This window comes from Gossypium hirsutum, chromosome A01 (assembly GCF_007990345.1).
Source record: "Gossypium hirsutum isolate 1008001.06 chromosome A01, Gossypium_hirsutum_v2.1, whole genome shotgun sequence".
NCBI lineage: Eukaryota > Viridiplantae > Streptophyta > Magnoliopsida > Malvales > Malvaceae > Gossypium > Gossypium hirsutum.
The window spans coordinates 42776287-42848375 of NC_053424.1; the positions used below are offsets into that span (position 1 = coordinate 42776287).

At 33.8% G+C, this 72089-nt stretch overlaps 2 long non-coding RNA genes and 1 pseudogene across 11 annotated transcripts; 1 reads left to right on the plus strand and 2 right to left on the minus strand.

Annotated features, from left to right (window-relative positions):
- Positions 1 to 22794: 22794 nt before the first annotated feature.
- Positions 22795 to 38614, plus strand: LOC107918149 (uncharacterized). 10 transcript variants are annotated; one of them, XR_001689950.2, is made up of 6 exons: positions 22795 to 23534; positions 23964 to 24047; positions 24209 to 24327; positions 24429 to 24529; positions 37487 to 37570; positions 38380 to 38614. It is a non-coding gene; the product is annotated as an uncharacterized lncRNA (long non-coding RNA). The 10 variants fall into 10 exon arrangements; XR_001689948.2 differs by having other exon boundaries at positions 22796 to 23534; positions 24429 to 24539; XR_005925572.1 differs by lacking the exons at positions 37487 to 37570; positions 38380 to 38614 and adding an exon at positions 34151 to 34641 and having other exon boundaries at positions 22802 to 23534.
- LOC107918148 (3-hydroxy-3-methylglutaryl-coenzyme A reductase 1-like) lies at positions 30656 to 32644 on the minus strand (annotated as a pseudogene).
- A 30010-nt stretch (positions 38615 to 68624) lies between the features above and the next one.
- On the minus strand, positions 68625 to 69227 carry LOC121228043 (uncharacterized). Its single transcript, XR_005925576.1, has 2 exons — positions 68957 to 69227; positions 68625 to 68840 (listed from the first exon to the last, which is right to left on the minus strand). It is a non-coding gene; the product is annotated as an uncharacterized lncRNA (long non-coding RNA).
- Positions 69228 to 72089: the final 2862 nt, after the last annotated feature.

The window sequence follows — 72089 nt, forward strand, 5'->3', positions numbered from 1 at the left end:
TTGTAGGTTGACACAATATTGGGTGAGAAATATGGCTTGTAAAATGGCTTATTTTTGTCCACATAGGCAAAGACACGAGCGCGTGTCTCAACCGTGTGTGACACACGGCCAGTTGACACGGTCATGTGTCCCTTTGTATCTTTTAAGAATGTAAGTCAGTATGCTCACACGGCCTAGCACACGGGCGTGTGACTTAGCCGTATGACCCAATGGGCACAGACACGGGCTGAGACATGGCCATGTGTCCCTATTTTGAATGCCCACATGGCCTGAGACGCTGAGGTATCTCCTGATCGTGTAAGTCATACGGCCGTGTGACCCCTACATTATTGAAAATATTAAATGTTTACGAAATTTTTTTCAAGTTTTTGATTTAGTCCCTATTTGTTTCTAATGAGTATTTTGAGCCTCGAGGGCTCGTATAAGGGGCAATATGTATGATTTTGATTGGTTTTTGACATGAATGCTATATGCTATGAAATGTTTGCATTTTCTATCTGTTTGATTTATAAACTCCGATAATGTTCCGAACCCTATTTTAGCAATAGATTAGGGTTAGGGGTATTACATTTAGTGGCATCAGAGTTACAGTTTAGTCGGTTCTCGGACTGAACGTAGCATATGTGAAGTCTAGAAATACATGCCATTATATAACTAGTGATGGTGTGATATCTCCCGACTTTGATGAGATTTGTTTTTCTTATAGATAGAGATGCTTTCCAACCGAGCTAATTCTGATAATGATGAAAGCGATACTCAAGTATATGAATAAGATGTTGATTATGATGAATTGTAACTCATAAAGGTATATGTTATATGTGTGTATATGAGAGTCAATTTTGAGGCTTTACGACATTTACCTTTACCACCTTACTTGTGCGTCTTATACAATGGAAATTCACAAGATTTATATTGATTAAGTTCACAAGTGTGAAACCGAAGAGTTAAGTGGCTGAATTATTAATAATGCGGTCAAAACTGAGAATGGGTTAGCAAGTAAAGACAGTTTCAAAAGATATATTAGATTTTTCTGAAGATTATTCGGGATATACAATGTTGCTATTAAGGAAGAAGTTATTCATGAGTAATCAACTTATTCAGGTATGGCATTTAAAGAACAGATTAACCATAAATTCTTCTGAATTGATTTCTTTAGTGATTGGGATAATGTGGGATCATTGATGACCATAGTAGTCAGCGGGATAGTGTTGAAATTGCAAAGATATCTGAATGCAGTTGTTATAGTCGAGTATTTTAAGTGATCTCTTCTGGGTATTCTATATGTTCCATTATTCTCAGATATATATGTAATTGTTCATTTTCAGATGTGATACTGATCATATAGAAAGGCTGGCTAATCATAATATTAGACAGAATTATTGTTAGTTTGGTTGATTCATGATCGACATTGCTCTATCTTTCTATGGTTTTCTAATCCATTATGTTTTATAGAAGACTCGATGGTAAGACTCATATGATGTTATTTTCTACTTCTATTGGTTGATGCTCTGAATTACATATACGCAAATTATGTTGTTTCTATTGTAAACTAAAAAATATATAGAATTTTTCCTATGTAATTTATCACCTTTTTACTTAAATTCGTTGTTAAAACTAAGTAATTATTTAATAAATTAATGAAATATGTGAAAATATGAAATTAGGACATAAAAATGATTAAAATGTGATTTTATGCTTTATTATATAGTTTTCATGCATAAAATGGCTTATTTTATATTGATTTGAGCATATTATATTTTTTAAGACATAAAATGGGCCATGCATGATTAAATTAAATAATAAAATATAAAATTATATTTAATAATTCATTTTAAAATATTTTATTAATAACTTGGGTTTTAATTAATTATTTAAATTAGTTAAATTTTATTCTTTGGTCCTTTAACATATTAATTTATTTTGGACAGGTTTGATAGCTTTGTTGGATTACAAAACCATCCAAATTGAAGACCAAGTCAACCCAAATTCGGCTACACATGGCTGTTCTTTTAAGCCACTTTTTGGTTTAATTACACAAGGTCCTTGCATTGTTGAAGAAATTAGAGATTTGCCTAAGATTTACGATTGACCGAGTCTCAGTCCTGAGTTATTATGACATTTAATTTGCTTAAAAATCAAGTAAAAATCAGCTTAAATTCCACTAATTGTGGTTGGCCATCCAAGGAAGAGATTTGAAGAGACTAAACCTAGTTATTTTTAGCAAACTACCTACCTCTCTTCACCTATAAATATGGCCCCTTCATTCCCTCATTCATCATCCCTCATCCCTCATCATTCATCATTCTCTCTTCTCTCCAAATTCTCTTAGCTTTTCCATTCCCCACACCTACCATCATATCTTCATAGAGATTTTAGCAATTAAGCCTCTTAAAGAGCTCTTGGTCGGCCACCTTGGAGAGCCATCAACAAAGGAGCAAAGCAAAGAAGTGAAGGAGCCTAGTCAGTCAGAGTCTTAGGTGACAGCCACTTTGATTTGGGTTTAATCTTTCTTTTCTTTAATTTAATCTCAAAATGTTTGCTATGTTCTTTGTTCTTGTTTACAACAATGTTAGCTTAATTTTATTTAAGTTAGGATAATTGTTTTGATTAAATAATATTTATTTGATTCATGCTTATAATGTTTGTGCCTCAATCAATCATGTTTTCAATTAAAATCAAGTATGTATTTCGTTCATACGTGATTGAAATGCACTTGAATTAGCTGAGCGGTCCTAACCAGACGACGGCTAGTGGGCACATAATTGAAATGTGTATGCTCAATTTAAATCCTATCCCGATTAAATTGCAGGTTGCATAATAACTCTAACCAAGCTTTGTTATCTGCATAGTTTTTAGATTTGTTTGATTAAACTGTTTCAAACCTAACACGTCCCTGTTGCCTCACATGAATGCTAAGAAACCCTTAGTAAATAAGGATCAGTAAAATGTGTATTTACTAAGTAAAGGATTCCGAAAGGACCTAATGTGGTTTCCAAACTCATGAAAGATCGAGTTGCCATGGAATGTGTTTCCGAATGTTATTAAGCATGTTGATAATAAACTGAGTTTAATTAAAGTAATTGTCCTAGTTTATTTATGTTATAATTGTTGCAAATTGTGTTTAATTTTGCTAAAATCTATTTCATTCATATGGTTTGCATATTTAGGATAATTTACATTAGGGATCATTGCATTTAGTTTAATATATTTTAATCATCATTTCTCAACTATATTGTGTTTTTATTTACCAAATTGTTAATATAATTTTACAAATTGGGTGAATTAGCACAAATACAATCACTGTAGAGACAATAACTCAATGCTTACTTATTACTTGATAATGACTGTGTACACTTGCACAAGCCTACACGTTACATCTATCACAATTGATTCCAGTTTGTATGAATGATATTCTTCAATATGGGTTGTATTCTCGAAAATTCAGTATAGCTTCACATATTGGATTTCATTATCTTGGTTTTCTTATCATTCTTGTGGACTAATCTTATCTATCAAACATGGTTCATCTATAAAAGATATTCACTGGCTAGAGGTAATTATATAAATTATAATTATAATTTCTGGTTTGATCATAGGAGCACAGTGATGCAGATCTCAGAGTATAGAGGTTGTATTACTATACTGGTTATTATTGAGACTTTATTCGATTTTCCTCTTTCAATTCAGAGTGCACTATTATTGTTAAGCTTTTATGAAAAGGATAGGTAACGACAAAAGTGACTTTTGATATGAGTTCTGAATCGAAATAAGTTATAATGGACTTATCTGTGGTTTATTATTAATAAGTTGATAGAAAGACTCGACTTGATGGCTTGTATCAGTTAATAAATTTCGAGGACGAAATTTTTTAAGGGGGAGAGCTGTAACAGCCCAATTTTTAGTTGTGTTGAAACCAGTGGTTTGAGGCCACCGAATTCGGCAAGTAAACTCTTAAATGTTATTATTTAATATTTACGAGTCAAATATAGATTTTAAAAATATTTTTGAATTGATAATTTGTGTTTTATAATAATAATTTAGGTCAAGTGGTTTTAGAAAATGAGGTATTGAGACCTCATTTCTATAAATCAAGCTGTAAATATTTTTATAAATATTTACGGAGTGGCATTAAGGTGGTATTAAAGTTTTGTTGAAAAATTTTAACATTTCAATAGTTAATTAATTGAAAACGATTAAATTGTAAAAGATATAAAATTTAATCACTATTTGACTAAATGGGTAATTGATAAAGGAAAAGGGACTTAAATGGTAATCAAACCATGGTCAAAGTTTCCAAGCGGTGGTGTTATGATTGATTCCACTAGCTTGTGGAATAATTGTTCTTTTAGTCCTAATAAGTTTGGGATTAAACTGTAAATAAGTTTATTTAGTTAGAATTTAATTAAATTGAAGGACCAATTGTGAAATTAAACCTTCCTTTGATGGTAATTGTGTCATATACTTATGTGATGGAAACAAATGGGCATAGATTTGGTGTTTTAAATTAAATTATTAACTAAGGGTACTATGGTAATTTGATGGATTAAATTAAATTAAAATAAAAACATAAGAAAAAAAGGTGTAGTTATCATCCTCTTCCCCAAATTATGCTTGAAAGCTTCCATGAAAATAGAGCTAGGGTTTGCCCAAGCTTTAAAATCCAATTGATCAAGGTTGAGTGGAAAATCGAGAAAAATGGAAAATTTCCAAAATGCCCCTGAATATTGGTATTATTGCAATTTAACCATGTAAGTTCGTATGAACTGTATTCTGTATAATTTTGATTAAAGTGAATGTTAATTGTTGATTGGTAATATATATATCTATATGTTTTGTTGTTGGAATTGAATTATTGTTGGAAAAAAAATATTATCGAAATTAATACTCAGTTTAGATTGAACGCGAGATTTGAGGACATTCGTGATTTGGCGAATTGAAGGCATTGGAGGAAAATGAAGGCAAATTATCCAAGTAAACCGTGCTTCAGCATTTGTTTCAAACTCTCGTGTTTTTCTTTCCGTTTAACTCTTACGAACTTCTGTTTAACTGATATGAGTTTCTGTTCAGCTCTTATGAGCTTCTGTTCAACTCTTATGAGTTTCTGTTCAGCTCTTATGAGCTTCTGTTTAACTCATACGAGTTTTTTTTCAGCTCTTATGAGCTTCTATTCAACCCTTATGGGTTTCTGTTTAGCTCTTATAAGATTCTGTTAAGATTTCGAGCTTCTGTTAACTATGTACTCAAATCCGTAAGTCGTTCTTCGAAAGGTAAAATATTGGGAGTTTTCTTGGATGATATATATATGAAGAAATGGTAAGAGAATGATATGTATTCTTATATTTATATATATCAATATCTTGATATGTTGATACATGAAAATTATGTAAGTTGAGCTAAGTAATAAACTCAAGAGTGACATGTTGAGATAATAAGGTTATTGATGTTGAAATTATATGAAATATGTTTAAGTACAGTAAAAAGTGTTGTTGTTTGATGCTTAGGTAAGTGCCAAGCTATTGGTTGAATGGTAATATGTTTAATTATAAAATGCATTGAAATGGTAAGTGCTCAAATGAAAATTTACTTGTGCTCATGAAAGAGTGGTAAGTTTTAAGTTATGCAATTTCTTATAAAATGACTTATCATGTGATTAATTTGAAAAGGGCTATGTTTAAATGCACTAGCTTGTGGCTATGGTGATATGATATGCTTATGACTTGTGTGTTATGCATATAGAACGAGTGTGAAAAATGAAGAAATACAAATGAGAATAAAGAAATTTGGAAGAGTATAAAGTTGTTAAAAACTCTACTATACTTGGGATAATATGTATAAGTGATACTATGGATTTTCTCATTTTGTGAGTTGTTGAATATGGTTTTTGAATCATGTGGTTTCAGAAAAAAAACTTATTCTTGATAGGTGAAAATTTCATAATGAAATGGATTGATATGATTAAATTTTATACGAGCTTACTAAGCATTCATTGCTTACGTAGTTGTTTTCCTTTACTTTTCAGATTATTGAAAGCTCAATTGGGTTGAAAGCTTGTCGGAGTTATATCACACTACCCATCGGTTCTATCAGTATTTTCGAATGTTTTGATTTTGGTTATAATGAGATGTGTAGATATTTTGTTTAATGTTGGCCTATATGTAATTTGTAGAGATTAGCCACTTATTTTGGCTTGTTTTGGATGCTTAATTATGGCTTGTTGATATGTACAATATTGATTGTAGGTTGACACAAATTTGGGTGAGAAATATGACCTGTAAAATGGCCTATTTTCGTCCACATGGGTAGAGACAAGGGCGTGTGTCTCAACCGTGTGTGACACTCGGCCAGGTGACACGACCATGTGTCCACTGTATCTTTTAAGAATGTAAGTTAGTATGCTTACACGGCCTAGCGCACGGGTGTGGGACTTGGCCGTATGACCCAAGTTAGTATACTCACACGGGCATGAACAAGGGCTGAGACACGACCGTGTGTCGCTATTTTGAATGCCCACACGTCCTGAGACACGAACGTGTCTCCTGATCATGTATGTCACACGACCTGGCCACACAACCGTGTGACCCCTACAGTGTTGAAAATATTAAATGTGTCTGAAAAAAATTTTGAGTTTCTAATTTAGATCCAATTTGTTTCGAATGAGTATTTTGAGCCTCAAGGGCTCGTATAAGGGGCAATATGTATGATTTTGATTGGTTTTGGACATGAACGCTATATGCTATGAAATGTTTGCATTTTCTGTCTGTTTGATTTATAAACTCCGGTAATGCTTTGTAACCCTGTTCCAGCAACGGATTCGGGTTAGGAGTGTTACATGTAAAGATAGTATTCTGAAGTAAGGAAGATTTGGGCAAACTCTGTATTAACTAATAGGCGTAGTCTACCTCACCCGAAGGTAGTAGAAAAGTCAGTAAGTAGGAAATAAGATTTTAAATCTATAAGTAAGATAAATGAAGTGGTTAAGCACTATGTAAAGATAAGATTTATGAAGGGACATAAGAAGTGAAGAATATATGGTATGCTTAAAAGAAAGAAACAGTCATTGAGTTTGGACCTCAAATCTGGAATTTAGTAGAATGAAAGCTTAATGAATATGAAAGGAAGATAAGTCATTAAAGGCACAGAGAGGAAGAAAAAGGTCAAAAATAGAAAGAAATAGTTACAATATGTTAACAGAAACCTTAGTAAATTAACCATCGGAAGGAATAAGGAAAATCCAAAAGACATATGAAGGATATGCTAAGCAATTATCATACTCTGATATAACAAAACAGGTATTTAAGGATTATCTTACTAAGTTCCTATGAACTTAACATTGATTTTGTTGTAAATGGGCTCACACTGAGCGTCAAAGCTCACCCCTTTTAATTTTCAACCTTACAGATAACCCCCCAGGTTAAGATGTAGGCATGACATCTGAAGGGTCTTGGCACAATCCATTTGATTTTTAGTTATTTTAGGACTAATCTTTTTATTTTATTATTCAAAGATTGTAATGTTTTATTTAAACTGTGGCAGGGGAATTAGGACTTAGGTTTGTTTTTATTATGCATGACATTTTATTGGAAATCTTCAGGTGTTAGCTTATGATTATTACATAATATAATTAAACCTTAATTTTTAATAGAAACTTAAATAAATATCATATTTTTCACTGCTAGAAGATAACTAGAACACTGAAGAATAATAAATCGACATTTAAACTATGTTTTTATCAAATTGAATAAATGTTTTAAAATAGCTGGTTTTAGAAAACTCCGATAACCCTGCTAGGCAATTTCGGTGGCTGATGTAGTCTATCGAATTCGGGTCTAACGTCTAGTCTAGGTTGGGGAGGTTACAACTCTTGTACTGTTTCTCTATAAATAAGAACTATGAGTTAACCTATTAACATACACTTTTTAAGCACCAACATTTTATCGAAAAATAGGAGCAATTTATTTTATGAATAAATTCTATTTTTTGCAATAATACTCGTAGTTTATAGGTTATAGAGAAAATTAAATTTCGAAAAGTTAAGTAAAATTTTTCATTCTGTACACTAATTTGATTTTATTAAGTCCACATTTAAAGCTGTTAAGTATGACTCCTATTTCAATCAAATTTGAAAAATAATCTTCCAGTTAAACTCTGTTTATTTGTTTCAATTAAACACTGATTAGTTTAGATTATTTTATTATTATTTTACCTATGAATTTAGCCTATAAATAGGCTCTTGTACAGCCTTAGAAAATACACCCATTAGATATTAGAACTCATAACACATTTAGAGAATTTTGTGTTTACGTTTTGAGGGTTCTTTGTTTTCGAGTTTTTAGGGTTTAGTTTTTATCTTCATCTTTTGTATTCTTCGTTCTTTTTCCATTATAGTAAAATTATCTTTGCCCGTGGTTTTTTATCCTCTTTGAAGGAGTTTTTTCATGTTAAATTTGTGTGCTCAATTTCTTAATTTCTTCTGCTATTTTTACTTGTTTGTTGCTTAATCGGGTCGATCCCCAACAATGGTATCAGAGCTAGTTCAATTTTTGTAGATCAACTCATTCAAATATTGCAGCAACAAGGTTTGAAATTGAGAAGTTAGATGGTGAGACAAATTTCAATTTGTGGCAAGTTTGGATGATGGCAATTCTAGTTCAATTCGGCTTGAAAAAGGTTGTTACCGGGAAAAAGCTTAAGAATCTAAATAAAACAGAATGGGAAGAGCTTGATGAAAAGGCTTTGTCTACAATCTAGTTGTGCCTCACGAATACGGTATTGCAGGAGGTATTGATGGAGAAAACCTCACCCGCCTTGTGGAAAAGGTTAGAAACTCTTTATACGACTAATTCTTTGGCTAACCGTTTAGTGTTGAAACAACGTTTATTTACTTTTTGCATGAATGAAGGTGAGCTTTTTAAATATCACATCAGTCAATACATTACTCTTTTAAATGATTTAAAGAACGTTGAGGTTCATATTGACGATGAAGATCAGGCTATGCTATCATTGTGCTCTTTACCCCCTTCATACAATTCTTTCAGGGAGACCCTGATTTATGGCAGAGAAAAACACTCATTCGAATATGTGAAGGGTAATTTGTTAAGTAGAGACAAACTCGACAATGAGTTTGGTTTGGATAGAAAGGTAGATAGGCAAACTTCCATTTTGGTAGCATCAAAGAAACGAGACAAAATGTGTTGCTATTGTAAAAAGTTAGGTCATGTCAAAGCATATTGTTAAAAACTGCGAAATAAAAGAGCTGCTGAGAGTAACGAGGAAGATGTAGCTGGTGCTAATTTGGCCGATGAAAGTGGTGATGATTTCTTATTAGTGTCAACGAGCGATAACTCCAAGCTCATGTCCGAGTGGATCCTAGATTCAGGATGTTCTTTCTACATGTGTTCCAATAAAGAATGGTTCTCCACATACAGTTCGGCTGAAGGTGAAGTTGTGCACATGGGAAACGAGTCATCTAGTAAGGTAATTGGTATTGGTACTGTTAAAATTAAAATGCACGATGGGACGATTAGGACACTCTTAGATGTTAGGTATGTACCTGATTTACGAAAGAATATCATCTCCTTGAGTATTTTAGACTTGAAAGGATACAGAATCAACATCGAGTTGAGCGACATTAAAGTATCTCGTGGAGCTCTCATTTTGTTAAAAGGTAAAAGAACCGGCAGTCTTTATATTCTAGAAGGTTCTACATTGACCAGTGAAATCAGACGTCCCTCGTCCATTACAGAGTCGAAGTCAACTCGTTTGTAGCAGAGGCAACTTGGTCATAAGAGGGAAAAAGGTGTGACCATTTCATTGAAGAGAGGTTCTCTTTTGGATGCATGTTTTAAAAAGTTTAGGCACTGTGATTGTAAAAATTAGACTCGGGTTAGTTTTGATTTAGCAATGTACAAGTCGAAGGCTAAAAGTCTTCCAGTTTCTAAGCACAAATTCGACTCAGTTAATTTCCTGTATTTTAAGATAGGCTCGTGGTGGGCTTTGGCAAAGATGGCATTGTGGAAATATGAGTCAAGGTGGAGATTTGTTAAGTATGACTCTTATTTCAGTCAAATTTGAGAAATAATCTTTTAGTTAAACTCTTTTTATTTGTTTCAATCAAACACTGATTAGTTTAGATTATTTTATTATTATTTTACCTATGAATTTAGCTTATAAATAGGCTCTTTTACAACCTTAAAAAATACACCCATTAGATATTAGAACTCATAACACATTTAGAGAATTTTGTGTTTACGTTTTGAGGGTTCTTTGTTTTTGGGTTTTTGAGGTTTAGTTTTTATCTCCATCTTTTGTACTCTTCGTTCTTTTGCCATTGTAGTAAAATTATCTTTGCTCGTGGTTTTTTATCCTCTTTGGAGGAGTATTTCCACGTTAAATTTTTGCGTTCAATTTCTCAATTTCTTCTGCTTTTTTTACTTTTTCGTTGCTTAATTGGGTCGATCCCCAATAAAAGTAATTTTGGGTTTGAAGATAGTGGAGAAGATCGATCGATTGAGAGCTTAGAAACAACGTAGACCGCCTTCGTAGAAAGCATATGTATAATTTTAATTAAAAGTTTATTACTATAAATATCACAAAGGCTTAGTTTTAAGAAAAAATTTAAACTTTCGCTGTGCTTAAACACACTGTTTTCTCAACTGATTTGTTCAACATAGGGTTCTAAGTAAACAAGTTGATATATATATATGGCATGGTTAATTTAAATTTTATCTATGCATGATTATGTGAATCTAACATTGTTCCATATTTAAATTATTCAATGAAGCTAAATACGAGTTGGGACTTCAAAAGCTAATGGAAAGGAATAAGGCGACGAACGAGCGACCACTTCAATTTGTACTCACATAATTTATGTTCATTACCTAACTTATTAAGTAACTAAGTTAAGAAATGGATAATGATAATTGAAGATATGAATATGCATTTATGTTTGATGACTTGACAAAGAATAACATATTGTTGGATATATATATATTTGTGATCTTGATACTATGATGAAAACTGTGCTCTAGTAAATTTTTGAAATTTGAATCTATGATAAAAGAGTTGACACGATGATAAGTACGTGTGAGATGCATAATTATGTTGATGATTTGACAAATGAATTGTAAGATGTTGAATATGAGTAAGCCACTTTGCTTATGTTACAATGATAAATTGATAAAGGAAGTTTTAGCGTTGGTTGTATATTAGGGTTCAGCATTTGACCGAATCGAATCAAATAAAATAATTTTAAGTTAATCGAGTTAATGAATCCTATTTTATAATTTTAATTCGATTTGAAATTTTCTCAACTTGAGTCGAGTGAGATGGAATTCAAATTGAATTGAATATATTTGTTCGAGTTAAATTAAAAAAAATGACTTTAGATCCTTATAACTATTGTCACCTATCGTAATCAAATATGTTATTAACTTTCATCTCCTCATAATTTATTTATTAACATTTTATATATATGTTAGCTTATTTGCTTGCTTAGTTGCTTTAATCATCTTTTGATTTTTGTCACTATGTATTTTGAAATTAAAAAAATTATTAAATATAAAAATGTGATTTTTTAATAAAAGTTATCTTAAAGATAAAATGTGAAATTGATACTAACATAAAATTTTAACAAGAATATTTTATGACATCATCAATAATTCAATTTTAACAGAAATTTATAAAGATTTAATATGACTAAACAATTAAATAATATAAATAGTATATATAAATAAAATTATTACTATTTAGGTTTAGAGATTTTTTTTGAATGATTTTTTATTTGGGGATAAAGGGTGAAAAGTAAAAGTTTAGGGGGAAAATAAAAAAGTTTGAGGGTTAAGGGAGTAAAATTTTGGGGGGAAAGTAAATGGGGGGAATATTCAAAAAATAATTGGGAGGAAAATGGGTTTGGGGTAGATGGGGGTGTGATGGGAGAGGAGTAAACTGTAAAAGTTTTGGGGGAAAGTAAAAATATTTGGGGTTTTTAGATAAAAATATAAAATATTATAGTTTAGTATTCGGTTTATTTGAATTCGAAAATTATGTAACACCCCTATACTAGGTTCGACCCAAGGAACCTAATATAGGAATATTACATTTGGTGCCAAAGTGATTTTGGCTAATCACTAATATATTTGAACACTAAAAAAAATTATAATTTATATTTTAGTCGCTACTACTTGGAACATGCTTGATCTTCCTAAGTACATGTCATTCTATTCAAAATATTGAAACATACACTCTTGGCACTGGGAGATGTGATGAGATGAATGCTCACAACCTCGATTACAACTCTTCAAAATCACTGTGCCTAATCTGCACACGAAAACAAACTGTACGCTGAGTAAAAACTCAGTGGTATTTCTATAATCTAAATATTAAAAAAAATAATATAATATAATAGTAGGCACAATTAAATTTAAAAGGACATATTAATGTCTAGTATCATATCTTAACTATCATTTTTCATTTATTAAACAATATCCTAATTCACACAATTGCTTTATAAATTATTATTCACATATCAACCATATTTATTCGTACAATGGCATCAGTCATGCAGTATTCAATTCATGAATACATCATTTCATACCATACTCAATTCATGAGTATATAACTCATATATTCCATGTATTGTCAACATATTCACATTCTATTTTCAATTCACTATATCATTTCATTTCAATATCAATTGTAAGACTTTATTATTCATTTACCCCTATTAACAAGACTTGATTTGGACGGATACACGGATCCAACCAAAACACATCAGTTTGACACCCAATGCCTCATCAAATAATTTGAATTAATGGACTGACACTAAGTGTCTCATCGGCCATGCCGAAGTAAGTTGGTACCCAGTACCTCATCGAATCTATCAGAAGTAATAATTTGACACCTAGTGTCTCATCGACTCGTGGTTAAAGTATCCTTAAACTCTTCCATTCCTATGGCATGCCAACTATATCTGACTCAGCCCGATACAGTTAATAGGGTTTCCGATTCACTTTTCAGACAAAACCAATATTCAGTATTCCATTGTCACAAAATTCACATTTCAATACCAATCAATAATTTCATCAATCACAAATTCATACAATCTCAATTCAATATCAAGATAATAATAAACAACACTCACCTTAATTACTTACCATACACATTAATTTAAAATACAACAAATAAAAATTTCCAAATTCAGGTTATAGAAATACAAACCGTAATTCTCGAGCTACTCCTTGTTAATCTTGTCTTTTCCTTTCATAGCCGAGGTCTCCGGCACAATGTTAACACTTTGAGTTTGAACCTTAAAACCCTAAATTTTCTCCTTTTTTTTTCTTTCTTTCTTTTTCTTCTTTCTTTCCCCTTGTTTCGTTCCCCAATTTTATTCCTTCTTTTTCTTTTTCTTTTATGTTTTGTTTTTTTATTATATTATAATATAATATATATATTTTACTTATACAATAAGAAATACATGTATGATTATATACATATGATTATTATTTTTACACATGTATTTCACGATTACCATACATTTTTCATAATCTGGTTTAATTACTTATTTATTTTATACTTTAATTATAATATAATATAATATAATATAATATAATAATATTTTCATAAATAATAAGTATATAAATTATTACAAGCATATGTATAATATTGTTCACATGTAATTTACTATTACCATACAATTGTAAATTTTATGGTTTATTTCCTTAATTAGTCCCTTTACTTTTCTCTATTTTGTTATTAAGCTTTCACACTTTATTCAATTTAATCCTTATACTTAATTAACCTTAATTTAAACAAATTCACCTAACCAAAACCTAATTAACTACACTACTAATCATCGTAAATATTTTTAATAAATATTTAAAAATTCGTTTTTCAAAAACGGAGACCCCAAAATACATTTTTCGATACCCGTGACTGTCGGGTCGTTACATTACTCCCCCTTAATAAATTTCATCCTCTAAATTTACCAAAAAAGAGGTGAGGGTATTGCGATCTCATTGTTTCTTCCAGTTCCCAAGTTGCTTCCTCTATGCTATGACTTTGCCACAGTACTTTTACTAATGGTACTCATTTATTACATAACTCTTTTACCTCTCGAGCTAATATCTCAACTGGTTCTTCTTCATATGAAAAATCGGGCTGGGTTTCAATATCCTCTGTTGAAATAACATGAGAGGGGTTTGATCGGTACCTTTGTTGTAATAGCCCATTTTTAGTCAAATCAGAAAGTGGTTTCAGGACCACAAATCTAAAGTCAAAATATTTATTTTATTATTATTTTAATGTTTACAACATGAAAATATTATTGTGTGAATTTTTTGTTAAAGAATTTTATCGTTTGAATGGTCAATTTGATAAAAAAGGCTAAATCGCGTAAAGTGTAAAAGTGGAATTCTATTAGCTAAAAGTATCTAATAGCTATAGAATCTTAAATTAGAGGTCCTTATGTTGTGATTAGACCATTTCAATTGTGGGTGGACATTTATGGGCTTAAAATTGTTGTTTAATATGATTTTATATAAGGTTATTATTGTAATTTAGTAAATAAAGTAAAATAAGTTAAAAAAACAAAGATATCATCTTTGTTTCTACATGTTTCAACCGAAATTAAAGATCAAAGAACACCATTTTAGGGCTTGAAGCTTTCGCTCACTTTGGTACTCAATTGTAAGCCCGTTTGTGTCTCGTTTTTAATGATTTTTATGTTTTTGAGATCATTGGAACTAGGTCTAGCTAACCCTGGGACTATTTTGCAAAACTGTTAAAGATTTTGAATGTTTCTATTGATGAAATAGCATGTTTTTTGAAGTTTCTTGATAGATTATGAATGCTTGCTGATAGATATACAAGTTTTGTTAAGTGATTTTTAGTGAAAATGCAAAAAAAGGGATTAAATTTAGAAATGTTGAAACTTTATGGTTAAAATGTGAAATAAATGAAAAATATGGGCTACTAGGGGCATCATAGTAATTCGGGTAGCATGGGTTTATTTTGAATTTCATTAATTTGTGATTTTATGAAATAAAGGACTAAATTGTGAAAAATGTGAAATATTAGGGGAAAAGTGTAAATGTGCTTTAAAGTGTGTTTTGGACTAAATTGAATAGAGAGATAATTAAATATGTTGAATTTGATTTTATATAGATCAAGAAAAGCAGAATTTGGAATTAGATCGAGGGAAAAACAAAGTTTTGGATTAATCGGTCTATTTCATCGTTTTTAAAATCGAGGTAAGTTCGTATATTATAAGTTTTAATAAAAATGTATTTCATAAGCTTTGATATTGCATAAATTGTGTATATGAGACTATGGATATGTTCAATAGTGGTTCGACAATGATTCGACATTCAAAATCCTAGTTGAACTTTAGGAATAGTTTAGGATACTAGTGACATGTCATTAGAGGATACATTCAATTGGCTTTGGGCCATGATATTAGCACTTCGGGTATGAGTTATACCGATTTGGCTTTGGGCCATGAATATCCACTAATTTGGCTTCGAGCCATGATATTAGTATTTTGGATATAAGCTACCTTGATTTGGCTTCGGGCCATGGTATAGGTACTTATTGTGCGAGACTCTTAAGTATCCAACTTCTATTTCAAACAGTTCATCAGGTAAACGAAAAATGTGATAGAGTATGAGAATGATATGAGATGGTACAGGTACGTAACATATATAAGTTTTGGTTACAAGAAACTTGTGAAGAATATGATTGATATCATAATTGGGTATATGAAAGGTTTGTTAGCTAATATATGCTAAATGTTGACATATTCAAATTTTTGTATTATAATCTTGAGATTGAATTATGTTTGTTGTATACATGCTTACTAAGCTTTATAACTTACTTTGTTTATTTTTCCCGTGTTTTATAGTGTTATCAAGGTAGCTTGGATTCAGGGATCATTGGAGATCGCTTCACATTATCCACCTATCACTTGGTACCTATGAACTTTGGTATTTTAAGTATATGGCATGTATAGGGACTTTGGTCATGTTGGTTATGTTTTGGTAATGATTTTGGCCATTTAAATTGCTTGTAAATGTATATGTCTTGGTTTGTATATAATAGCCATGAGAGTTGGCTTATTTTGAGTTAATTTGCTTGTGTATATGTGTATGTGCATATAGTTTATAATATGTAAATTGAGGTTGGTTTTGTTGATGCTTATTATTAGTTGGTATTATGGAAGTTGAATGTTGATATTGGTGATGTTATTTGTTTGTGAATCAAGGTAAAGAATTTATGTTTTAAGTAGCCATATTGATGATCTAAGTTTATGAGATTTTGGGTACAAATAGATTGGTCTATTTTGCAACTTGTGTGTATTGAGAAATATGGTATAGAATATGCATGAATTAGGGTTGAATTGGTTGTTTAAATGCCTATTTATGCTATGTGATGGTGAAATTTGATGTGTTGTAGGTACATTCAAATTTGGGTGGCAAATTGGCTTGGTAAATAGTCTATTTTTGTCCACACAGGCAGAGACACGGGTGTGTGTCTTAGCCGTGTGTGACACACTGTTATGTTTCACGGCCGTGTGTCCCCTGGTGTTGAAATTGAAATCAAGTCAGTATGCTCCAGACGGCCTCACACGGGTGTGTGACTTGGCCGTGCGGCATAAGTCAGTATACCTTACAGGTTTGGCACGGCCTAGCACACGGCTTAGCATATGGGCCAGACACACGGGCAGTGGTTGGCTGTGTGACCCAAGTCAGTAAGCTCACTTGTTTGGACACGGGGTCAAACACAGACTGAGACACAGCCGTGTGCTCCCATTTTGAATGTTCACACTGTCTGTGACACGGGCGTGTATGTGGGCCGTGTGAGACACAAGGTCGGGCCACACGGGCGTGTGTCCCCTGTTTTGAAAAATATTTTCAAGGTTTTGTGAAAGTTTCTTAAGTTATCAGTTTAGTCTCGAACCATTCTCAAAGCATGTTTAGGGCCTCATAGGCTCGTAATAGGGACAATGTGATTGTATTTGATTGGAATTACATTTGGTTGATGATATTCGATTCGAATTGGATGGTTGTTTAAGTTGTAAGTCTGATAATGCTCCGTAACCCTATTCCAGCGTTGAATACGGGAGAGGGGTGTTACATTCGGAGCATTGATACATAAAATACATCATGAATTTTCTATAATTTCGGAGGCAATGCTAAACGATAAGCAACTGGCCTGACTCCTTCCACAATCTCATACAACCCAATAAAACGAGGACTCAATTTTCTTTTTCGACCAAATCTCAAAATTTTCTTCTAAGGTGAAATAAGAAATACCTTATCACCAACAGAATAATCAATATCCTGACATTTCAAATCTCCATACGATTTCTATCTGTCGAAAGCTGCCTTCAATCTATCTCGAATCTTCTTAACATCATCCTTTGTTTCTTGAATCAACTCTGGCCCAATCTTTTTTCTTTTATTCAATTCCATCCAAAAAACAGGTGATCGACATATCCGACCATATAAAGCTTCATACGGAGCCATCTGAATACTTGATTAGAAACTATTATCATATAAAAATTCAGCCAATGGTAAATAACGTACCCAACCTGATTCAAAATCAATGACACAATCAAAAATTTTCAAAAGCTCTATCCAACGACATTGTCTTAAATTCAAATCCTTTTGAGATAGAAGATATTTAAGACTCTTATGATCGGTATAAATATAACACTTTTCACTATATAGATAGTGTATCCAAATCTTTAGAGCAAAAGCCACAACAGCTAATTCTAAATCGTGTGTTGGATAATTGTGTTCATACATTTTTAGCTAACGAGATGCATAAGCAATCACTTCTCGTCTTACATCAAAACACAACTAAGATCATTCAAGGAGCATCACTATAAACAACAAAATTCTTTCCATAAAAATCAAAAACCTTTAGTAGATTACCTTTGGATTTATTCTTATAATCTTATATTTCCTTTTTACTCAATTGGTCTCTTATTTCTCTTCTTTCCACTTAACTAGAAGTCTTTCCTTCATTTAGTTTTCCTAAAATCATCTCTATAATTCTATAGTTCCTTTTTGCACATATTTACCTAGCTTATCATTTATATTCATTCTCTATCCTTTCTTTTCATTTATTATTATTATTCTAATCACAGCTATCTTATACAAATCATGACACTATTCTTTTTAACATTTTTTTAAGCTTTACTTTGTTATACTTTTATATTCTTATTTTCATTTCCTTTCTTTTCTTTCTTTTTTCAAGGCAAATAATGATTATTCCAGTTATGGATCAGAGTTATTACTCTTGATCCAACCTCTTAGAAATTTATTGGCTCGGCCGTTGCCAACAGTCTCCTCGAGGTAACTGTTCTTTCCAAGGTTTGCCTACTTTATTACACAATTTATAGCTTTGCTATTTCTTTTTTCTTTTTCTTCTTCTTTTCACACTTTAGATCACTCTTTATTCACTAATTCTTAAAATCATTTCGCTACCTTTTTATATTCTCTAAAGTACTTACACTATTTTCATGGTCAATTTTATTCTTATCTTTTATAATCCATTTTGAATTTTTTTTCATATTCAATTTATCCTCTTATTAATGCCCATTACAGACTATTTCTTAGTTTTCTCAACAATTCTGAACAATCCTTTATTCCATGTCTTTTAGAGCCATATTTTAAAAGCATCTTTCAAAAAATATCCAATATTCACCTAAATGAGATTTTTTTTTCTCATTTATCACAAGGTCGAATAGTTTTTTCCTTAAACCTTTAATACTTGCCTTGGAGATAACTTGAGACACTATTTTATCTTGCTCTTCATATTCGTATACGAGTACAAATTCTCAAGCTTCTTTACCTTTCTTAGTTGATTGTGATAGAATTGAACTTATCATCTCTCTTTTACCTAATTCTTCTCTTTTCTTCTTTTCGTACTTTTCCAAGAAAATCTCCAATTCATCTTCTCACTAGAATTCATACCTTAAAAAAATACCATTGATAATTTTCACATTTAAAAAAATACTATGTTTCTTAACTATAACTTATCTCTATCAATACATTATAATATTTTATACCATCAATCTCTTAGACTTATTATATTCTTTTCATTCAAAAACTTCTATTTTCTCTTATTCTCTTATTAATATTGATTATTTACTTAACTAAGGTCATTATTTCTTTCTATACTTCTTTCTCAAAAAAAATTCATTTTCTGGTCTTCATAATTGGAAAATATTACTATTCTATTCTACTTCTCATATTTCTATTATCTCTTCTATTTCCAAAAGACCAACCTCACATTAATATACCAAACTTTTCATTTAAAAGCTCTAACTTTTTAAGTTCTCATTTTGTACATGTACAACTATATATACATATATACTTATTTTCCTTCACACACTAGTCCCTAACTTTTACTTTTAACCACTTAAATCCATTTTTGCGTCTTCTTCCATCTCTGATTCTGTATCTTCCCCCGAAAAATTCTCTATATTAAATTCTAAGTTCTCTTCAAATTCATCTTCTACGATCTAATTTGGAAACTCCTCAGGATCTTCTTCCTTTTCAATGTTTATAACGGGTATTGTATCTATAAATTCTCTTGGTAATTTTCTACAACTAATTTTTCCATCCGTGGCATGTCAAAGACATTTTGCTTCCCAGTCAATTTTCACGAACCTACACTTTGTCTCACTATTTTCCTTGCTTCATGAGAGATTATAAACCTCGCGTAGTATATAACTATATTCCAATAAGTTCGTGGTATCAATATCTTCCAAAGATGGTCTAAAATCATTTGATGCTCTCGTTCTATTAATGTCCCTCCAAGGGTCAAGTATTGCATCTTATTCTTTCTAATCAGATCATAACCCTTCATAACACTTCTTGCATCTTTCAATTTACAGTAATAAGGTGTTGAACAATGTCTTCTTCTGGTTTCATTCTATAATCTTGCACTTCTCTCATCATCCTATCAACTTTCTCTTTTTGTACTGAAGTTGTTATCTCATCAAGCAATATTAGATTTACTACCATTTCTTTCAATATCTATGACAGAAAATAAGTTTTCATCAAATTTCAGTATTTATCTATTTCCCTCTTGAGTCATTACTAACTAATTCAAAATCATTTCCTTATCAGTAACAATTCATATTTTCAAACTTATCAATACTAATATTGATAACACATCTCATCACATCGATATATCCTATATGGCATGTACTTCTAGACTCATTTTTTACCTAGAAATCATAAAATCTAAACTCTGATACCACTAAATGTAATACCCCTACACCCGGTTTGGCCCATGGAACCTGATATAGGAATATTACATTTGGTGCCAAAGTGATTTGGCTAATCACTAATATATTTGAACATTAAAAAATATTTTTTTATAATTTATATTTTAGTCATACTACTTGGAACATATTTGATCTTCCTAAGTACATGTCATTCTATTCAAAATATTGAAACATATCCCTTGGCACTTGCAGATGTGATGAGGTGAATGCTCACAACCTCGATTACAACTCTTCAAAATCACTATACCTAATCTGTGCACGGAAACAAACCGTGCGCTGAGTAAAAACTCAGTAGTATTTCTATAATCCGAATATTAAAAAAAACAATATAATATAACAATAGGCACAATTAAATTTATAAGGACATACTAATGTCTAGTATCATATCATAACTATCATTTTTCATTTATTAAACAATATCCTAATTCATACAATTGCTATATAAATTATTATTCACATATCAACCATATTTATTCGTACAATGGCATCAGTCATGCAGTACTCAATTCATGAATACATCATTTCATACCATACTCAATTCATGAGTATATAACTCATATATTCCATGTATTGTCAGCATATTCACATTCTATTTTCAATTCACTATATCATTTCATTTCAAATCAATTATAAGACTTTATTATTCATTTACCCCTATTAACAAGACTCGGACTTGGACGGATATACGGGTCCAACCAAAACACATCGGATAATTCGAATTAATGGATTGACACCAAGTGTCTCATCGGCCATGCCGAAGTAAGTTGGTACCCAATACCTTATCGAATTTATTCGAAGAAATAATTTGACCCCTAGTGTCTCATCGACTCATGGTCGAAGTATCCTTGAACTCTTCCAATCCTATGGCATGTCAACTATATCCGACTCAGCCCGATATAGTTAATAAGGTTTCTGATTCACTTTTTAGACACAACCAATATTCAGTATTCTATTGTCACAAAATTCACATTTCAATACCAATCAATAATTTCATCAATCACAAATTCATACAATCTCAATTCAATATCAAGATTATGATAAACAACACTCACCTTAATTACTTACCATACACATTAATTTAAAATACAACAAATAGAAATTTCTAAATTCAGATTAGAGAAATACAAACCGTAATTCTTGAGCTACTCCTCATTAATCTTGTCTTTTCCTTTCTTAGCTGAAGTCTCCGGCACAATGTTAGCACTTTGAGTTTGATCCTTAAAATCCTAAATTTTCTCCTTTCTTTTTCTTCTTTCTTTCCCCTGTTTCGTTCCCCAATTTTGTTCTTTCTTTTTCTTTTTCTTTTATGTTTTGTTTTTTTATTATTATATTATAATATAATATATATATTACTTATACAATAAGAAATACATGTATTATTATATACATATAATTATTATTTTTACACATATATTTCACGATTACCATACATTAATCATAATTTGGTTTAATTACTTATTTATTTTATAATATAATATAATATAATATAATAATATTTTCTTAAATAATAAGTAAGTATATATAATTATTACAAGTATATGTATAATATTGTTACACATGTAATTAACTATTACCATACAATTGTAAATTTTATGGTTTATTTCCTTAATCAGTCCCTTTACTTTTCTCTATTCTATTAAGCTTTCACACTTTATTCAATTTAATCATTATACCTAATTAACTTTAATTTAAACAAATTCACTTAACCAAAACCTAATTAACTACACTACTAATCATTGTAAATATTTTTATTAAAAATTTACAAATTCGTTTTTCGAAAATAGAGACCAGAAAATACACTTTCTGATACTTGTGACTATCGGTCGTTACAAATTAAACTTTATTTGAACTCAAAATTTGAAAAAAAATTTGCGTTGACTCAGATAACTCGATTCATTTAACTCGAAATTTGAATTTTATTTTTATTTTTCAAATCAAATCGAGTTTACTCACTTTAAGTGCATATTATTTGATAGTTCTCTAGAGCTCTTGGGGTTGAGAACCATTCTAGCACTTTGGTGCAATTAGCACTAGGTGCACTTTACTTGACTCTCTTATTCCTTATTGAGTCGAGGAGAGTTTTCTAATTCCCTGTTGGGTCGAGAATACAATATTATCTCTAATTTCTTATTAGGTCAAGAATAGTTCTCTAATTCCATGTTGGATGAAAAACTTTTTACCAACTCTAATTTCTTGTTGGGTCATGAGTGTAATTTGATGTATTAATCCGGGTCAAAAATTGATTATTAAGAGCTAAAAGTATGAATATGATACGTAACTAAAGCAATGATAATCAAGTTTTTAGATGATATTTGAAAATGAGATGCGCATCCCCTGAAAGTGCATCGATACTTGATAGGTGAGAAAGGAAATGATACATTGATATGTAAATGGTGTTTTTTTTTTCTTTTGAAATGTAAATGTGACAAGGTAAATACATAAATGACTATTACTTTTTTTTTTGAATAAATACTGGATCTTTATTCTCATCAGGCCCAAACAAAACAAACGAAGTTCAAAACAAAACGAATACGTCCAGGAAACAAATAAAAAGCAAGGAAGCAAGAAAGCAAACCAAAACTAGAAAAAGAAAATAAAATCGGCCCAAGAAAAAATAGCCCACAATAACAATGACCCAGCAGACGAATAGGCAGGGGATCTCTAAGACCATGTGTCCCAGCTAGAAACCAACAATTAACCCCAACTTGAAAATAACGCCACCTCCTAGGAAAACAGCAATTCATAATTATCATCCATCACTTCCATCCATCATCAGCAAACCGAAAACACCTACTCCCAAAAGACCCATCTCTAAAAGAAACCAACCATTAGCTTTCTTCAAAAACACCTCCCCTTTCAACTTCAATAGTCTGTCCCGCTATCTCCCTTAAATGCTCTGTCCATCTCTATTCCTCAGCCGCCATAGCCTCAGCCCCAGGAGGAACCCTATTCGACAGATAAGTAGAAACTCCCATTTTAATTCCTTTAGTCGCAATTGCATGAGCAACTCTGTTAGAATCCCTGTTTATGAAACGAAAAACACAGAAATTGAAGTTTAAACTCTGTTGCTTTGAATCTTTGATGAATGCTGCGATTTCAAATCTGTCCTCTTGTTCTTCTTGTAGTTTGTGGATCACCGTCCGAGAGTCTCATTCCACTTCCACTTCACTCAGTCCAAGTTGTATACCCAGATCAAGAGCCTAGAGGCACGCCACCATCTCAGGCGAAAAAACTGACGGTATATTCACATTTAAGATAGTACTTGAGAAAATCACTTCCGCTTTTTCATTTCTGACTACTAGCCCAGAACACAATTCTCTTTTATGTCTGTTGAAAGTGGCATCGAAGTTTATTTTAACTCTTGATCCAATCGGAGTTGCCCATCTTACCGTAGGGATCCTTCTCTCATGTACATACATGTTCAACCCTTCTAATTCGTTTAAGTAGTTAAGAACAAATTCTGCAATTTGGGATCCCGATTTCATTTCCCCCTCATGAACAAACTTATTTCTGGAATTCCAAATCACCTATAATGCACATGTAAACAATCGGCGCTTGGAAATAGAGTGAGAACAAAAAATATGTATTAGAACTTCTTGAAAATCAGTGTTAACCCCTGAACTAGGCCAACAAAAGTTTAACTTCTCCCACATTTCTTTTGCAACAGGGCAGTCTCTGAATAAATGCTCTATCGTTTCTGCTCTTGCTTGACACCTTTGACAACTGGCATAATTCATCAACCTCCTAAAATGTATGTTACTACTATTACGAAGATAGTTACAAGACCATCCCCACATTGTAATTTTGATTTTACGTTGCAGCTCTAAATTCCATAGTTGCTTGTAAAAATTTTTATACCTATTCTATATTTGATTTTGGCCTTCGTGTAAAAGATACTTGTATCCATTACAGACCGAGTATTCACCAGTCGACTCTCCTCTCCAAATAGTGAGATCCTCATGCGAGCTCAAGGCCAATGGAATACATAAGATTCTCTCAGCCTCGCTCTCCGTAAAGGTACTATAAATCAGGTCCGTATTCCATTTCCTTGTATAAGAATCAATCAAATCTGCTACCTTTATCAACCCCGGATTGGGATTTAAATTCTGAAATCTAACTTCCTCAATTCTAGAGACCCAAGCATCATCCCAAATGGACACTTGCCTAACATCGCCAATCTGCCATCCCAAACCTTTCATAAGGAGGCCCTTTGCAGCCTAAATGCTCTACCAGGTAAAGGAAGGTAAATTACCTAACCTAGAGTTTAAAAAATCGGAGTCCTTATAATATTTTGTCTTCAAAGTGCGTGCTAGTAAAGAATTAGGATTACGTAATAAACGCCAACCCTGTTTGGCCAATAACGCAATATTAAAAAGGCTAAGACTACAAAAACCCATACCATCATCCTCCTTGAGCTCGCTAAGATTCTTCCACTCGCAGAATGTATCATTCTCTTCCCACTACCATTTTGCCACCAAGAGAAGCTCATTGTTTTTTCTAGTTCAGAACAAAATGATTTTGGCAAAAGAAAACATGCCATTGAAAAGGTAGGAATTGCTTGTAAAACAGCTTTTATAAAAACCTCTTTACCGCATTGAGAAATAAATCTTATGCTCTAGCTGTTAATCTTCTATTTCAACCTATCCTTCAGGTTTTGAAAAGCCCACCTTTTTTTTCCTTCCTATCCTATTTGGAAGTCCCAAATACTTCTCCATATCATTTGAACACCTCACATTCAGACCATGCAAGACCAAGTTTTCCCCTGATCAATCACATTTGTGCTAAAAAAATAGTGGATTTTTCAAAATTGACGCATGCCCTGAACAAGCGTCATATTCCTAGAAAATTTCTCTAAATGCATTTATCTCCCTGTTAGACACCTCACCAAAAAGGATACAATCATCTGCAAATATAAGATAAGTAATTGTTAGAAAAGATCTACCTTTCCTAATTTGCCAATCTCATAAGTGCCGACAAACCTTCTCCACAGAATAGAAACAAATAAGGGCTTAACGGGTCATCTTGGCGCAATCCCCTTGTTGCCTTAAAAATTGAGCCCTCTTCCCCATTAATTAAAATAGAGTATTTAACAGAATTAATACAACGGAAAATAACATCCATAAATACTTCTGTACAACTCATTTTTGTCATTACCCCTTTGATAAAAGACCATTTCACTTTATCATAGGCCTTACTCTTGTCAAGTTTCAAAGCCATAAACCTTTTTCTACCAGCTCTTTTATTTTTCAAAAAATTAAGTACCTCGTATGCCAGCAACACATTGTCCGTGATGAGTCTTCCAAGTACAAACGCGCTCTGAGCCTCATCAATACAACCATCCAGCACCTTTTGTAAACAATTTTCTACTGTCTTAGCGATGATTTTATAAATCACCGTACACAGACTTATGGGACGAAAATTATAAAATCATCGTACACAGACTTATGGGACGAAAATTTTTCAAGTTCAAAGGATTAACAGTTTTTGGGATCAGCACTATTTACGTCCTATTAATATCTTCCAGCGAACAACCTTTATTCAAGATATTCAAGCAGAATTCATTAGTGTCCTTACCAATAATACTCCAAAATTTCTGGTAAAATATTGCTGGAAAATCGTCAAGCCCAGACGCCTTTGTAGGCCTCATACCTTTCAACACCTTCACGATCTCTTCCTCTGAATAAGGAGCCAGCAACCTCTGGTTCATACTGTCAGAAATACATGAATGAACCCCTGAAAGGACATGCTCCAAATTTCCAACACCTCTAGACCTGAATAAGTGTGAAAAATAATCCCGAGCAATATTCTCGATGTCCTTCCCCTCCGTAGTAATAGAATCATCAATTCTTTGTAAACCACGAATTCGATTGGTACATCATCTCTGAAAGGCATGTTTGTGGAAAAAAACGGTATTTTTATCTCCCATTTTTAACCAGTTAACTCTTGTCCGTTGCTCACAATACCTTTCTTCCTTGTCCATCTCCATATTCAAATGTAATTTCACTTCTATGAATTCTTCCAAATTCCCTTTCGACCTATCCTCGCAATTCAATTCCTCCAGTCTTCTGCTCAATCGTTGTACTTCTCTCGTTCTCTTATGTTTTATCCTTCTCGCCTAATCCTTCAACCCCAAAGCCAAAATTGACATGCGATTAAGGAAAGAACCAGAACTTACATTCCTTAGCTTCCTAATCATTTCCTCATACGACTTTTCAAGAACCCACCAAGCTTCAAACCAGAATCTAGCTTGTCCTTTATTCAACTCTCCTTTATTCGTCTCAATGAGCAAGGGACAATGATTCGATAAAGAGTGAGGAAGATGCCTTAAAGAATATGTTAGGAAAAGTTGGAGCCAGCCATCAGTAGCAACTCCACTGTTGAGTATTTCCCTAATATTCCGGTCCATTATTCGACCTCTTTCCCAAGTAAACCAAAGCCTAGAAAAACCAATATCCACCAATTGGCAAGCATCTAATGTTCGACGGAAAGCCTCCATTCGATCCTCCTCCCTAGGTAAACTCCACTTTTTTTCATGAGTAAAAAGAATATCATTAAAGTCACCACCTACAATCCAAGGAAGCGAATTATTTCTCCCCAAAATTTTGAGTAATTCCCACGTCTCCGCCTTATATCTTACATCTAAGGCTCCATAAAAACCCATAAAACGCCACTGAGGACAGCTCCTATTGGTTCTCCACATCAATGTGGACTTTTGAGAAACTTTTTAAGGTGACTAATTGTCCTCCATTCCACCCAATACTTAATGCCCTTCGAGAACCATCTGCAGGGACATCAACTCTATAACAAAACCCACACCGTCTTTTAACACCCTCCATACTACTAGCATCTAATTTAGTCTCCATAAAGAAAACAATTTGGGGATGATGAAGTTTCACCATATGCTGAAATCTTCTAACTGCTCGTAGACTCCCCAATCCACGAACATTCCAGCAATAAATTTTCATTTCTTTTGGTCGGCATGCTCTATGGCAGCCACCGATATCTGTTGTTTATGAGCTAAAATCCCACCAATAACCTCCAAATTTATCCCCAAAAGATTGTGCACATTAGCCTATGATCCACGCGTTTGATTTTGGCTAGAATTTTGACCAAATTGCATCTCAACATGATACTTTCCAAAATTACTATCACTTTCCTCCCTCAACCAAATACTATTGACAGTGCTAGTTCTCCTCACTAGAGCCCTCAACTTCAGATCCCATCCCAACTCTAATTCCTGCAAACCAGTTTGTAATCGCATCAGGCAAAAATTATCTCCATGCCCAAGGTAGCCACATAAAAAGCAAAACAAAGTTAATTTCTCATATTTAAATTTTTTATAAGTGAATTTTGAGGCAGAAATCATAATTTTTTTCTTCCTTTTCAAAGGACTTCTAACATCAATCTGAACACGAATACGCATATAGTTCCTATAACCATAAAGAACTTGTTTCGTATCATACTCTAAAAATCGGCCAAGGAAATTTCCAAACTGCAACGCCATTGAGTCTTTGAAAAAACTAGGTGGCAAGTCATGCACCTAAACCCACCAGTCTAAAAATACTAATGGCACAGCCATCGGATCTTCGTTCTCCTGAATCCTATAGAAAATCAACAGGTGATTGTTGAAAGTCCAAGGAGCTCCTATAATAACCTGAGAAATATCAAGCTCGTTAAAAAACTTGAACAAATAACGCCTCTCCCCCAAATCCGTTATTTGCATCCCCTCTAAAGGATGCCAAATATTTGCCAAAGTATTCCTCATGGCTGGGAAATCCACCACACTAGCCGTAAGAAAACGCCCAACCAAATAAAATTTGTAAATAGTGGACTATTCACCTACCTCTCCTGGCAAAACGAAAGCATCTTTTTCCCCATCTTCTAGACTCAGATCTGCAATACCACTTTCCATCCCCCCCCCAATCAGCACCAGAACACAACTTCCCAGATCGCGAACTAACATAGAACCAGATTCAAAATAAAAGAAAACTAAAACTTGAAAAAGAAAAGAAGAGAAGACTCCAAATCGTGCCACCAGGCAGACAGAAACGCGCCAGTCGGCAGAAGTTAAATGACTATTACTAGTACTGAATAAAATAGGGAAAGAAAAATATTAAATTTTTACCTATTAAATTAAAAATAACATAAAAATGTATGTGTACGCTTAAAACAAATCTAAATTAATCATTTATAAATTTAGACAAAAATTAATGTGAATAAATCAAAATTAAGCAAACAAATGTCATTTATAAATGTAATCTGAATTTGAATTGCATATACTTTCCCCTTAAATAATATTTTTTTAAAAAAATATTCTATAAAGAAATCTCTAACAGTTTAATTTGAGCAACAAATAATGTTTCCTGGTATAAGTTAGTGGTAAATGGTTCCCCATTTTAGGACAATTGATAATTGATATATAAATAACAATAACATAAGCTTTGAACAATAAGACAACTTTTACTTTTCATACACTCCTCCAACATGTCTTAAAACTGTTTCCACAAATTGTGCTATGCAACATTTGAGTTTTCATTTTCCATATCTGTAAAATTTGATTCCATTAATTCATTTAATCAAAAATTTATAATTGATTCCACTGGTATGGATATTGTTGTTTTTGTAGAAGGACATGAGTTGAAGTATGTTAAAGCACATTATCTTCTTATTTATGGGTTGGGGAGAGATTATGAATAGTTTTAAATATTCTGCAAAAAAATATATATATATAATCAAAATTTATAATGAAATTATATAAAAAAATTTGAAAGAAAAATCTCAACGTTATTAAGTCCATAGTTTTGGATAAAATAGAAGGCTAACTTGCGGATTTCCAGCACCTATATTGCCGATATTAAGCGCACCTCATTACACTCTCAAAACAGACAACCCACAATTTTATCCGGTCTTTCCAAATGTTAATTTTTTTATATATTTTAATTATAAAAATATTTATATAAAAATAATATTTAATTTAAATAAAAAAATTAGGAATAATTTAAACTACTTGACTCCCCTAGATGTGGATTTACTTGCAAAAGCATACAATTTGATTTTAACTTTTTTTTTAGGTAAACTAAATTGGTAGTAATTTTGCTATTAATATTCTTCTTTTTATCTATGAAAGATTATAAAATTATTATTAAACTATTTAAATTTTTTAGTCACTCAACTGTTTGAATTATTTTTTATTTATCAGTCAATAAATTATTAATGGGAAGATAACTTGGCAGTTTTTGAAATTGGTATAATAGAAATTTTAATACTCAATATTTATATTTATGTCAATTTAGTTTTGATTCCAAAAAATTAACCATCAACATTTTATACATTATGTAATATGAGTTTTTTTTTTTATTTTTGCAACATTGAGAATTAATTTTAACAGAATGAGAAAAGATGAAAACTATTATCTTGGATTTTCAGGTGTTTTTATTTTTGATATATTTTCAATCGAATTAATTGATAGATTTACTTTTTTAGCTTCTTAAGTAAAATAGTCACAAAATTAAAAAAAGATTAAGAGCAAATTACATAATGTGTAGCCGTTGGGGGTTAATTTTTTTCGAATCAAGACTAAATTGATACAACGCATAAATATTGAGGGTTAAAATTATTTTTATATCAATTTTAAAAGTTACTATGTCATCTTCCTCTCAAATCGATTAGATGATTATAATTTAGTGAATAAAATAAAAAGTTAATTACAAATGTTACCTTTTATATTTATAGTGGCAAATTGATGGAAAATAAGTTATTGAGTACAGAATTAATTGTGAATTAACATTATTGATATTATTGTGTACGTTATAATTTTAGTACTAATAATAAAAAATTAAAAAAAGACCATTCTCAAAGTTTTAGATTTTAGGTATTCCACGGAAAATTTATATATTTAAAAATGGATGATGTGAAATTTTAATTAAAGTTTTCTGGACCATTCTCTTAATTAAAATATAAAATTACATATAAGTAATATATTATACCATATCACTTTTTATAAATTATTTTTTTCTTACATATTTATTTTATTGTTTATGTTCAAAACTTATATCCGTTAATAATTTGTGACCCGTTTTTTTTTCTTTTGAATTAATTTTTTAAAAATATCTTTAAACTTCTTAATATCCATAAGAAACCATTCCAAATAAATCTAACAATTCATGTATCATATAAAGTTTGAAAGGTTGTTTAGTTATTTTCTCACATCATAGGAATAAACCATTGCCTACTCAATTGAGTTGATCAGTAAGTTCATAAAGCAAAACTACACACACACATGCCAGAAACTAAAAGAAAGGGGCAATTAAGAATTCACACTGTGGACACAATCAAAAGGACCAAATTTCTTGGAGGGTGATTCTACCATAAGGCTAAAAGATTCGTATCCTCAAACCATGCCGATTAATGCTACTTACAACTCCAACATAATCTTTATACCTTGTTATGATCCAACTTTGGATACATCTTTGGTGGACCGGTTGTATTTCATGTGACTCTGAACAAGCTGACCACTGGCTATTGCAGCCATTAAGGAAAGTTCCCCCGCCAGGACGGAGCCAGCCACGATCTTTGCCAAGAGCCTTGAGTTTGCGCCTGGTAGTTCTTTACTAGCCCCCTTTACTCCAAGCAAATCCAGGCATGCAGACTGTGATGCAAGTTGAGTTCCGCCCCCTATGGTTCCGACCTCAATGGAAGGCATAGTCATAGATATGTGAAGATCTTTCTCATCATTGACAGCTTCCATTATGGTAATGCAATGGGAGCTTTCGACATTTTGGGTCGGGTCTTGTCCGGTTGCTATGAATATAGCAGAGACGATGTTGCTTGCGTGGGCATTAAATCCACCGAGAGCACTGGCGACAGCCGAACCAGCTAGGTTCTTCAGCATGTTGAGCTCTACGAGTGTAACGACATTGGTTCAGAAAACCTTCTTCAGTACTTCTTCTTTGATAACTGCTTCACAAATCACACATCGCTAATTTCCCTCGCCCTTCAATCCAGTTAATAGCGGCAAGTTTCTTGTCGGAACAAAAGTTTCCTAGCAAACAAACAAATGAAAAATCAACTCTAAGCATACAAAGTTTGGCACCATGATAATACCGGATTGAATTACCATTGATGAAACTTAGAACTGTATGCATATGAGAATCGAACTTTACCAGAGATACTGATAATATCCATGTCCGAATACTTATTTTGAAGGTATGTAAGGACGTTCTCGACTCCCTTTGAAACCATGCTCATCCCCATGGCACCCCTGTGGTGCAGCTAAATCTCATATAGAGATTTTTACCAGAAATGGAACATTGGACACCCTGAAGTCTTGCAAAGTTACTTGACCTGGCAAACAGAGCAACATACATCACTTCTTCTATGAACGCATACGAAATCAATACCTAAGCAAAGAAAACAAGAATGGGTGAATAGATTTAAGTTTTGTTTACGTTATTTATTGAATTCGTCGGCCAATGTCTGAAAATTTGAAGGATTATCGAGGAAAAACTTGAGATGGCAAGCTCTAGAAGCTGAAGGGAACCGAACGACTGGAGCTCTGGTCATACCGTCCCTCAGAATAGTGCTGGTGGCACCACCGGATGCATAAATACCCTTAAATCCTCTATTGGTGCTTGCAACAATGCAGCCCTCAGTGGTAGCCGTTGGCACAATGTACTCGAAACCATCGAGGAGCAATGGCCCCGCAATCCTCACAGGAATCTGAACGTATCCTACTGGCATTTCACAGCACTGTTTCAAAATAGAGCCATAACCGAAGCCATCCAAAGGTAAGCCTTGCAACGACCTCCTAGTTATCCTATGCAACGCCTCTTCGAATTCGAACCGCTCTCTTGGAATCTCCGACTTGCTCTTCCAGCGCGTATGAAGGGATTGTTCCCTTGACAACGAAATCCACTATTTCTTCGTCTTCGGCGGAGGAAACCGTCAGAATTATATGGTTGGCGATAGAAGGAGCGCAAGTCATCAGCCGGTGATGATGATCCTCGCCTTCTTCGTCGACGAGGTCCCAAGCCTCGTTGGAGGCGCGTGCAATGAACGACTGGACAAAGTCGATACCGAAGAAACCAAGGAGGTATATAAAGGAGGCGATGAGGGAAAGAATAGCTGCCAGTTCGGAGAAAGTGACGACGTGAAGGGGAACGGAGTTACGGATCTTGTCCCGAGGAGGTAGTACGCCACCGAGAAGAAAAGCGTGAAGAAAAGAGCGTTAGTGAAGTAAAAAGGGAGCGGGAGAGCATCCGATGCCTTGGCGCCAGTAGGTTTCGGTACGAATGACGGCTCCTTCGGAGCTGGTCGAAGTGCTTTAGAAGGTCGCCGTCGAACGTCCATTAAAAAATCTCCGACGAAATAGACAGTACGGACAGGAGTAGTAGTAGGTGAGATAATGGTGGACGACAGAGAGGAAATTGCCTAAAGGAATTGAAGCGATAATTAAGGACCAAATGGGGAGGACTGTGTTTTTTTTTCTCTAATGTTAATGTATTGCTGAACCTCTACTTGACTTTAGTTATTAATTAAATCCATAAAATTGATGATAATAGTTCTTTAAATAGGGAGGAAAATGCACTTAAATTTAGTTTTCTTTATTTTTGCAATAATAATAATAATAATAATAATGCTACAAATTTAACTTCATGCTTATGCATGTTCCTTCCATTTGTATGATTTAAAGTGATTAGTTTTCAGTTTTCTTCCATTTACTCTATTTTGGGATAATATCATAAATGGTATTCCTACTTTAATTCAATATACAATGAGATGTCGGTGTGTAAATTTATACATTAATTCCTAAGTTTTTTTCCTTTGTTCCATTTTTAATTGAATCTCTTCGGCAAGCGAAACCTACTCTATCCTTGGAAGAAGGAAATGAATTGCACAAAAGTGTCAAGAAAATTAAGAAAGAGCTTAATCTGTAATTTGAGAGAGTTTAGACAATCATGTTAGACTTGAAAATGGGTTTGGCTAAAATTTATATTCATTTAAAATATAAACCAGGCTTGGACTCAAGCATTCAAGGCCCAAGCCCAGTTCAATCTGTTTTTTAAGTTTGTAATATATTATAGGGATAAATTTTAAAATTATACATAAAATTTGACCTAATGTGCAATTTTATACATTAAATTTTGATTTGATCCAATTCTCAAAAATTGTAACACAATTATTAATATAGCATCAGGAAAATTCTAGCATAATCTCTTACAAAAGAGCTAATAAAAAAAGCTAGAGGTAAGCTTCATAGAAAAATAGCTATTGGATTTAAAAAGTTTAAACCTAAACCATTGAAAGGGGGGGAAGAGAAATCAAAAGGTTTTTTGTTTTTGTTTTTTGAAAAAATGGAAGGAACCAAATAAGATTTCCGAAAAAAAGGGAAATGAAACGTTTTTACTGTCCATCGTGCTTTATTGTTGAAGGCTGTAGGCTAGAGGCAGTGCTCACTGGATAAGAAAGGAAACTAAGAAGTAGAGAAATAAAAAAAAAAAGGGAAACAGTTTATTTAAACAAGGATGGAAATGAGGTTTTTTTCAAAAAGATTTGCTTTTATAGCCACGATAAAGGGGAAAACTGCAATTAAGTCCTCTTACATGTTTAACAACTGTAAACATGGGGCACTGTAAGTGATATTTACAATTTTAGCCTCTCTTACTTTTTTTTTTTGAAATTTTGAGGCAAATTAATTACCAATTAAGTCCCCATGTTTCTTACATTTTTTCAATTTCAAACTTAAATCCCTCCTTTATTTATTTTGTTTTATTTGATTTGATTTTTCTTTATTATTGTAGTTATTTTTATTATTACTATTATTATCATTAGTATTTATTGGAGTTTTTGACACAGCTCATTCCATGTTCTGTTACAACAAGTATGAATTTATGCTTGCACCCTGGGAAGTTTTCTAGCCTCCTTGATGTTTTGATGTTTATGACCTACAAAGTTGTGGCATGTTTGACAAAAAAAAAACAATTGGTGTTTGGCTAGGACTTTTTAATTCTTCAACCGATCCTATTGATGCGGCCATGAGTTTATTGGATAAGGTTTGAGTTCTTATCTATATCACCTTAGTTGAATGAAGAGTTGTTTAAGGGATTTTTATTAGATTTTCCCAAGGGATTTTCTAAAGGAATTACCTATTGTCTTAGGGGAGATTATCTTGTGATCTCAAGTTGCTATTTGACACAAATAGGTGTCACTTTCCCATGATTGTAACACCCATACCCGACCCAATCTTCAGGTTCGAGCTTCCGAATGTCACATTTGTTGTCGGAGCAACTATGATCGATTACAATTCAATTTAATAGTTAATACATATTATTAAGTTCAAAACATCATTAATATATGTTATACAATCATATACAAACCTTATACGAGCTTACGAAAGCTCTTCGGAGAACTCGAAGTCGAATAAGGACCAAATCGTAAAATTTTCAAACTATCAGGTTGACGTCACAACTTCGAGAGTTATGGGTGGCGATGTAAAACTTACTAAATTGTCCTTGTTGCGACATTAAGAGCCCCACGTTGTGACGTAACCATTTGTTTTCAAAAGGTCCAAATGGTACGAATTTATAACTCTTAAACAAAACAATCGAATATCTCAATTCAACCATTTTAGCAATTAAACCATTATCATATAACTATTTCTATCCTTCAGCATCATACATACATATGTATTACACCAATTTATCATTTCAACTTCAATTCAATTAACAATTTCCACATGTTCAACCATTTAAGTTATCTCAACTACTTATGACATATTCATATATGTACATTTAACAAGTTATAAACTTTACTCAAACCACATTACCAATTTGGAATTCAAAATGACCATTTCGATATAAAACCGAATCAGAACCCTAGGTATATGCCATATGTCAAAATGAAAAAGGGACTATATAAACATTGCTGAGCTGAAGACTACGAATTTGATGTTGAGTTACTTCTCAGAACTTCGAGATCCATCTATACTTGCGCACGGAATAAACAAACTATATGCTGAGCGATAAAGCTCAATAGTGCTTTCATGATTCAAGCCGTACAACAAAATCATTAACATAATAAGAATACAACCAATGCATAATTCAATTTTAACCAATTCAATTCATTAATTCATGATTCATATGCCAATTTCATTCATTATCTCAATTAGCAATTCAATATAAACATAACATGACAATTTTCTACTATTAAGAGTGTAAGTGTTACCATTTCAAATCATACCATTTGATTATACCAATATCACATTTTCGTATCGAATCTACTAATTCGCTTAGTTTTCATATCGACACTCTGGGCTCGTATAAACTAGTTCATATGGTCTTATACATGCTATCAATAATCACATTTCACGTATATGCACTTGTAGTGCTATTTCATATTATCAAATCAATTCAATATCATATAACCAATTCACATTTTATATTCCCTAATAACTTAACTAGGACTCGAGACCGATATACGAATTATCCAACCAACACACCAATTTGGCACCTAGTGCCTCATCAAAACATTCAAAGTATATATATTGCTCCCAACACTCATAGATGTAATTGAAGTAAAAGGTAAGCCCAACACTCATCAAAATGACTGACGTATATAAATTACACCTAGTGCCCATCAGTATAATTGAATTAAAAGGTATGCCCAGAACTCATCAGAATGTCAAAGTAATATGCGCCCAGCGCTCATCGGCATATAGTAAAAGTATAACCTGTACACAATGTAACCCTATGGCATGCCAACTATATCCAACCCTGCTGAACAGTTAATAAGGTACCAATGATCCAATTTCATAACCAATACATATATCATAATTTCATTTCAAATTCATTTTCACTTCATATATGTCTAATATCACATAGCATGGTTTATACCATATGCATATCACATATCATATATTGATTATATCATACTATTTTCTACTATATTCACTTTAGTCCCATTTCTCAATATTCAATATCATTTAATAAAATCAATTTGTATGACAATATAAGCTTACCTCGATAGTAAATCATGTAATCAACATATATAGACATGTATATATTCAATGATCTCAAATCATAAAAGTACAAATCAAAATTCTCTCGTCACTCGTCAATGACTATTACTTTTCCTGTAACACCCCTAACCCGTATCCGTCATCGGAATAGGTACGGAGCATTATTGTAAAAACATAAATTTCCAAACATTAATATAAACATAGCATAATCCATTCACATACATGTATATCGTCCTTATAACAACCCTTTTTTGTCAAATCGGAATAATGGTTTTGGGACCACAAATCTGAAGTCAAAATATTTATTTTATTATTTTATTAAGGTGTACATCATGATAGAATTATTGAGTGAAATTTTCGTAAAGAAATTTTACCGTTTGAGTGTTTAATTCTGTAAAAAAGACTAAATCGCGTAAAACGTAAAATATGAGTTCTATAAGTTAAATAAACCAAATGACTATAGAAATGAAATGAATGAGTACTTGCATGGTAATTATCCCATTATTAGCATTAGTGGACGGCAATGGGCATGCATTATGTGATTTTTATATTTAATTAAAAAGGTTAAAATGGTAAAATGGTTATTATAGTTAACTAAATAAAAACAAAACATGAAAATGTTCATCTTCTCCACTGAAACTAAAGCTTGAGAAATCCAATAAACAATTTTGAACATTCGGCCACTTTGAAGGCTAGACTAAGGTATGGTTTTAGCTCGATTTTTAATGATTTTTACGTTTTTGAGATCGTTGCTTTGTATTCTAGCTATCTCGTACCCTAGATTTTGAAACTGTTAAAGATTTATCATGTTTCTATTGTTGAATGCTTGAGTAATTTGACGATTTATGATAGATTTGAAAGGTTTAATGTTAGATTAATAGCTTTTGTAAAATGATTTTTGACAAAAATGTCAAAAAGGAATTAAATTAAGAAAATGTGAAATGTGGCGGTTAAAAGTGGGAATAAATTGAAAATATGGGCTGCTAGTAACATGTATTAAATTTGACTAAGCATGGGTTTGTACTAAATAGCATGAATTTTCAATTTTATGTGATAATGACTAAATTATGAAAATGTGAAACATTAAGGGCAAATGTGTAAATTTGCCAAATTGTAAATTATATGCTAAATTGAATAGACAAAATGCTGAATCTACTAAATTTGATAATATTTAGATCAAGATAAGACAAGATCGGGATTAGATTAGGGAAAAGGAAAAGTGGACGAATAGTCGATAATTTCTATCCGAGCAACTCAAGGTAAGTTCATATAATTAGAATCAAATTTTTAAATGCTTGCAAATTATTTGAAATGAAAGTATAATTGAGTAAATGGTATTACTAAGTTCGAATGCCTAATTGATGAGAATTATTGAATACCGAGTCCCGTTTAAATCGTAGAAAGTCGTAGGATACGAGTGACATGTCACTAGGGTTACCATTTTAGTCAAGATCTTGCATGTGTTGCGGACTCACCACAGCTTGTGTGAGCTTACTGATATATCAGCTCGTAAGAGCTTACTATTTTCAGATCGTCAGAGTTTACCGTTTCAGCTCATTAGAGCTTACTGTCCATCAGCTCAGGAGGAGCTTACTGATCATAGCTTGAAAGAGCGGAAATAATAATGAATTAACAGATTACTGATTTTTACAAGTAATGTATATCATCCGAGTATCCCTCGATATTCTAATAGGTTCAACGGGCATAAATTTTATTATTGGTTATGTGAAAAAGCTATGTGTTTATACGGATGAGTTACCATTGTCGAATGAATTATTATTTATATGATTGAGAGTGAAATGTTATAAATGATGTACGTGATATATGAATTTGATTGATACAATGTATTGAGTATTAAATTGAGATAATGGATGATTACATGCATTTATGTGACTAACTTGTTGATGAATGCTTGTTCTTAGGCATTTGGTAATTGAATTAAGTATACCTTATTTACGGTCTTGATTTATTTATGGTCTTAATTATGTATAAATGGTAAGTTTAATTCTAAATTATATGGGCTTACTAAGCTATAAAGCTTACTCTATTTCTTTTCCGTGTTTTATAGAGGTTCGATAGCTCACTTGATTCGGATAAAGTCGGAGATACGCATCACACTATCCAGTTGCCGATTGGTACCTTTGAACTCATGGATATATGTAAATATGGCATGTATAGGCTAGTTATAAAGATAATAGTTATGGTTACTTGAGCTAGTGGTTTTGGTACATGTTGTGGTATAAGATAAAGCTATGTGATTTGGCTTTACTTGGTATAATAGGTGTATGAAATGTTATGGATTAGCTGCCTCTTGAGTTATAAAATGTTGCAAATTATGCTTGTGCAGGTATTTAAAAAATAGGGTGGCAAATTGGCTGAGTAAATAGCCTATTTTTGTCCACGCGGGCAGAGACATGGCGTGTGTCTCAATCTGTGTGACACACGGTTATGTTACACTGCCGTGTGTCCCCTAGTGTTGAAATTAAAATCAAGTCAGTATGCTCCACACGGCCTCACACATGAGCGTGTGACTTGGTTGTATGGCATAAGTCAGTATACCCTATAAGTTTGACATGGCCTAGTATACGGCCTGGCACACGGGCTAGCGATACAGGCGTGTGTGTTGGCCATGTGACCCAAGTCAGAGAGTTACACAGGGTCAGGCACGGACTAGGACATGACCATGTTCTCCCATTTTGAATGTCCACACAGCCTGTGACATGGACGTGTCTGGTGGCCGTGTGAGACACACGGGCGTGTGTCCCCTGTTTTGAGAAAATTTTTTAAAGTTTTGTGAAAGTTTCTTGAGTTACCAGTTCAGTCTCGAATCACTCTCAAAGCATGTTTAGGGCCTCGTAGGCTCGTATAAGGGACAAATTGATTGAGATTGAATGATGAATGAATTGAATTGGGAAAATGTATGCTAAATGGATGTTAATTATTTTGTAAGTCCGGTAATGCTTTGTAACCCTACTCCGATGTTGAATACGGGTAAGGAGTGTTATAGTCCTTTAGTCGAGCCTTCGAGGCCCTAAAAACAATTTAGAAACAATTCCCCTAAGGGAATATTAAGATAAAGTGAAACCAGAAGGTAATCTTGTTGCAGACCCATTTGTTAGTCTTAGATTAACCGGCGAGATTGGAAAATAAATTGGACCTAATCTATCTAAGTCGATAAAATTGATATTAGAAGGTAAAATGGAGCCATTTGGTAACTTACACGATTTATATCCCTAGTCCGAGATTTGGTGAACCACATCGAAGTCAATGAACCTCCATCAGTCATTTGCTAGATATTTCATATAATTTGCATTTCTTGCAATTTAGTCCCTAGAGTAGAATGTTTAATTTTCTTGCAAACTCATCTTTTATGAATTATCATAACATAAAATCGTATTAGTAGCCACTTAGTCTCTATTGTGTATGCTAGTTATTCTCAATCGCCTCTTCCTTTGGGTTCGATCCTTGGAATACTTCATTGTTTCATTATAATACTATAAATATTACAACTGACATGAATGCTTGCAGTAAAATTAGGCTTTAAAATTTTTTTCATAAATTAGTTGTTTTAATGCACACGCGCGCACCCGGTCAGTAGCTAAGTAAGACAACCGATCCTTGGGTTAAACTTAGCAATCCTAGTTTAAAACTTAGTTTTTCAAAAACAAAACTCTTAAAAAGGGATTCTGGAAACTCTTAACTTTTTTTTCTAAGTCTTACGTACATCGAAGGGTTCAGAACCTTACTAGCTTATTCACTTTTTTCCCTTTCTAACTTAAAGCTCACGATCATCACCCCATGCAGAGCTTTCATGGCTATCTCTCTTTCGGAGTAACTAAGGAAAAAGATGAAGAAGAGAGGAAAATGGAACATAATGGAGTTGAGTCCTCTTTGGAAAGTCATTTCCCAACTATATATATAGCCCTTCATGCGCGATCTTCCATCGCATAACAATCATTCATCCATAATCATTTTCTCTCCCACTAACATAATCTAACCAAGCCAAAATTGGATTCTAACCATGTCCAATTTTGTTTCTATCTTTTTCCTGATTTTCCAATAAAGATTTCCACCTCTTGGCTTCTTCCAATTGCATCCCTCAATTGGGTCTTAATTTTCGATCTTTGCAGAACTTGGGTGTGATACGTAAGGCAGACTTGAGCCTACTGACTAATGGGCTAATTAAGTGTGTAGGGCGCCGATTCGGGTCCAAAAATACAAGGAATAATCTGCAGGCCGCAATACAAGGAAGCCCATGTTACAATATAGAACAACAATGATACCAAGTTTGGAAAAGCATTCCAGTTGTAACGAGGATTTTTCCCTCGTCACGTTGACATGACAATCATGGGAAGGAAAGCATGATGGTGATGTCGTGACGAGGAGTCTTCCCATATGTTGAATCATTTTTCGGCACTCTTGGGATATTTCCATATTGACCTCAGGCATTTAAGAGTATCTTGTATTAATTGGTATCTAAATGTATCTTAAGTTATGTGGGCACCAAGTAGCCCGTAGCCTATATAAGTAACCTTAGGGTCACCGAAATTGGTGTGTAGACTTAGACGAACAATTTTTCCTATTCAGTTTTCTTTGTATTTTCTTTTCATGTTTGCTTAGTCAAAATTATTCTTGATTTAAACTATCTCATACAAAGAATAAGTCTATTTCAATTAATATCACAAAAGCTTGATTTTAAAGAAAAAATTTTAACTTACACTATACTTAATAGCATTATTTTTTAAACCAATTATTTTAACATAGTTGAATTCTTTCTCCCCAAGCCAATGATTTTGCTTCTCTTTATTTCCATGCATTGTAACAAGGACCTAAATGTGTGTAAAAAACATTATAGGATCGTAAAATTAGTATTTAAATTGATAAAAAATTTAAAAAAATTTAAAAAAACAATACTTTTTATGTGCGCACTGACATGGATATATTTGTTTTTATTGGTATTAATCTCTTTAGGTGTTGAATTCAATGTACAACTATTTGGTAGAATTTGATTTATTTTGTTGTAGGAAATAGGCACACAAAATATGCTTTTGAGTTAGACAAAAGTGTTGCTGAGCATACTTATATGAGTATCGATGGGGAACCATAGAAGTAGGCAGTGCCGAAAGACGATGATACAATTGTAGTTGAAACTTCCCACCTTGGACAAGTCAACATGCTGACAACCCAAAAAATTTCAAAAATTGTTGTAAAAGGTTATCATTCAAAAAAATATTATTTGATATTTGTTAAAAATTTTCAAAAATAATTTTGTCGGACATGGAACGACCAAACTCGGCGATTCTTTCAGGGATTGAGCAAGCGACCAAGAAAGTCAGGAATAAAGAATTAGAAGAGGATATTCTGGGGGATCTAGCCATGGAAGATGTGGTTCTCGGAAAAGTATCATTAAATGATAAGCTTATGGCCAATATGGTAAGCAACGAGAGACAAGTGCAAATTTGGTTAATAACGAGTTTGAAATATTTGAGAATGACATTAGAGTATCCATAGACGGACCATATAATAGTTTTTTTCTGACCGGATTCAAACGATTTTAGACAAAAGCATGGAGCAGACAGTGGTGGTGAAACTGCTGGGAAGAACGATAAGGTATAGAGCACTTCTTAACAGAATCCAGTCGCTTTGGAACCTATCGGTTCTTTCCAAGTGATTGACACTGAGAATGATTACTTTCTAGTTAAGTTCTCCATGAACCAGGATTATAACAAAGCATTAACCAAGGGTCATTGGGTGGTTTATGGGAATTACCTCACGATCCAACCATGGAGCCAGGATTTTTCCACAAAAGAGCGACACCCCTCTAAGATCATGTATAGATGCGTATATTGGGTCTTCCTCATAGATTCTAAATGAAAAGCTTTTGAGATTTTCTATTGTTGTGGACCATAAGCTCCTCTAAAAACCTTCGTTGGTATTAATGGCATCCATTATTGTATCGAATAAGAGGGGTTGTCGTCGATATGCTATAAATGCAACTGTTATGGACACTATTAAGAAAAATGTTCGGAGTTTGTTAAAGACATAAATTTACCATATTCCATACTGAATGAGTCTAGACCTTCACCGCCAAAGGCTAAGAATATGGTTGTAGGACATAGTGGTTTTGCCCCATGGATGCAAGCAACAGGCCGAAAATGTCGATCGGTGAAACAAATAGGCATTAAAAAAATATGTGAAGAGTATTGTCGTAAAAAAGGCAACATCGAAGAATACTCGATTCAACATCCTTGCTGATATGGAGGAGCCAGACATTGGGGAATCTTCTAGATCTCAGACTGATAAAATGGCTAAATTCACGAAAAATGTAAATGGGAGGAAGATTGAAAAAGGGAAAGGTCTTCAGTTCAAGGAGGGAGCCATTGTTAAAATCATGGAGTTGACTAAAACTAAAGAGGTGGCAGCCAAGCAAACTGGGAATGAAACCATAGAAGTGGGATAAGGAATGGATAGGCCTGGAATAATAACTAGGTCAACTGAAATGCTTGGACCAATGGTGGATGCGTCAGGTGGCCCAAGTGAGTTAAAAGAAGCTAGTTTGGATTGCCATAATTCAGTTATTCTTGAGCAGCCTACAAGCCTAAAAAATGCATGCCATAGAGCAATGATAATTGCAAAAGATAATGACAAAAAGGGAGATGGTTGTGGCATGCATGAACCATGCAAAAATAAAGGCTTAACAACCATGAAACAAAAAGCTTTATCGATAAAAGAAATGACAAAAAAAGACATAATGTGCACAAACGAGTGAAACAAAAATGGCGTTTGAAGCTAGTCTTGGTAGAATGGGTTGAATCAATGTTGAAAGAGCTCGATAATCCTAAGACTTGGGGATTAGAGTTTGAAAAGATAGCTTCTAATGAATTAGCTCTTGGGGTTTTGAGAGATTGGAGTTTGACTCACCGAAGGGCCAGGAGGTGGAAGATCGTAGGCAACAAGAAGGTGAGGCCATGCAAAGGATTGAAGAGTTTCAACCGGGTAGTACTTTATCATCCAATTAGTAAGGGTGATTTATTTCTTTCTTTATTTTATGGATATCAAAATTATTTGCTGGAATTTCCAAGGGGCGGATAGCTCCAAGTTTGGCATGGTTTTAAAGAATTTGTTGCAAATACAGAAACCTAATTTTTTTTTGTCTTAATGGAGACAAGAATTAATGGGAAAAGAGTAGATGATGTAATACGGAAAACCAACTTTGATTATTTGTACAAGGTTGAAGCGAGGGGTTTTTCGGATGGTATATGGCTTCTTTGGAAAGAAATTTTAATGGTGGATGTCATGGTGGTCTCTAATCAATTCATTCATTATTGATGTTTTAGCCAAGGTATGAGACAAAGCATTTTGTTTACTGCTGTCTATGCAGATCCTCATGCAGGTAAACAAAAATCCTTATGGTACCAGCTTGCTTAATTAACTCTTACGGAGAATGTTTCATGGCTTCTCGGGGGTGATTTTAATTCTATTGTAGCCAACGAGGAAAGAAAATGAGGAGCAAGTAATTGAGCGGGCATTGATCATTTGTTCCAAGACTTCTTGTTTGACAATGCTTTAACTGATATGGGGTGTAATACCCCTAACCCGTATCCGTCGTTGGAATAGGGTTACAAAACATTACCAAAAAATTTAAAACTCAAAACTTTCAATTGAAAACATTTCATAAATCATGGTAATATCGATCAAACTCATGCATAATGTCCCTTATTAGAGCCCTCGAGGCCTTAAAAACATTTTAGAACCGATTCGGGAATAAATCAGAAACATATAGAATTTTTGGGAAAAAGTTGAAAATTTTCACACTGCAGGGGTCACATGGCCGTGTGGGAATTCGAAGTAAGGACACACAGCTATGCCCCAACCGGCCGTGTCCGTGCTCGTGCAACTCTTTGACTTGGGTCACACGGCCAAGCCACACGCTCGTGTGTCAGGCCGTGTGCTAGGCCGTGTAACTACCTGACTTGAAACCCTTTGAAAGCTACAAGGGACACACAGACGTGTGGCATGGCCGTGTGGCACACACAGCTGAGACATACGCCCGTGTCTTAGCCCGTATGGACAAGAAATAGGTCATTTTCAAGCCATTTCCTTCACCCAAATCATGCACACACATACAAGCCATTTGCACCCATTTCAAGCATTCAAAATGTACCTAAAATATACATAATGAAACTTGATCAATATGGTACCTATTCATACAACCAATATGCCAAAAGACATCTCAATTAACATACATTAAATATACTTAAGTATAAGCATAAAGTAGCCAATTTTTCAATACAACATTTGCAACTAATTCTATACCAAATCCAACCATAATAGCCACATACTAAGATCACATTCTAGCATACTGAAAGAGCCATTCAATACATATCATCACTAACCACTTCAACATTAGCCAACAAGCACTAAATGTGTAGCATCCCCTTACCCATGTCCGACCCCGGGATAGGGTACAGGGCATTACCGGACTTAACCATAACCAATCATACAAAACCGAGTCATAAAATTTCATCCAAATTAAAAATTTTCATGTTTCATCATAAAGTCCCTAATATGGGCTTACGAGGCCCAATACATACTTTGAAAGTGGTTCGAGACCAAACCGAGAACTTTTGAAAACATTGAAAAATTTTTTGAAAAACAATGGCGCACGCCCTGAGCACATGGTCGTGTGGATGAAAATTAGGCTATTTACCAAGCCTTTTTCCATCCAAAACATTTACACAATTATACCAAATTTATCAACACACAACATGGCATTATCATAAACATACAACTTAACCAATAATAGCCAACATCAATGGCCTTATACAAAATGAATTATCAAATAATATAGGGCAACATTTTAGGCCAAATCAATTATGACACATAACAAAATAACCAAGTCCTCTATACATGCCATTATTCAAAATATTGCTTTCAAAATACCAAAAGAGTGTTGATAGTGTGGATGGATCTCCGAAGATCTCCGTACCCCGAGCTAGCTTGGTGACACTATAAAATAAGGGAAAAGAGAGCGGAGTAAGCATATAGCTTAGTAAGTAGGTATGTAAATAATAAACAAATTATTAATATGCTTTTATAAATCCTCAAAATATGTTTTCAAAGTACTAAAATTATAACTACACATAGATCCACTATTTACTCAAGTTCAAAATAAGTTGTCTATTCGAATCACAGTCACTAAATTATTTATATCTAGAGCTATGGAACTCCAAATTTTCATACCACTAAATCACAGAAACTAGACTCACATATATTCATACCATAAAATTTTCAAAATTTTTGGTTTAGCCAATAAGTACAGTTTATTCTTTAAAGTCATCCTTATTTCGTTGTCCAACAGTTCTAGCCCCTCTTCACTAAAAATTAATTATCTCCTCATACGAGATTTAGATGATGTTCCCGTTTGTTTATTTTCAAACTAAACTAATTAAGGATTTTAAACATAATTCCATAATTATTTTTGTACAATTTTTAATAATTTTCCCAAATCAGAACAGGGGATTCTAAAATCATTCTGACTCTGTCTCACAAAATTTCAAATATCTCATAATATGAAATTCTTTTGCCTACATCGTTTCTTCTATATAAAAATAGACTCAATAAGCTTTAATTTCATATCATATTCAACTTTTAATCGATTTCCACCATTTTTGGTAATTTTTCAAATTCACACAATTGATGCTGTCCAAAACTATTTTATTACTAAATTTCACTCTTTCATGTTTTCTTTATAGTAACTTTCATAGTAACACTTACTCCATATCAATCTTACCAAATTTTGATCACATATCAAGCACATTGCTCATAAGTTTACACACACGTACCTGCACTTATTCATCACATAGTCATATTCAATTACACCTAGTCATTTCCCATTAAATGCATCAGAATAATAACGGGTACCCGGTGGCCTGCACATATTACCACCCTTTTAGTCAAAGCTACCTTCTTCACAAAGTGGCCTTCACATAATACCACACTTGTGACCAAAGCTATCTTTCTTCACCAAGTGGCCTTCACATAGTACCATGCTTGTGACCAAGCTATCTCTTCTCAAAGTGGCCTTCACATAGTACCACAATTGTGACCAAGCTATCTCTTCTCAAAGTGGCCTTCATATAGTACCACACTTGAGTCACTAGTGACCTGTCACTTATATCCGATTCTGTTCCTAATGTTCAACCGGGAAATTTATCACTTTTCGATACTTGTCAATTTCATTCAATATTCAGCCACATTTCATAAAAAATAATAAAATGTGATAACATAAGTAAAAACAATGCATTACTTACATACAAACTTACCTCGATGCAAAATATGACGAATTTTCAATTTAGTCCACAACCTTTTCTTTACCACGATCAAGGTCAATTCCTCACTTTTTTATCTATAATAACACATTTAACTTATCTAATACTCACATTATTCAATTTAGTCCAAAAATCACAATATGGAAAATTACATTTTTTCCCCTAAAGTTTTAAATATTTATAATTTTGCCCCTAGGCACGTAAGAAGAAAAGCACTTATTTTTCTCAAATCTTAAGCCTAGCCGATTCATATTCCCTCTAATAGAAACTCACATTTTTCACTAAATCACATTTTCTACACATAATTTTACAACTTTTACAAATAGGTCCTTTTATGCAATTTCATCAAAATCACTTAATAAAAGTTATTTATCACACCAAAAAACTTTCATATTCTTCCATAAAACATCAAAAAACATGCATGTAATCTATGGGTAAATTTTTAAACACAAACCCTAGCTCAAATAATGGTGGAAATAGCTAAACCGAGCTACGAGGATCTCAAAAATGTAAAGAACATTAAAAACGGGGCTAAAACAAACTTACAATCGAGCTTGGAAGCTTGAAAAACCCTAGTTATGTCTTCCTCATGTGAAAGTCGGCCAAGGGGTTGAAGATGGACAAAAAATGGCTTTTAATTTTTTTTTAATTCATTTTAATTACCAAATGACCAAATTACCCTTAATGAAAAACTTTGGAAATATACCAAACCATGTCCATTTTTGTCCACCAACTTAACCAATGGTCTAATTACCATTTATAGACCTCATATTTAAAATTTCATAACAATTGGACACCTCTAACATGTAGAACTCAACTTTTGCACTTTTTACAATTTAGTCCTTTTGACTAAATTGAGTACCCAAACATCGAAATTTTCAAATGAAATTTTCACAAAATAGTTTTGTGAAATTGTAGAATATACAAATATAATAAACGTGAACTTTACTACGTCCTGAAACTATTGTTCCAACTAGACCCAAAATCAGGCTGTTACAACTATACCATAATGTCATCAACCAAAATACCTTATTTACAAAATAAACATATTGGCTATTTTGTCAAGTACAAAACACCTATACATGCCATTATAACCAGAACTTAAAAACATCAAAATCTACCGATATAGTCGTTGGATAGTGTGGTAGATCTCCGACGATCTTCCAACCTGAACGAGCTTCTGGCTAACTATAAAACATAGAAAAAGAACACAAAGTAAGCATATAATGCTTAGTAAGTTCGTAATTCATAAACAATGCTTACCATTACAATGCATAAGCTTAAAATAAATATGGGTCAATCTAACACAAGCTTGGCACAAGCCTAAGCATCACCAACAACCCAAATTAGTGCTTAATCACATAACTTCAATATCAACATGATAAGATAAATTTCATAAGTACAAATCATATGAACTCAAACTATGCATAATTATGAATACACATATTTCTACCTCTCCGTAATAACAAAGTAAATTGTATCGAAAACCCTTACCGAAGCTCACATGAAGTGTGCTAACAATGGTCGTAACCATCCCTTTTCATATTCGATGGTCGTCACCATCCCTTTTCATTAATCGATGGTCGTCACTATCCCTTTTCATATTTGATAGTCGAAACTATTCCTTTTCATAGTCGATAGTTGAAACTATCCCTTTTCATATACGATGGTCGGCACCATTCCTTTTCATTGTTGATGGTCATCACCATTCGTTTTCATAGTTGATGGTCGTTGCCATCCCTTTTCATAATCGATAGTCGAAACTATCCATTTTCATAGTCAATGGTCAAATCCATCTCTTTTCGTTGATCGATGATCGTCAATACGCCATTGGATTTTTCTGCCAAAACATAATTTGACAATATAACATGATAGCATTTAAGACATAAACTTAAAATGCTATTTAAACGTTCAAACTTACCTCAACGATAAAACGTAGATACAGAATCGATTAGACAGAAACTTTATCTTTGCCTCGATCTAAAGCCATACACAGTCTATCTTGATCTAAATGAATAAATTTAATCAATTTAATAGTCATTCTATTCAATTAAAGCTAAATTCATATTTTTGCAAAATTACCTTTTGCCCCTAATATTTTGATTTCTTTACAATTCAGTCCTCAAGCTAAATGAAATTCATGCAAATTCCTCCCTACCCAAGTTTGGCCGAATTTCATATGCATCCATAAGAACTCATACATTTCACTATTTCACAATTTCCACCACACATTATACAAAATTTACAAATAAATCCCTAATTAACATTTTCAACTAAAATCACTTTACACAAGTTGTTTATCTAACAACAAAGATTCATTTTCCTCCATCAAACTTCACAAACAACATGAATTCATTCATGGAAAAACTTTAATCTTTTAACAATTTTTCAAATTAGTCCTTGGGCTAGTTAGATTAAGCTACAACGATCCCAAAAACATAAAAATCATTAAAAACTATCCTCAAAAATGAACACATGCATGGACCAAGATAGCCAAAACTTCAAAGCATCAAAAATGGTGTTTTTCCAAGCTTATTTCAGTGGAAGGCGAACATAAAAGATGATAATTTGTCTTTTCTTTTGTTTAATTAAAATTATTTATTAAACTACACATTTAACCTTTTTATTAACCTTTAAAAACAACATATATAATGTCCATGATTGTCCACTCGTTATAACCATGGTATAATTACAACATAAACTTCTAACCATTTAATATCATAGCTATTAAATCCCTTTAGCTTATAGAACTCAAGTTTTGCACCTTTTGCAATTTAGTCTTTTTTTACCAAATTAAGCATGTAACCGATAAAATTTCTTAACGAAATTTCTGTACGATAATACTAATAAAAATAAAATAGTTATTCTCACATCAGACTTGTGGTCCCAAAACCACTATTCTGATTTCACTGAAAACGGGCTATTACAACTCTCCCCCTAAAAGAATTTTCGTCCCAAAAAATCTTACCAGAAAAGAGGTTCGGATATTTCTTTCTCATAGCATCTTTCAGTTCCTAGGTGGCCTCCTTTAAACCGTGCCGTTTCCAAAGAACTTTTACTAAAGCTATGATTTTATTTCTCAATTCTTTAAGCTCTCGAGCTAAAATTCTGATCGGTTTTTCACAGTACGACATGTCAGGCTGAATCTCAATGTCAACAGGCAAGATAACATGTGAAAGGTCTGATCGGTACCGTCGTAACATAGATACATGAAACATATTATGAATATTTTCTAACTCTGACAGAAAAGCTAATTGAAACGCTACTAGCCCAATTCTTTCAATAATCCCATACGGCCTAAAACATCGTGGACTTAGCTTTCCTTTACGATCAAAACAAATAACTTTCTTCTAGGGTGATACTTTCAAGAACATTTTATCACCAACTTGAAATTCAATATCTTTACGTTTTATACGATTTCTATCGATTGAAAGCTACTTTCAAGCTATCTCAAATTACTTTAACTTTTTCTTCAATTTCATTTATCAAATCAACCCCGTGAATCTTTTTCTCACTAATCTCAGTCCAATACAACAGAGTTCGGCATTTATGACCATACAAAGCTTTGTACGGTGCCATCTTTATACTCAATTGATAATTGTTATTGTACGTGAATTCCACTAACCGTAAAAATTTCTCCTAGTTGCCTTCAAATTCTAACACACAACATCAAAGCATATCCTCGAGTATCTGAATTACTCGCTCAGACTAACCATCGGTCTAAGGATGAAAAGCAGTGCTAAAATGTAAACGCATACCTAAAGCCTTCTATAACTTGCTCTAGAATCGTGACGTAAACCGTGAATCTCTATCCAAAATAATGGAAGCTGGCACCCCATGCAATCTGAAAATCTCAGTAACATATAGCTCGGCTAACCTTTCAAGATAATAATCTGAACGTACTAGAATAAAATGTGCAGACTTCATCAAATGATCAACGACAATCTGAATTTCATCTTTCTTTATCAGAGACAGAGGTAATCCTGATACAAAGTCCATCGTAACATGCTCCCATTTCCATTTCGGAATGATAACTAGTTGTAGCAGACCAGAATGTACCTAATATTCAGCTTTAACTTACTAACATACTAAACATTTCGATACAAACTCAGAAATCTCTCTTTTCATACTTGGCCACCAGTATATTTGTTTCAAGTCGTTATACATCTTACTATTACCACTATGAACAGATAAACTACCACTATGAGCTTCATGCAAAATTTTCTTAACAAGATCTGAATTTCTCAAAACACAAATTCAGCCCCTGAAGTACAAACAATCATTAGATCCAATCTGAAAATCTAAATCAGAAGTCGACTCACTCTGTTTCCATTTAGATAAGAACACATTATCACATTTTTTAGCCTCATAAAACTATTGTAAAAGCATCGGTCTAGCTTTCAACTCAGCTAAGCTCGAACCATCATCAGACAACGTCAATTGAATATTCAACGCTCGAAAAGCAAATAAAGACTTTTTACTCAAAGCATCAACAACTACATTCGCTTTACCCAGATGATAATCTATGATCGAATCATAATCTTTCAATAGCTTGAGCCATTGACATTGTCTCGGATTAAAATCTTTCTACGACATTAAATACTTCAAAATTTTATGATCTGTAAAGATCTGACATTTTTCGTCGTACTCGCCAAAGCTTCAACGTAAACACAATAGTTACAAGTTCTAAATCGTGAGTTGGATAATTCTTATCATGCGGCTTCAACTGTCTAGAAGCATAAGCTATCACTTTGCCTTCCAGCATCAAAACACAGCCTAAACCATTTAAAGATGCATCACTAAAAATTACAAACCCTTTACCCGACTCAGGCTGAGCTAACACCGGTGCCTCGGTCAGCAATGCTTTTAACTAATTGAAACTTTACTAGCATTTCTCAGACCACTCAAATTTCACATCTTTTTGCAATAATCTTGTCATTGGCATAGCAATCATCGAAAATCCCTTAACAAATCTTCTGTAATACCCAGCAAATCCCAGAAAGCTTCTAACCTCGGATACATTCTCAAAGGTTTCCAGTAACAACAGCTGAAATCTTGCTTCGATCAACTCTGATGCCTTCGGCTGATACAACATGTCCTAGAAATCCAACTTTCCAAATCCAAAATTCACATTTGCTAAACTTAGTGAATAATTACTTTTCGCATAGAGTTTGCAAAACAATTCTCAAATGCTCGACATGCTCAGACTCATCTTGTGAGTAAATCAAGTTACCATTGATGAATACCACAACAAATTGGTCTAAATATTGTTTGAAAATTCTGTTCATCAAATTCATAAATACTGTAGGTGCATTAGTTAAACCAAACGGCATCACAAGAAATTCATAATATCTGTACCTGTAACAACCCTAACCCATATCCATCGTTGAAACAGGTTTTCGGAGCATTACCGAAACTTTCAGAAACATTTACAGATAAATCATGCAAGTTACTATTTAAATTCTGAAATCATTCATAACGTCCCTTAAATGGACCCTCGAGGCCCAAAATGAGTGTTGGAATCAAATCGGGACTAAATCGGGAGCTCAAGGAATATTTTTTCGCAAAATTCCACAATTTTTCCGAGGTGTAGGGCTCACACGCCTGTATAGTTTAGGGACACGCCCGTCTGGTCAGGCCGTGTGCTACACACGCCCGTGTCCCTAACCCGTGTAACTCTCTGACTTTTACAACATGAAGAAATTAAAGTCACACGGCCAAGTCACACGCCCGTGTGCTAAGCTGTATAGTGAATTTTTATTTTCGAATTTTAGGTGCAGTTTTCATACGGCTGTATAACACGCCCGTGTTCAAGGCCGTGTCGACCACATGGCTGAGACACACACCAATGTCTATGCCCGTGTGTCCAATTCTGAGCATTCTGTTTCTCATTTTTAAAATGCAGGGGACACATTGCCGGACCACATGTCTATGGGACAGTCCGTGTATCACACATGGCCAAGCCACATGCCCGTGTACTTGCCCGTGTGGACAAAAACAAGCCATTTTCTAGCCTCATTTTTCACCCAAATTAACCATGTTCCTGCACTAAGGCATACCAAATACAATCCAACCATTTCAAGCATCCATCTCAAGCAAATTTCATCATTTACAAAGCATACCACTACATGCATACATGTTCAAAATTTTACCTTGGTTCAATCCATATGTTATACTTACTAATAACAAAAACTTAATAAATATATATAGCTAGCATAACATGACATTACAAGTATATCAAACAACCATTTCTAGCCATTCCAATGGCTAGATTACAAACATCATCATCAAGCCATAATTAGCCAATTAAGCTTATACATGCCATTATACCAAAATGAGATTTCTATTTATACCAAAATGAGATAGTGGATAGTGTGATGACTGCTCCGACCAACTTCCAACCTTCGCGAGCTTTGAGCACTATAAGACAGCGAAAAATAAACGGAGTAAGCATTTTATGCTTAGTAAGTTCATATAACGGAAAATAAACTTATCAATCTTATTTATTAACACAAGCACACATAAAAATATATTCCATCAATTTTGGGTTAGTTACCTAAACACATACACTTATTCAAACAATTTAGTTACATAATTTCATATGGATATCAAGTAAATATAAATGAGCTCATCACATTACATACTTCCATTAATTTCACCTTTCCACTCTTCAAGAGTCTTTTCCGTCGAACTATTGACATCTCGACGGAGGTTCGGGTAATATGCACATGTGTAAAAGTACCTATTGGGTACATAACAAAAAGGTACACCCTTGAGCCTTACATTTTACCGTAGGATTACCATTCCAGGCTAAATCCAATTTATAACCTAACTCAAGAGGCTTACAACAGAATTACCCGTCTGGGTTAAATTCTATTTGCAACATATGCACTATTACTTTCAACTCATCAAAATTCGACATTCGACCGGAACACGATAATTTGTTCATATTTCACAACTTAAAACTATTTCATTATGTATATATCATCTCACACATAACAACACAATCATACAATTCAATTCAAGCATATTACCATACATTTGTAAGTTACACGAACTTACCTTGAAAATGGTTCGTTTTTTAATTTCAACTAATACGAAACCTTTTGCTTTCCTCGATCTAGTTCCGTAGTTGGTCTCTCCAGATCTATATGAATAAATTTAGCTATTAATCTATCACATTTTGTATACATTTGCATTCTATTGCATCCTAGGCAAAATTATCATTTTGTCCCTATCCTTTTTAAAAATTATGATTTCGTCCCTACGCTCGGAAGATGAAATTCATGAAATCTATCCCTCTTTCCAAGCCTAACCAAATTTTATAAACAACATTTACAGCACACATTTTTCATAAATTTTATAATTTTCTATGGGTTTTTACCATTTTTCATTTTAGTCCTTAATGAAAAATTGATTTGTAAAAGTTGTTTCTCTATGAAAAAACTTTCATTTTCTACCATAAATTTCTAATTTTCAGCATATTCATCCATGACCCAAATTTCATACCTTGATAACTTTTCAAATTAATCCCCTAAATAGAGATATTAGACTATCCTGGATTCAAATATATAAAAATCATTAAAAACAGACTTGATTTCATACCTTTCAAGCTTGATAAGTTGTATCCATCTCTCCTAGGGTTTCCATAGAAATTTTGGGAAAGATGATATGAAATTAGATAAATATTTCTTTTTATTTAATTACCATCTTTTAATTTTAGTGATTTCCAATTTAGTCCCTTCCTTTTTCTAATTTTTCCATGGATGAGTCATTAAAATATCTACTAACTACCCTTCAATGGTCTAATTACCATATGAGGACCTTAAGTTTTGAATTTCATAGCTATTTGATACCTATAGCTATTAGAGTCCAACTTTTGCATTTAATGCAATTTAGTCCTTTACTTAATTAACCACACAATCGATAAAATTTTCGTACCAAAATTTTCATGTGACCTTCCTATAATGATTCCAACCATAAAATAAAATAAAATAATTTTTATTTTGAACTCGAATTTGTGGTCTCGAAACCACTGTTCCGACCTCATCAAAATTCGGTTGTTACAGTACCTGGTCCTGAACACGGTTTTTGACACATCAGAATCTTTAACTCGCAACTAATAAAAACAAGAATGAAGATTAATCTTCAAAAATACTATTGCACCTTTCAACTGATCAAAGAGATCATCAATACGCGGTAAAGGATATTTATTCTTGATCGTAACTTTATTGAGCTAGCGGTAATCAATACAAAATCTCATAGATCCGTCCTTTTTCTTAACGAACAGAACAGGTGCACCCCAAAGTGAAAAATTAGGTTCAGCAAAGCCCCTATCTATTAACTCTTGCAACTGCACTTTCAACTCTTTCAACTCAATAAGAGTCATTCTGTAAGGAGTATATCAGAAATGTTCCCGGTACTAGCTTAATAGCAAACTTAAGCTCTCTGATCGGTGGTAACCCTGGTAACTCTTCTGGAAACACATCTAGATACACATCTGTATACTTACAATCCACTGGAACCGATTCTAACTTCAACTCAGGAACTCTAGAATAAATACATAAGCAAGGTACGCATCACAGCCCTTTCTCACATATTTTTGTGCTGACATAGCAGAAAAAACATTAGGCATACCACTCAAACCATCTAATTCAATCTGAAGCTTTTCCCCATTTTGACACTTTAACACAATAAGCTTTCGTCTACAATTTACAATAGCATCGTGTAGAGTCAGCCAATCCATGCCCAAAATCATGCCGAACTCATCAAATGGCAATAGCAACAAACTGGCCAAAAAATTATAACTTAGAATCATCAACGAATAGTTTTTGCAAACCTTATCAACTTGCACATACCAACCTAGGGGGTTCGATACTTTAACCACGAATTCAGTGGACTCAATAGGTAAGTTCTTAATTGAACTAAATTTGTTCATACATAAAAATGGGTTGATCACGGATCAATTAAAGCAGTAACATCAGTATTAAAGATAGAAATGTACCAGTAATAGCATCTGGTGCTGAAGCTTCCTCTTGTGCTCGAATTGCGTAAGCTCTGGTTGGTGCTCATGCCTCAGATCTCATAGCAGAGTCTTTTGTTCCAGTATGACTATTACTCACATTTCTAGGATTATAAGGTGGTCTACCTCTCGAGACAGTATTTCAACCATTTTGAACCTTTTCTTTTTTGGGTACCTTTGGGAAATCTCGAATAAAATGCTTATACGACCTACATTGAAACACACATTGTCTTTTGCCCTGCACTCACCAAAATGTCAACGTCGCCCCGTTGACAAACAGGCTTATTGTCTTTAACACTACCTACACTTGTTTTAGACGTAGCTTGAGCTTTTGAATTCGTATGTTGTTTACCTCGGTCCCTACTAGAATATCCCACTAAAGAAGTCCAATGGTTAAAATATTCTCTCGATTTCTTTGATGATGACTGATAAGACTTTCTCGATGATCTCTTTCTTGAATCTTTAGCTTCATATCGGCTTTTCTCTTTTCTTTACCAAGTTCTTTGGCCTTATGTGCTCGATCAACCAAAATAACAAATTCTTTTAGTTCAAGTACCCCAACTTATATCTTTATATCTTTATTTAACTCTTTTTCGAACTACTTACACATTGCAGCTTCGGTTGCAATACATTCCCTAGCATATTTGCTCAGTCTAACAAATTCCTTCTCATATTCAGACACTATCATTCGGCCCTATTTAAGCTCAATAAATTCTTTACGTTTCTGATCAAGGAATCTCTACGTTGTATACTTCTTCTAGAACTCGGCTTGAAAGAATTCTCAATCGATACGCTCTCTCAGCACCACTGAAATAAAAGTGTTCCACCACTGATAAGTTGAATCTTTTAATAAAGATACAGCACATTTTACACACTCTACCAGTGAACAAGATAACTCGTCGAAAACTCTGATAGTATTTTCTAACCAGAATTTGGCTCTCTCCGAATCATTATCAGTTGTAGCTCTAAATTCTTCAGCCTCATATTTGCGAGTTTTTTCAATTGGCAGTTTTTTACTCGCATTGGTTCCAAACCTTAAGAAACTACAGAGATCGGTTGGGGAACAGGTGTTAGTGGAGGTCATTGAGTTGCAGGATTCGTTCGTACAAATTCGATAACCCATTCACTCATCATTTGGAAGAAAACTTCCTTAGCTTCTCTTCTCTGGCCCTCAGATACAGGCATTGAACCACTCGATGATGCTCCATGAATAGAGGCTTGCACGTTACTTTCAATTTCATCAGAGTCGGCTCGGTTGGATGTCATTACTATATGAAAATGTATTTCAAATGAGTTAGGAGTTATCACACTATCACAAGTTATTTCATGGCATGTATTTCTAAACTCACACACGCTACATTCAGTCTAAGAATTGACCAAACCATAGCTTTGATACCACTAAATGTAACACCCCTAACTCGTATCCGTTGTCAGAATAGGGTTACAGAGCATTACCAAAAAATTTAAAAATCAAAACTTTCAATTCGAAATATTTCATAAATCATGGTAATATCAATCAAACTTATGCATAATGTCCCTTATTAGAGCATTCGAGGCCTTAAAAACACTTTAGAACCGATTTGGGACTAAATCAGAAACATATAAAATTTTTTGAGAAAAAGTTGAAAATTTTCACACTGTAGGGGTCACATGACCGCGTGGCCAGGCTGAATGGGCATTCGAAATAGGGACACACAGCAGTGTCCCAACCCTTGTCTGTGTCCGTGTAACTCTCTAACTTGGGTCACACGGCCAAGCCACATGCCCGTGTAACTTTCAATATGGCCTCACAAGCCCACATACCAGGCCGTGTGCTAGGTCGTGCAACTGCCAACTTGCAACCCTTTGAAACCTACAAGGGACACACGGCAGTGTCGCATGGTCGTGTGTCATCAACGGTTGAGACACACGCTCGTGTGAACAAGAAATAGGCCATTTTCAAGCCATTTCCTTCACAAAATCATGTACACACATATGCAAGCCATTTGCACCCATTTCAAGCATTCAAAATGTACCTAAAATATACATAATCAAACTGGATTCATTTAGGAACCTATTCATACAACCAATATACCAAAAGACACCTCAATTCACATGCATTAAATATACTTAAACATAAGTATAAATTAGTCATTTGTCAACTCAACATTTGCAACCTAATTCCATACCAAATCTTACCATAATAACTACATACTAAAATCACATTCTACAATACCAAAAGAGCCATTCAATACATATCATCACTAACCACTTCAACATTAGCCAACAAGCACTAACTGCCATAATGTCATCAACCAAAATACCTTATTTACAAAATAAACATATTGGCTATTTTGTCAAGTACAAAACACCTATACATGACATTATAACCATGACTTAAAAACATCAAAATCTACCAATATAGCCGATGGATAGTGTGATAGGTCTCTGACTATCTTCCAACCCAAACAAGCTTTCGATTAACTATAAAACATAGAAAAAGAACACAAAGTAAGCATATAATGCTTAGTAAGTTCGTAATTCATAAACAGTGCTTAGCATTACAATGCATAAGCTTAAAATAAATACAGATCAATCCAACACAAGCTTGGCATAACCCTAAGCATCACCAACAACCCAAATTAGTGCTTAATCACATAACTTCAATATCAACACATGATAAGATAAATTTCATAAGTATAAATCATATGAACTCATACTATCTATAATTATGGATACACATATTTCTACCTTTCCATAATAACAAAGTAAATTGTATTGAAAACCCTTACCGAATCTCACATGAAGTGTGCTAACGATGGTCGTAACCATCCCTTTTCATATTCGATGGTTGTCACCATCCCTTTTCATTAATCGATGGTCGTCACCATCCCTTTCATAGTTGACGGTCGTCATCATCCATTTTGATATTTGATAGTCGAAACTATCCCTTTTCATAGTTGATAGTCAAAATTATCCCTTTTCATATACGATGGTTGTCACCATCCCTTTTCATAATATAATCAAAACTATCCCTTTTCATAGTCGATGGTCAAATCCATCCCTTTTCATTGATCGATGATCGTCGATACGCCTTTGGATTTTTCTGTCAAAACATAATTTGACAATATAACATGATAGCATTTAAGACATAAACTTAAAACGCTATTTAAACGTACAAACTTACCTCAACGATAAAACGTAGATACGGAGTCGATTAGTCCGAAACTTTATCTTTTCCTCAATCTAAAGTCGTACGAGATTTATCTTGATCTAAATGAATAAATCCAATTAATTTAATAACCATTCTATTCAATTCAATCCAAATTCATATTTTACAAAATTATGCTTTTACCCGTAATGTTTTGATTTCTTTACAATTTAGTCCTCAAGCTCAAAAAATAAAATTCATGCAAATTCCTCCCTAGCCAAGTCTAGCTAAAATTCATATGCATCCATAAGAACTCATACATTTCACTATTTCCTAATTTCCACCACACATTTTACAAAATTTACAAATAAATCATTGATTAAGATTTTCAACCAAAATCACTTTACAAAAGTTGTTTATCTAACAACAAAGATTTATTTTCTTCCATCAAACTTCACAATAAACATGAATTCATTCATGGCAAAACTTTCATTTTTTAACAATTTTGCAAATTAGTCCCTAGGCTAGCTAGATTAAGCTACAACGGTCCCAAAAACATAAAATGAATGAAGCTAAAGTTGATTCTCTGAAGGCCTCTGTTACTAATGAGGAAGTCCAAATTTTTTTGTTTGAAATGGTACCTTTGAAAGCTCCTGGTATTTTTGGGATACATGCAGGTTTCTATCAGAAAAAATGGTCAGTAGTGGGAAAAAAGGTTTGTGATTTTGTGAAGAATATTTGGAATGGTGGAAAGCTTTTGGATTGGACTAATCAAACTCTTATTGTGTTGATCCCAAAAGTGGCTAATCCCAAATCTCTTTCTTAATTCTAGCCAATTAGTCTTTCTACGATGCTCTACAAAATTATGTCAAAAGTATTTGTGAGCAGATTGAAACCTTTGATGCAAAAATGGGTACATCCAAACCAGTCAAGCTTTGTACTTATTAGAAACATAATTGACAATATTATTGATGTTCAAGAGATCATTCATTCAATGAGGAGTAAAACTAGTAAGAAAGGTTGGATGGGGGTTAAAATTGACTTAAACAAAGCATGTGATAGAATTGACTGACATTTTATTAAGGATACTATAGTAGACATTGGTATACCAAGTAATGTTAAACAAATTATCATATATAGTGTTAGCTCTTTAACCATACAGGTATTATGGAAAGGGAATTTTATTGATGTTTTTGCTCCTTCTCGTGGGATAAGACAAGGTTACCCTATATTGCCTTACCTCTTTGTTCTTTTTATGGAGCGTCTGACTCAGGCTATTAATATTGAGGTCCAAAATGGTTTGTGGAAGCCTATAAAACTGTCACGAGATGGCCCTGGTATTTCTCACCTCATTTTTGTTGATGATTTAATCTTTTTTAGTGAGGCATCTATTGATCAGACGTTGAGTATGAAAATATTTATTGAACATTTTTGTGTTAGTTTTAGCCATCGAATTAGTGAACAGAAAACCCAGGTCTTTTCTCTAAGAATGTTTCCCTTGCTTTGAAAATGAAGGTTAGCAGTGGACTTGGTTTCTCTCATGTTGATAATCTGGGGAAGCTTTTAAAAGTTCCCCTCTTATATAAAAGAGTGAAAAAAGATACCTTTTAGTATCTGATCAACAACATGAGGAATAATTAATTAGTAGGATGGAAGTCTAAGCTACTATCGCTAACTTGTAAAATCACGTTGGCTAAAGCAGTTTTAGCTGCTACTCCCATTTATGCAATGTAAACAATGGTTATTCCAAAGGGTTTTTGTTTCGAAAGGGAAAAGATTATCTGTAATTTTGTGTGGGTCACACGAAGGAAAAGAAAGGTATCAATCTAATTAAATGGGACGATCTTTGCAAAACTACAAAGCATGTTGGTTTCGGCTTTAAAAATTTTGACTGCCTTAATAAGGCTTTTCTTGTGAAAGTTGGGTTTAATATTATTAATAACCTTCACCTATTATGGGTTCAAGTTCTTAGAGCTAAATACAAATGGAATGGTGACCCATTGGTTGTGCTAAATGCGAGTAATGCATCGCGGTTATGGAAGGGGATTTCTCGTATTTGGAATAGGATCCAGGACAGTATCATGTAGAACGTTGGTAATGGATTAAAGGTGGAATTTTGGAAGGATAATTGGATCAAAGATTGGGGACCCTTTATTGATGCTTGTTCACAATCTAAAAGATTTCCATATAAGCATGTTCATGTTAAGGATATGATAATGCCAAGTAGGGAGTGGGGTTGGAATAATGTAACAGCCCAAGTTTGGGCTTAGCCAGAACAGTTATTTTGGGACCACAAATCTGAAGTCAAGAAATTATTTTTATTATTATTTTGGTGTCATAGTATGATTATATGAGTGTATGAAAATTTTGGTGAATTAATTTTAGCGTTGTAAGCCTAATTGCAAAAAAAAGGACTAAATCGCATAAAGGGAAAAAGTTGTGAATTGCTAGCCAAAGGTATTAAATAGCTAGAGAGCCATAATTGGAGGTCTTTAAAGTGCAATTAGACCCTTAAAAGAAGCTTGGATGACCATAAGGACAAGATTTGACCAAATTGTCAAGGTTAGGTGGGTGTTGGTGACTTAATTGATAAAATAAATAATATAAAGAGAAAAGCTATCATATTTTTTATCACCTTATTCTCCACCAAAAATACCAAAAAATTAAGGGTTTTGGAAGCTTGAAACTTTCAGCCACTTATTCCTCTCTCAAGTAAGTGATTTAGATAGTTATTTTTTATGATTTTGGTACTTTTAGAACCCTTGTAGCATAAGCTAACTAATGAGGGGACTATTTTGCAAAATGGTTGAGAGTATAGGGTTTTTTCATGAAAGCATATATGTCGTTAACTGAAATTTTATGGAAGAATATGAGTTATGGTTGTGAAATACACAACTATTGTGAAAGAACTTCTCATAAAAACCCTAATAGGACCATTTTGTAAAGATTGTAAAATAGATAGTAATATGGTGAAATAATGGAAATTTTGGGTTGCTATAAGAGTAAAAAGGGCTCAGCTAGGTTAAGGCATGAAGAAATTCGATAAAAATCAAATTTTGAGCCTAAAGGTAAAATGGTCATTATGTGAAAGTCTAGCAGCAAAATGGTCATTTTGCCAAAAATGTGAATTTTGATTGTATAAATTTATTTAGTGATTAAATAAGTGAATTTTTATTATTTTAGATCAAGAAATACAAAATCTAGACCTAAACCAGGGGAAAGACAAGCAAGTAGATTAAATCGACTAGTCGCCTACATTTTGTAATCCGAGGTAAGTTGTATGTTAATAATGCAACTATATTGTTATGATTTATGATTGAATTAATATTGCATAAATTGTTTTGATTGAGAATATGAGTATGCATGTTAAGAAATTAATGTAATAAAGACTCCCGGTTGAACATTACGAATAGAATTGGATATTCATACCATGACATTGGGTGATATGTGTGCTAGTGTAAGACATGTCTGGGACATGCATCAGCATTGAGACAAGGGCCAGTGTAAGACATGTCTAGGACATGCATCAGCCTCGAGATATACAAGCTAGTGTAAGACTTGTTTGGGACATGGCGTCAGCTTATTGTGTGTCAGTGTAAGACCTATCTGGGACATGGCATTGACACCGATAGATGAGAGCCAGTGTAAGACCTATCTGGGACACGACATCAGCCTCGATATATGAAAGTCAGTGTACGACCTGTCTAGGACATGGCATCGACTTTGATGTGCTAGCCAGTGTAAGACCATGTCTGGGACATGGTGTCGGCACCTTATCCCATGTTTAGGGCTATTGAATATCCTGTAGTATTCCAAATGGCTCAACAGGAGATTTATTGTTTATATCGAAATGAGAGAACTTATGACCATGTGGTGAGTGGTACAAGTACCTAAATGAGAATTACGACATACAAGCTTCATTTACGTTGTATGTTTAGTAAATGAGGAAAGTGAGTAAGTTATGCATATGACTACTTATGTATTTTACATGAATTATGAAATGTGAATTCAAACCAATGTTGTATGATTGGTGAGAAACTGTATGAGCAAGTAGTGTTTATGAATCCTTACTTTCAAGTGAAAATCGAGATATGTTGGGAGTATGATCCCTTATGGTAGCCTATAGTTACTCATTATTTTCATGTGACTTACTGTGTGACTTACTAAGTTTTATGCTTACCTCTTTTCCTTTCCATTTTCTTATAGTGCCGCCAAAGTAGCTCATGGATCATCGCCTTATGTTGGAGAAGCCAATCACACTATCCTTGAAGCATTTGGTATAGTTAGTTTTATCATTTTGATTATGGCATGTATAGAAACTAGTCTTTTTGTAATGGTCGCATTGTTTTGGGCCAAATGAATGGCTTGTCGTAGCTCTTTAGTCATTTTGTATATTGCCATGGATGGTGGCTAATATTGGTTATTAATAAGTGCAAATGATGATGATTTCATAGATGAGTAAATCGCATAACTAATCAAGTTCTTGTTAGATTGTTAAAGTGTAATGTGGTTGTATTAGATATCTTGTTGTGGTTGAATTAGCTTTGTGTGGCCGTGTGAATTGGTGGTATGTATTACTTTATAGGTAGGTGTAAGTAAGGGTGGCAAAAAGGTTTGGTAGATAGCCTATTTTTTGTCTACACGACTAGACACACGGGCGTGTGCCTAGGCCGTGTGTTACACACGGTCAGCCTCATGGGTGTGTTGTTCGACCGTGTATCCCCTACACCTCAAATTTGCAAGTCAGTATGCATGGTAGTAAACACACGGGCAGAGACATAGCCGTGTGGAGGATACGACCTTTGGCCACGGGCGTGTGCCTTGACCATATGCCTCTAATTTGTTGCTGACGTCAGAAACAGAATGTCAAGGTTTTTACACACGAGCTTCAACACCGGTGTGTCATGGCCGTGTGGAGAACACGGGTTGTAGACACAGGCGTGTGCTCGATAGTGTGAAAACCCCTGTAGGTTCGAATTTAGAATTTAATTCACATGGGCTCAGAGCACTGGTGTGTTCCCTTATGTTTAGGCCGTGTGAACCACACAGGCCTTCAGTACAGCCAAGTCAAAATTGCTACATGGGCGTGTCATCTTTCTACATGGGCGTGCCCATCTCAAGTTACATTTTTTTCAAAGTCTTTAAAGATGTTCGATTTAATCCTGGATAGTTTCCTAAGGATGATTTGGGCCTTGTAGGCCCCTATTGAGAATTTTTAGATTAAGAGCGAGAAGTTTTAAATTTGATGTAGTTTCTATAACTCGAAAATGATCGTATCCATGCGTTTAGGTCAGGTAATGCCTCGTGCCCAATCCCGGCCTCGGACTCGGTTGAGAGGTGTTACAAATAAGATTAGCTTGTTTCTACCACAGTCAATACTTTTCAGCATTACTACATATAAACATTTATTAGCCTGTGATATGGATGATTTTGTTGGTTGGAAACATGATAAGAAGTGGGTATTCTCCATTCACTTGGCTTATGATGCTTCTTGTGCTATTGACAGAGATAATTGTAGTAGTATTTGCAACCAAATTTGGCATATTTCAGGACCTCAAAAGGTAAAGGTATTTATTTGGCTTGCTTATCTAAATAAAGTCTTGACCACTGATAACCGAATAAGAAGAACTTTACCCCAAATACAAGATGTATGATTTATGGAAGTTCTTCGGGAAGCATTGACCATGTGTTGCGTTTATGCACACCAGCTGTAGCAACTTGGATCTCAATAATTAGGCCGAAAAAGAGAGATGAACTCTTCTCTATCAGTTTTGGAAGTTGGTTGAAAATTAATATCTCTAATTCTAAGCATTTTACATGCGATCCTTCCAAATGGAAAGTCCTCTTTTGTGTTATTTGCTAATAGCTTTGGATAAGGAGGAATAATTATGTGTTTAACGCAGACTTTATTGAAAATGAAAGTGTTTTGGAAAAGAGTTACCGTATGAGGGAAAGTTGTCTCCATTCAAACTTTGGATCGATGGGGCCTCAAGGCATTCAAAAGCCAAAACTTGTAAGTTGATCAGATGGATTCCACCGGATGATGAGTGGCATAAAGTGAATACTAATGGTGTAGTCTGTAAGGTGTCCGGGAATGCTACTGCAGGTGGTATGATCCGCGAACAGCATGGAACATGGACTACTGGTTTCTCAAGGAATATTAGTCTCTGCTCAGTTATCGATGCTAAACTTTAGGGAGCTCTGGAAGGCCTCCAACTCGCTTAGAAGCTTAGGCTAAAACGAATAATTCTCGAGTTGGACAGCACTGAAGTTATTCAAGAAAATGTAGTTGATCAACATTACTCAACTGTGACACGTATTATTAATAACATGTTGCAACTTCCTTGAATGGTTAAAGTTACTCATACCTTCAAAGAGAGTAACAAGGTAGCTGATGGGTTAGCACTAATGGCATTTTCAAGACTGGTGGTATGTAGTTTTTCATGCAACCGTCGGATGAAGTCCTACTTTTACTATATGATGATTATTTTGGAGTGGCTTGGCCACAAATAGTTTAAGTTATGGTTTAATCCTTCTCTTTGTACCAAAAAAAAGGTTATCATTCATAGCTACTTTACCACATCAGAAATCAACTGATTAAGTTTTAGTTTGATTGGCATCGGTATTGTTGTTAATGTAGAAAAACGTGGTTTGAGTGCACTAAAGCGTATTATCCTCCTATTTAAGAGTTAGGGAGGGGTGTAATGGGATTTTTGTGCAAGTGTACACAGTCGTTCAAGTAATAAGTAGGTAATGAGTTACCATATCAACAAGAACTGTGTGTGTTAATAGATTATTTGCAAAATTATAATTTCACAATTTGGTATAAAAACACAATAATTTGAGTGATGATGATTTAACTAGATGCAAAATTGATCTCTAATGCAATTTTAAACTAAGTATGCAAAATTATTTAAATGTACAAATAGGTTTTAGCAACAGAAAAACAACTTCAACAATCAATAACATGTATAGGCTAGGATAATTACATTAATCATCTTAATTCATTTTTATCATGCTTAACAGTGTTCGGAAAACATTTCATGGCAACTAGATCTTTCATGAGTTTAGAAACAAAATTACCAAATTAAGTCTTTCGGATCTTTTACTTAGTGAAACATACTTTTTACTGATCATATTAAACTAAGGGTTTCTAAGTATTTTTGCCAAGTAATAGGGACAATTAAGTTTGAAACAGTTTAATCACATAAACCTAAAAATTATGCAAGATAATAGAGCTAACTAAATATATTATGAACATCTAATTAGTCGAGTTTAATGATCTAAATTGAGCATTGCACTTTTCAATTATGTATCTACTAGTCATCGCCTGGTTAGGGTCACTCAGCTAATCTGAATGCATTCAATCACGTATGAGTGAAATACATCTTGATCTTAATTGAAAACATGATCGACTTAGGCACAAACAACATGAATCAAACAAGTATTATTGAATTAACATAATCATCCTAGATAAATATAATTAAGCTATCATTGTTGATTGCAAGATCAATAAACACTTAGCAAACATGTTTAAATCAAACAACAAGGAGAAAGGAGTAAACTCAAATTCAATTCAACAGCCTTTCGGATCTTTCTGGCTAAGGTGTTTCTATGTTCTGCTCGTTGCTCCTTTGCTAAATGTTTCTTAAGGTGGTCAGCCAAGAGATAGTCTTGTCAAAGCTTTTATCATCTAAAAAATAGAAGGGAAAATGGAGTGGCTAGGTGTGGGGAAAAAGGAAAGGGAAATGGAATGAGAGAAAAGAACGTAGAATGAGAATGTGTTATGAATGAAGGGATGAAGAACGGGGGATGAGTAGTGTGGTATTTATAGGTGAAGGTGAGGGTAAAGTTTACTAAAAATAGAGTTTAAAATCCCTCCATCTTCTCCATTGCATGGTCGGCCACAAATTATGGAAAGGGAGGTGGTTTGGTTGATTATTTCAAACATAAAATCATGATATAATTAGCATAGAGTGAATGGTTTCAAAGGCATAGTTCGTGTGTTGATTTCTAATTAAATTGCAACTGCAGGGACCTCCAATGAAATATCCCAAAGCTGATTTTTGGGCAGCCATATGCTTGTGCCGAAATTGGCTTGACTCCCCCTTGTTGGACAGTTTCATGGTCCAAAAATTAATCAGACATGTCTGCTTTGTAACACACTTTAACTGGGTCAAATTAGCATCCTTATGACCCAATTTTGCATCGTATTATCGTCCAAGTAAGGTGGATGTGTCCATGTTCATGCATCCTTATGGTAATCTCATCTTCCATGGACCCACTGCATAATAAAAATCACATACCGATAATTAACATGAAAATAATATAATTTATGCACAAAAATCATGTAGTAATGCATAATTTTGCAGACTTCATAAATTCATGTCTCATATTAATATTTAAACAAAATCCACTTAACTTATTAACAATTACTCAATATTAATATAATTATTAAGTCAAAAGGTGGTAAAAATATATAGAAAAACCCTATATAATTTCAAGTTTACAAGGGGCTACGAGTAATTCTAGACATTATTCAAAAAGAACAGATATAATAAGAACCTATAATGAGTTTAATGTTCAAACCATAAACCAAACAATCCCATCTTATTGACCACATCAGCTTCCCAATAATTTGGTTTTGCTTTGGTAATTTTGTGGTTATTTCAATCTATCAGCAATGCAAAAGTTATTATTATTAATCGTTGATGCCTTTTCATTTTTGGGAACTAGAAAGCATTGCAACAACTATCTCTATATAAGTAAGTCTATTAATTATAATTTATGAAATTAGTTCTCTATAACAACATATGGTCTAAAATTTCAAATAAAATTATAACTATTTCATATAAGCAAGCCTACTAACTATAATTTATTGAACAAAAATTATCTTAATTAAAATATTATTTCAATATAATGTTTAATTTTCACATGAAAAATTTATTAATCATATTTTATTAAATAAAAATAATCTTCAATTAGTGGAATTAATAATATTAATTTTATAAAGTATTAAGTTCCTTAATTAAATATTTTTACTATGAATTTGGAACATCATAAATTTACAAATTGATTACTTGAATTTAATAACTCATAATTAATTAATTTAATTTGATAACTCATACTGATTAATTGAGCCTGTTAGATTTATGATTGATCATGTGTAAGAATGTATTCTACTATGGATTCGGAACATTATAAACTTATAAATTGATTACTTGAATTCAATAACTCATTATAAATTAATTAATTTAATTTGATAACTCATATTGATTAATTGAGCCTGCTAGATTTAGGATTAATCATGTGTAAGAATGTATTCTACTATGAATTCGGAACATCATAAACTTATAAATTGATTACTTGAATTCAATAACTCATTATAAATTAATTAATTTAATTTGATAACTCATATTGATTAATTGAGCTTGTTAGATTTATGAACTTTATAATTAATCATGTGAAAGAAAGTAAAATAACATATGCATAAAAGTAATAATGCATGCACCTGTTATACGTCTTTTAATTCACTTTATTTTTTTTTGAATATAATGTTCACTTTGTTTGATGAAAATTCACGATATGAATTCTACAATAGGTTTACAACGATTCTCTCTCTATTACAACGTGATGATTTAGACGTATTACAATCATCTCTTTATAACAAATAAATAAAATTGTTATAGACAAACTTGTTTTCACGAATTCTATTCCTGATTGTTAGGTAGCAATATTAACCAAAAATAAAAAATTTACCACTACCATGTAAAATTCAATTTATTTTCACTTTAATAGATTAGTTAGTAGCAGTTAGCCTCTCTTCCTCATGTATAAATCACATCTCTATACTGATACAAACAGATTAATAATACAAACTATTTCAGTCATTCTTTCCAATATCTTTCAATTCTATAAAGTTACTAACATGGTATCAGTCGCCTGAGTTCCTGGAGGTCGTTCCGCTGCCGATCCATGGATAATTCTGCTAATTCCATTGCTGACCACAGCAGTCCTGCATTTTCCAGCTCTCGTTTGATTCAAACCTTTCCTCGTAACGATACGATGAAGTTGGATGAGGGGAACTTTGTTCAATGGCAATAGCATGTTCCTTTAATAATCGAAGGTTATAAACTATTAGGATATTTAGAAAGGACGTTACCTGTTCCGCCATAATTCCTCTCTTCTCTAAATGGAATTTTAAATCCGAATCCTGATGCATCTCTCTTTGTTCAGCAAGATAAGCTTCTTGTTTCTTGGCTCCTTTCTACAATTAGTCCTCCATTATTATCTTGTTTTACAGCCGCAAAATTGGCGTGTGATATTTGGAGCACAGCGAGTCATCTCTTTACCGCTGCCACTGGAGCCAAGGTGTCATGAATCAAACATGAGTTACACTCCATCACAAAAGGGATGATCTCTATTAAAGAGTATGTGGCGAAGATACAAAATACCTATGCCTTCTCGAAGCGTCTAGATCTGTGGTTCCAAAGGCAGAAAAGGTGAAGATCATTCTTGTCGGACTCTCATTGAATTTTGGCGCGATTCTCACTCTGGCCTCTTTCTCGTCTAACTCTTTTCCTCTACTACAACTTGTCGATGTGCTTATGGAATTTGAGAGCCATCAGGCTCATGCGATGACCGATGCGTCCGTCCATGCGCATCTAGTAGAGGCCACTTCTTCGACACCGATGGCGGAGCCCGTGCGTGGTGGCCATCCACCATCTTCTGTTCGTGGGTAAGGGTTTCGACCTCAGCTTCAATGTCAGATCTGTAGTATATATGGTCATGTGGTGTAAAAATGCTATTACAGGTTTGATCATGATTATGATGGCTCACTCGCTCCGGCAATGGCGTCAACGCCATCTGGATGTGCTGGTTAAAGATTGCGCAATAATATGTTTGGTGCACCTAGCTAGTATTCATCAACGAGTGGTGGTCATGTCTTCTTTGGTAGTCTAGGACAGTATACTAGTCTTTCGATGGTGTACCTGACTAGTTTTCCATTCGGCTCTACATGGGACAAGAGGCAACCGAATTTTTCTGTGGCTAATCAGCCACCTGCTAAGGATCCTGACAATTTTAATTCAGGTTGTGATGTTGGTGCAGGCCAGGTGGGACAAACAGTTGGGCCGAATGCTGGAGCAGGCCCGTACTTTAGTGCAAATTTACCATCTGCCATGGGTCCACCTTATGGGCCGTCTTCTCTTGGGTTTGTTGGTGCTGCTAAATTGCCCACTTCAAGTCATAGGGCTGGACCATATGGTAGGCCGGTGCCTACAGATCAGAATCTTGGCCAACCTACTAGGCAGAATGCCAATCTGGTTGGGCTTGACACTACTGGTAATTTTTTAGTACAATATCATGGGTCCAATGTGCCGTGGTGCTCTAAACCGTGGGTGCATGTTCATGACATTGATGCCTCGTCGTGCATTGGGTTGCCTCGTCTCCCTGATTTTTATGAATCTGATTATTTGACCACCTCTGGGTCTAATGCCAATACAACTCAATATGGGTTAAATTTTTTATAATGAAAACTCGTATATTCCTATGCCTGTAGGGACCATATCTTGGTGTCCTGACTCCGGGGCTACACATTATGTCTGTTAGGAGGCTACCGCTTTGAACGAGTCCACACCATACTCATGTACATCTCCTCTCCTTATAGGTAATGAGACTCTTACAAAAATATCGTGTTTTGGAAATTCTACTTTACCTGCAACAAGTAAGATGCTTCATCTATCTAATGTTATGTGCATTCCAAGTATCCGAAAGAATTTTTTGTCTGTCTCTTAATTTAGTAAGGACAATAATGTGTTTTTGAATTCCATCCATCTTACTGTGTTGTTAAGGACATCTCAACTCGGGAAATTTTACTGTAGTGCCACACTCGTGATAGACTCTATTATTTTTCACCGGTTCTTTTGGGTTCATCTATTAGTGTTCCCTCTGCCCTCAGCACTAGTCTTCGCCTTCTAGTACTGGTGATGATGTGTTTGCCTTATGGAACCGCAGACTTGGTCATCCGTCTGCTTCAATTGTTAATTGTTCTTGATAAGTGTAAAATTGTCTCCAATAAAATATGCCTTGATAATATATGTGTTGCATGTCAAAAGGTGAAGTCTCATAAATTGCCCTTTTCAAACTTTGCTACAGAATATAAGGATTTCTTTTACTTGGTTGTCTCTGATTTATGGTGTCCAGCATCGGTTGTATATGGTAATAATTTGTATTATATTTCGTTCATCGACATGTACAGTAGGTTTACTTGGATTTATCTCATTCAACGTAAGTCTCAAGCAGTGGAGTGTTTTCTTCAGTTTCAGAAGATGATTCAAACTCAGTTTGGGAAAGGCAATAAAAGTTTTCTGAGTGATTAAGGTGGAGAGTATCGTGCTTTCACGCAAACTCTCACTAATCTTAGGATAATTCATTGTCTATCATTTCCACATACGTTAGAGCAGAATGGAGTGGCTGAGCGAAAGCATAGGCACATTGTTGAGACTAGTCTTACTCTCTTAGCTCAAGCCAATGTGCCTATGAACAACTGGGGTTATGCTTTTTGTAATGTCGTGTATCTCATAAACCGTTTACCTACTCCAGTGTTGAAAGGACAATCCCCATATTAGATTCTTCATCGTCATGAACCTACATATGAGCATTTAAGGGTCTTTAGGTTCTATTGTTTTCCATATTTGTATCTGTTTACACACCACAAGTTGGATTTTCGCTCTCAACCGTGTACATTTTGGGATACAGCTCTCAACATAAAGGGTATTATTGTCTCACTCCAGATGGTAAGATAATTGTTTCTTGTCATGTTATTTTTTACGAACGACAATTCTTGTTTTCTTCCCCTACAATGCCCACAGTTACTCCTAGTTCAATTGTCTCCACGTATGTTCTGTTTGTTAAGTCTACTACCTTCCAGCTTGCTGCAACAATCGCGAGAACCACTGTTGCTTCGTTTTTTCACCATAGTCCAGTACAGTCTGCATCCGGTGGTTCATCAATCGAGTTAAGAACTGCTCATGAGGGTTTCAAGCCCTCGGTCTCAAACACTGGAGGTTCATCTGCTCAAAGAACTACTCCAGGTATAGCCTCTTTAGCACCTCCGTCTGTTCAACAGGTGAATACTCATACTATGGTTACTAGATCTAAAGCTGGGATTTTTAAAACCAAGGCTCTGTCTATTGAAGCCATTGACTATGAACCACGCACAATTGAAGAGGCGCTTGCTGATCCAGAGTGGAAACTAGTAGTTCAAGTTGAGTTTGATACCCTTATGGCTAACT